General features: G+C 44.5%; 2 protein-coding genes across 2 annotated transcripts; both read right to left on the bottom strand.

Moving 5' to 3' along the window:
- Nucleotides 1-37,707: 37,707 nt before the first annotated feature.
- Nucleotides 37,708-56,306, bottom strand: MCM5 (minichromosome maintenance complex component 5). Its single transcript, XM_079992474.1, has 17 exons — nucleotides 56,187-56,306; nucleotides 55,345-55,540; nucleotides 54,436-54,562; nucleotides 53,715-53,843; nucleotides 52,615-52,787; nucleotides 50,465-50,620; nucleotides 48,931-49,097; nucleotides 47,459-47,630; nucleotides 46,572-46,683; nucleotides 45,715-45,858; nucleotides 44,870-44,935; nucleotides 44,339-44,515; nucleotides 43,628-43,740; nucleotides 42,454-42,582; nucleotides 41,275-41,417; nucleotides 40,422-40,549; nucleotides 37,708-38,112 (listed from the first exon to the last, which is right to left on the bottom strand). The coding sequence occupies exons 2-17, from the start codon at nucleotides 55,509-55,511 to the stop codon at nucleotides 38,011-38,013; spliced, it is 2,205 nt and encodes a 734-aa protein (XP_079848600.1). The 5' UTR covers nucleotides 55,512-55,540; nucleotides 56,187-56,306; the 3' UTR covers nucleotides 37,708-38,010.
- A 3,846-nt stretch (nucleotides 56,307-60,152) lies between these two features.
- On the bottom strand, nucleotides 60,153-70,364 carry HMOX1 (heme oxygenase 1). Its single transcript, XM_079992981.1, has 5 exons — nucleotides 70,075-70,364; nucleotides 68,892-69,012; nucleotides 64,172-64,663; nucleotides 62,617-62,725; nucleotides 60,153-60,962 (listed from the first exon to the last, which is right to left on the bottom strand). The coding sequence occupies exons 1-5, from the start codon at nucleotides 70,215-70,217 to the stop codon at nucleotides 60,835-60,837; spliced, it is 993 nt and encodes a 330-aa protein (XP_079849107.1). The 5' UTR covers nucleotides 70,218-70,364; the 3' UTR covers nucleotides 60,153-60,834.
- Nucleotides 70,365-71,754: the final 1,390 nt, after the last annotated feature.

The raw sequence follows: 71,754 nt of genomic DNA, 5'->3' as shown, positions 1-71,754 counted from the left end.
AAATGAGTTCAGGTCGGAGCCAGACATTACAAATTAAGGGCATTTGCAGATGACCTGGTATTAACTTTGCAACAGCCAGACACTAGTACCAAAAGAGTATTAGAATTAATTGAGACATTTGGTCAAGTGGCAGGATTTAAATTGAATAAACAAAAGACGAAAGTGTTGGAGAAAAATCTTACAATGGCTGAAAAAGAGAAGTTTCAGAGTGAAACAGGTTTAGTGATAACAAAAAAAGTGAAATACCTGGGGGTAAACTTAACATCTAAGAATGTGAATTTATTTAAGGATAATTATGATAAATGTTGGACAGAGGTAAAGAAAGATCTAGAAATATGGTCAAGGTTGAGACTTTCCTTGTTAGGCCGAATTGCTGTTATTAAGATGAATGTGCTGCCCAGAATGTTGTTTTTATTTCAAACATTGCAGATATTGCACAAGATGGACTGTTTCAAGAAGTGGCAGAAAGATATATCTAAATTTGTCTGGCAGGGCAAAAAGCCCAGAATAAAATTTAAGATTTTAACTGATGTAAAAGAAAGAGGGGGGTTTGCCCTGCCGGACTTAAGACTTTATTATGAATTGGCAGCTTTTTGCTGGTTGAAACAATGGCTGCTTCTTGAGAACACAGACATTTTGGATCTGGAAGGGTTCGATAATAGATTTGGTTGGCATGCATATATATGGTATGACAAGGTAAAAGTACATAAGGGTTTTAAAAACCATATTGTTAGAAAAGCATTATATAATGTTTGGATGCGGTATAAAGATTTGTTAGAAAGTAAAACTCCCAGGTGGTTGTCACCAATGGAAGCCAAAGAGGTGAAAAAACTTAATATGGAGTCTAATTGGCCAAAATACTGTGAAATTCTAGAACAAGACGGTGAAAAAGTTAAATTACAGAGTTATGAGAAACTAAAGCCTAAAGTATGAGATTGGTTACATTATCATCAGATAAATGAAGCATTTAAACAGGACAGGAAAATAGGCTTCCAGAAGGAGAGGTCTAAACTAGAAACAGAATTGTTAGAACCCAATACTAAGAATTTGTCAAGAATGTATAATTTGCTGCTAAAATGGAATACACAGGATGAAACGGTGAAATCAGCTATGATTAAATGGGCACAAGACATTGGTCATGACATTATGTTTGCAGACTGGGAGCAGTTATGGACCACCGGTGTTAAATTTACGGCATGTAATGCCTTAAAAGAAAATTTAATGAAAATGATTTATAGGTGGTACATGACCCCAGTCAAGCTTGCAAAAATTTATCATTTGCCCAATAATAATTGCTGGAAGTGTAATGAGACTGAAGGTACGTTCTATCACCTTTGGTGGACCTGCCCGAGGATTAAGGCCTTTTGGGAAATGATCTATAATGAAATTAAGAAAGTCCTAAAGTGGACTTTTCCTAAGAAACCTGAGGCTTTTCTTCTGGGCATGGTCGGCCAATTGGTGTCAAGGAAGGATAGGACGTTTTTTATGTACGCTACTACAGCAGCAAGAATTCTCCTCGCAAAGTATTGGAAGACACAAGAACTACCTACTCTGGAAGAATGGCAGACGAAGGTGATTGAATATATGGGACTGGCAGAGATGACCGGCAGAATTCGTGACCAAGGGAAAGAGACAGTGGAAGAAGATTGGAAGAAATTCAAGATATATCTTAAAAATTATTGTAAAATTGAGGAGTATTAGATGTCAGGGAATAAGAAATAGAGAATTGCAGCTGTAACTAATAAGTCAAAGAAAAAGGAATGTAATGAAAGTGAATTAAATAATTAATTATTGGAGAATTGCTAAAAAAAATGTTAAAAATAAGGATGCAGCAAAAGGGATGTATGGGGAAGTCGGAGAAACAAGGGGTATGAAAACAGGATTATGAAATTATACATGTTTATATGTTTTTGTTTGTGCATGTGAGTGTGTTGTTTGTTTTTATTTGTGTTGGAAAACTAATAAAAATCATTATATATAAAAAAAAATACAGTGGTACCTCGGTTCTCGAAGGAAATCCATTCCAGAAGACCGTTTGACTTCCGAAACATTCAAAAACCAAGGCACAAAGGGCTGGCTGCAAGTTCAATTGAGAAAATTGAAAAACACGCAGTGGAAGCTGTTCGACTTCCGAGGTGCATTTGAAAATGGAAGCATTTACCGTATTTTTCGCCCTTTAGGGTGCACTGGCCCATAGGGAGCACCTCATTTTTTTGGGGGGGGGAATTATTTCCCCCTCCCAGCCACAGGGCTGGGGCGGGGGAAGCCCAAGCTTCCCCCGACCCCAGCCCCCAGAACAGGCTGCTGCCCGCAAGCCTTGCGAGCCCGCGGGAATTACCGCCGGGCTCGCAAGGCCTGCGGACATCTGCACGAAGCACGGGGTGCACTCTGGGGCACGCCCCGTGCTTTGGGCTGTAGGCTGCTGCCTGCAAGCCTTGCGAGCCCGCGGAAACTCCCGCCGGGCTCCCAAGGCTTGCGGATAGCTTCCTGAAGCCTGGAGAGCGAGAGGGGTCGGTGCGCACTGACGCCTCTGGCTTTCCAGGCTTCAGCGAAAGCCTGCATTCGCCCCATAAGATGGACACACATTTTCCCTTCAATTTTGGAGGGGAACAAGTGCATCCTATAGGGCAAAAAATACGGTACTTCTGGGTTTTCAGCGTTCGAAAACCGAAATGTTCAGCTTCCGAGACACTCGAAAACCAAGGTATCACTGTACTGGTAATGGGATTTAAGGGGCATTCAAATATTTAATTGTTAGACACAGCTAGACATAGTACAGATGCATCCTGACTATTCACTGTAGCTGAAAGGTTTATTTGTCTTTTGAGATTTCATGAAATTTTACATCCCATTGAGCCACCAAGGGAAAGAAGTTGTGATACATCTCTGTGATGACACTGAGCACCTCAGAGTTGCCAGCTTGCAATTTCCATAATAGCTCTGTTCTAAGCTCTCTGCTTTGCCTTCCACTCCATTGGCTAAATGGCCTTGAGCGGCTTTGGTTTTCAGCTGTAGCTAATGGAGGTATCAGGCTGGATAACTAACTGGATGCTGCAAGTTTCAGACGGCGTCGAGGGGAGTCTTGAGCCTTGTGCTCCTTTGAGGCTAGAAATAGAAACTGGTATCTGTGCAAGTTTTACAACCTGTCCCTCATGCAATATCACAGCACAGTGAATGACTCGGTCAGGAGGCCAGGAGAAAGAAGAACCTGGAGATTTAAAAGAAGAACTAAAAACATCTGAGTAAACAGTACATAGAGGGAGGATATTCAAACCACATGTTGTTAAGAAGTAACCAGGTCAGAAAAGATATTGCAGTAATAATTTGCCATAAAGTGCATGGACCAGTTTCAAGCAGACTTATCCTCCCTAATGACCCCACAGATGGCGACCTCATTATACTTTTATATTTGACCTCTGAACATTCATTTCCTTTAAAAGCCTCCTTCATATTTTATTTTGACCCTGAATAATAGAACACTGCGGTCTTGAAAACAAATAATTTTTTTTCAGAGTTATGTAATTTTGGATCAGTGGGAGTATGAAAGTTCAAACCTGTCTTGTAACACTGTAATGTTCATTTTGCTGGATGCAAATCCTAGGTGACATTCAGCACCAAATGATGATGAAATGGGATGCATATTTTAATAACTGTATTTAATTTAATCTTTTGGGTATTTTAACCTTTTTTGTAAGTCTTAAGGTAGGGTTGTAAATTTTTCTTGGTTTTGCTGTTTTATCTTTTGTAGACCATTTTGAGGTTGTTGGGATTTGTTTTTTCAATCAAGTGGGATATAAATTGTATTTTTTCAAGTCATCTTGGAAGAACCAAGCTTTTGGGTAGTCATAGAGTTTTCTCAATGTCTCTTGCTGAACTGAAGGGACACAGTCCAATTCTATGCATAACTACTTCGTAGGGCACTCATAAGTAAGCGATCAAAGGATTTCATTGGATGCATCAAGGAATAGAAGATAAATTTGATGCAGTTCACATTTAAAGGTGAATCTAGCTATCAGACACTTTCCAAAGCAATCTGAGAACTGAAACGGATGTCTGTCAAGATTTGCATGTCTCTCAATTTTGCAGTACAGTTCTCCAGCCAAGTAATGTGTACAAAAATGCATATATTAGGATATATTGTTTGTAAAAATGCATACAGGTCTCAGGATGGGTTACAACAATTTTAAATTAAGAATTATAAACAATTAAATCGTATTACAGTCATGGGACTAATGCACATTACAGGTGTCAAGGGCCTTGTAAATTTCTTGCAAAAATGTGTATATGAAACAAAATTGCTTAGCAGCCTGTATATGAGGAGACATTTGCACTAAAATGCTGGTGAATTTTCATGAGGACTTTGAAATAAATAATTTCCAAACTGATGTGGAAATGCGGAGAGGTAAACTTAAGACTGGCAAAATGAGAAACAGAGAGGAACCAAAATTGAAAGATCTGCTGATCCCTAGATGGGTCCAAGTGAGCATTCTTACTTCATCTCCCTTTTGGCCCTCCTTGCCCCTGAACTGAGCTTTGTGCCACTGCTATTTATTCACACATGCTCCCTCCACTTATGAATTTTTCAAGTCGCTAGATAGAATAATGTTGAATTTGCACAATTGCACGTGTACCTCAAAATGTTAGATGCAGTGTCAAAAAGGATTAATAATAATAATAATAATAATAATAATAATAATAATAATTTTTTATTTATACCCCGCCCTCCCCAGCCAAGGCCGGGCTCAGAGCGGCTTGCAAACAATAATAAAAACAAGATGAATGATTACAACTTAAAAACAAAAATAAAATACAACATTAAAATAATGGAACATTAAAATATTAATCTCAAAAAGTCTCAAAAGGTAGGGGAGAACTTGCAAGCAGGGTGTTTGAGAAAGCAGGGCTCTAGGACTGTGATGTAGCCAGGTGTAGACTCAGTCGTGAGAGGTTTAGTGGGTGACATGTAAGAAACGGGTGCACAGAAGCAATGGCAATGATACCATCGAGGCTCTTTTGAAAACAAAAGAAAATTCATGCTTCCAGCAAGATCGAAGAATGGAAGGATATTGACCAGGAAGAGGGACACCATTAGTCTGGTTTACAGATCCATCATGAAGACATTTGTATCTCTAATGAGGTACAAGCTTTTGCCTGAGAGAACCCAAAACTGGGACACTTAAAAAAAAGAAAGAAATGGGTGACAAATCGTGGAATGTAGTGCAAAGTGCTCCACTCTCTTGAGTGTTCATTAGTAGCAGTTTCTATGGCCAACTATAGCTCTGGATGAACTTCAACAAAAATGCAACACAGCACTATTAAAATAAAAGGGGGGGAAATGAACCGGCTTTCTAGAACAGGGCGAAACAACTCCTTGTCAAAAAAGTGCTGTGTTGATGATGCCAGCTTTTGCAGGCAGATGTCTGTCACCAAGGAAGAAGGAAATGACAAGCAGTTTGGGGAGCCATTTGCCAAATGAGAGTTGATGAGAATTTGAAGGGGGTGGAAAGGAGGAGAGTAGGCGGTCTGGCCCAAGGCCAGCAAACAGTTAACTGTCAGCAGCTGTAAGGATAGGACATGGCAGGACTACAGATTTTGTCACTCAGGGCATCTCTGCATAGCAGCTGCCTGCCCTTCAGATTGACCAGTTTGGCACTCAGGGGAAACGTCCCTGGAAAAGGCAGGGATCTTTACTTATTTAATATCATCTCCTTTGTACACAATATACGTTAGATACAACAAGATGAGCCATGCTGGATCAGGCCAGTGGCTCATCTAGTCCAGCATCCTGCTCTCACTGGCGCCAACCAGAGGCCCAAACCCACAAGGTAATAAATAACCTTGTTCAACTGGTTTTGTAACTTCATGTCATCCCATGTTGATGACTGACAGGTGGGCAGGCCCACTAACCTCTTAAGAGTTGTCCTGTTGTATGAGGGGATAAAGTCTGGCTTCCCAGGCCCAAAACGTTTCCCAGCCCTGCAGTAGATTTTCTGGTGTGCTCCAGGTGGAATCTGGAAACATGTTAGTATGTATACTGCTAAGTGGGCTTCCAATATAAGGTGCTGCCTATATGTCCACTATGAAGTTGCACAATATTGTTCAGAAAGCGAGCCAGACACTTTCTCATCTAGGCTCAGCTTGATGGTTTCCAAAATGCATAAACAGGGCTCTCCTTGCTTCTTGTGAGTGTGGCAGGTTGAAGCTCTGGGACTAGTGATGTCTGTGAAATCAAATCAAGCCCATTCAAACCATCAGTGGTTTCTCCCTTATAACCCAAACTCAGTATTTTCAAGCTGCTTTCTTTTTGGATTCAACAAGGAAGTTGGTTTTTAAATCTCAGGTGAGTTTATTATACTGTCGTGAATAGAATCAAAGCTTCCTGTTTTCCGTTATTGCTCTAAACTGAAACCCCAGTGTACGTTCTTATTACTGTTCTTTTCCCTTCCTTAGTTACGGCTTTCCCCCTCCTTTAATTTCTTTTTCTTCTTTTATAACATCTCACTTATTCCCTCAGTGAAGTTAGTGATCACATGAGTGAATGCTAGAGTCCTGAGTAGCAGATAAAAAAATACAGAAAGAAAAGTATTGAAGAACATAAAAAGAGCCCCTGGTGGATCAGTCCAGCATCTTGTTCTCACAGTGGCCAACCAGATGCCTATGGGAACCCCACAAGCATGACTTGTGATTCCCAGCAGTGGCTGTTCAGAGGTGTAGAACCTAGTCATTGTGGCTAATAGCCACTGATAATGGTATTCAGTAGCATTCCTGCTGCTTCTGCGTAAACCTGCCCCCGGGACACGCACCAGCCCTGTCCTTGCCTGCTCTTCTCCCCGGTGCTGGAGCATGAAGTTCTGCCTCTGTCTGAGAGGTTGGATCGGTGTTTTATATTCCAAACTCCCCTCCACCTCCGCCTCTGCTATATTTTGGAATACCAACGTTTTCTAAAATATTTAATAATTATTGTGAGAGTCATCCGTGAGCTCTATTTAGCAGAGCTAAAACTTTTTAAAGTGTGAGACTGCCAGTGCACAAAACCTCTAAAGGCAGCTAATTGCTAGTGCCCTCTGTTGTCATGCAGTCTGCCATCTGGCGTGCAGAGAACCCAAAGTTAACCTGCTTGACGAGATGGTGAAAACCAGGACTATAAATAAATGCCCAAGGGAAGGGCTATAACTGGCTATAACTGGAAACTAAGGTAAGCTGAACGGGGGGGGGGGGGTTACACCAATATTGCATAGACCTTGTGCATGCTGAGTTTCTAGTCTTTGATTGTAGGTTGTGGGATGAGGGGGAACCCTAGCCAAGCTACAGCCATTAAGATAGAATAGAGAGCACCACTGGCAGTGCAAGAGAACATAGGTGTGAAGAGAGACTGTTTCCTGTTACCTCACACCCTGTTGCGGGGATTTGAACCGCTGACCTTCTGATCGGCAAGTCCTAGGCTCTGTGGTTTAACCGCATGAAGGGAACGCAGTGGATGTAGCCTACCTTGATTTCAGCAAGGCATTTGACAAGGTGCCCCATGATATTCTTGTAAAGAAGCTGGTAAAATGCGATCTTGACTATGCTACCACTCAGTGGATTTGTAACTGGCTGACTGACTGAACCCAAAGGGTGCTCATCAATGGTTCCTCTTCATCCTGGAGAAGAGTGACTAGTGGGGTGCCACAGGGTTCTGTCTTGGGCCTGGTCTTATTCAACATCTTTATCAACGACCTGGATAGCTCAGTTGTTAGAGCATGGTGCTGATAACACCAAGGTTGCAGGTTTGATCCCCATATGGGACAGCTCTATATTCCTGCATTGCAGGGGGTTGGACTAGATGATCCTCAGGGTCCCTTCCAACTCTATGTTCCTATGATCCTATGACTTGGATGATGGACTCAAGGGCATCCTGATCAAATTTGCAGATGACACCAAACTGGGAGGGGTGGCTAACACCCCAGAGGACAGGATCACACTTCAAAATGACCTTGACAGATTAGAGAACTGGGCCAAAACAAACAAGATGAACTTTAACAGGGAGAAATGTAAAGTATTGCACTTGGGCAAAAAAAATGAGAGGCACAAATACAAGATGGGTGACACCTGGCTTGAGAGCAGTACATGTGAAAAGGATCTAGGAATCTTGGTTGACCACAAACTTGACATGAGCCAACAGTGTGACGCGGCAGCTAAAAAAGCCAATGCAATTCTGGGCTGCATCAATAGGAGTATAGCATCTAGATCAAGGGAAGTAATAGTGCCACTGTATTCTGCTCTGGTCAGACCTCACCTGGAGTACTGTGTCCAGTTCTGGGCACCACAGTTCAAGAAGGACACTGACAAACTGGAACGTGTCCAGAGGAGGGCAACCAAAATGGCCAAAGGCCTGAAAACGATGCCTTATGAGGAACGGCTAAGGGAGCTGGGCATGTTTAGCCTGGAGAAGAGGAGGTTAAGGAGTGATATGATAGCCATGTTCACATATATAAAAATATATAAAAGGATGTCACATAGAGGAGGGAGAAAGGTTGTTTTCTGCTGCTCCAGAGAAGCGGACACGGAGCAATGGATCCAAACTACAAGAAAGAAGATTCCACCTAAACATTAGGAAGAACTTCCTGACAGTAAGAGCTGTTCGACAGTGGAATTTGCTGCCAAAGAGTGTGGTGGAGTCTCTTTCTTTGGAGGTCTTTAAGCAGAGGCTTGACAACCATATGTCAGGAGTGCTCTGATGGTGTTTCCTGCTTGGCAGGGGGTTGGACTCGATGGCCCTTGTGGTCTCTTCCAACTCTATGATTCTATGATTCTATTCTATGATTCTAACCCACAGCACCACCCGCGTCCCAAGACAAGTTCTTACGAGGACCTAAAAAAGAATTTCACTGACTGATGTGGACTGTGGTCAGCTGGTCTTAAACCTGGGGAAATGACTATCTGAGAGAAACCACAAGTGACAGATCTATTCATCCCTCCATAACAAAACAATGGTGTCGTCTATAATAAGCAGGCCAATAAAAATGGAGGGACCAGGCAATTTGTTTCTACATAATTAACCCTTATAGACCAATCCTATTATTCAGAACTACATTGCACTAAGTTCCAAATCAAGATGCAGAGGGTTGTGGCCTTAATAAATTAACAGAATTATACTCCATAATAACTTGTCCACCAAGAGGGTGATTGTTCTTTTGCTAAAGATGTACTTGACCTCTGTCTGTCTCACACAATTACCCAACAATGGCCTAAACTGCACTTGACAATATATCATGGTTTAACATGATGAGGATCATCAGTAGCCAGTTCTAAACCCTTTTCTGCCCAGTGGTTGCCTGCTAAAAATTACCCCTGTAAGAACCCTTTTTGCTTTCTTTCTGGGGGAAAATATATTGATTCCCAAACTCCCAATAGAGATGCACAAATCTGTCAATTTCAATTTCTCTCTGTTTCTCATTTTTTCAGTCAGCTCTCCCCATTTGCGAATTTTATGGTCATCATGAAAATTCATCAGCATTTAAGTGCAATTTTCTCCTGATACACACATTTGCCCAATATAGGCATTTTTGCAAAGCAATTCCTCTCAATAGGATGCACTTTTGTATGCTTTGAAAAAAAACAACAACTAAAAATTGTGCTTTTGTGCACACTTTATTATATGCATTTTGGTACACATTATGTGGCTGGATAACTGCTTTGGAAAATTTGCAAAAGAGTTAATTATCAAAGGTGGCTATGCTTCAATCCATGCATGATTTCAGAAAGTGCAGATTGGGTAGGTTTGCCTTTAAATGCAAAATGAATAAAATGTGTCCCTTCTCCTTATGTGTCTTCAGTCCATGGCTGCATTTTGAAAATGGCTGCATCGGGGACATGCAACTATCCAAAGCTGGTGTTAGACAAGCCAGAGGTTTCTCAATCTCAACCCCACACATTCAGTATCAGGGTAATAACAGTGGGTTGCTTGTAAAACAGTTGAAAGGATTAATGAGACAATGATTTGAATGCCTAAAAATTGCTATATTAATGCAAGCAGACTGGCCACATGTCCTATTTTCAGGGGACAATGCTCTATTTGGAGACATATTCTGATGATCTGTCTAGTCCAAACCCAGGTTTAAATCTAAGGAACAGGAAAGAGGGAGAATAAAAGGCCTTGAATTTCCCCATCAGCAGTTTGGACTGCCAAAGGAGCAGGTACACTGGTCATTTGCTCAGTGTTCCCTATTATAGTGCATTGTATTCATACTTATTCCCCCCCTCCAAAAAAAAAATTGGTGGGCTTCTGTCTTGAGAGTGTGCCTCTGGGGGTGAAGCATTAGCAACACCAAAGTGACCTCCCCGGGGGCCAGCTTGGGCAGTGTGTATGGAGGACCTGGGCTGCCCAGACAACAAGACCCCCCTCTTGGCCTCATTGATGTGGTCCAAAGGAAAGCAGAGCAATACGTTTGGCACCAGCTTGGCTGCAGGAATTGCTGAAAGGAGGTGTACAAGATGCCATCCAACCATTTTAGGGGCTCCACTCTAGATTTGTGTAGGATTTACTCCTTAGCCTTTTCTTTTCCTGCGAAGAAGGCCTTCTCAGAGGGCAAAACCCCACAGCAGTTTGCTTATTTGATCCCTCGCAGCTGAGAGCCATGTGCAGACTAGTTCTTCAGAAGCATAGGAACGCAGGTGTAGAGGAAGCTGCCCATTTAACTTAGGACTTTCTGCCATGTTTTGCAGCAGCTCTTCAGGGCTTGGAGATACCAAGGACTGAACCTGGGAGTTTCTGCATGGAAGGCCTATGCTCTACCACTGCGCTACAGCCCTTCTTGCCTCTCCAGCACTCTGGACAGCTTGGCTTTCTAATGTTGCTGTTGCTCAGCACTGGAAGGGTTAACGGTTTGCTCTCATTAAGCTATATTCCCATTCTAGCGACATCAACCCCTTCTGCATCTTCAGCCCCACAGGAATTTTTAACCTTCCTGCCCTCTTTCTGGATGATGTCAGAGACAAAACTGTTACCATGGAGAGGAGCAGGATAGACTCTGCAGAGATGGACACAAACATAGCCTAAAACTCAAGCAAACTTGTGATTCATCAACCAAATTGTATGCCATCGTTAAAAGAGGTCACCCGCAATTCCACATAGAGGCTTGTGCTGTGGGAGAGAAGCAGCATTAAAACCTCTCACTAATATGCTCAGACACATTTATGTACGAGAATGCAAACATTCATTTCACTAATTAATATATGGAACAAAAAGGAAGTTAGTCATCACATGAGTGAATGCTAGAGTCCTGAGTAGCAGATAAAAAAATACAGAAAGAAAAGTATTGAAGAACATAAAAAGAGCCCCTGGTGGATCAGTCCAGCATCTTGTTCTCACAGTGGCCAACCAGATGCCTATGGGAACCCCACAAGCATGACTTGTGATTCCCAGCAGTGGCTGTTCAGAGGTGTAGAACCTAGTCATTGTGGCTAATAGCCACCGATAATGGTATTCAGTAGCATTCCTGCTGCTTCTGCGTAAACCTGAAGATTCCTTTTAAGTGTTGTGACTAATAGGGCTGGGCAATACATCGATAGATTGTCCAAAACCAGTTTGAAATCCATATTGTGATATTGGTGTCATAATTTTTGACCCGGCAATATATCACAAATCATGATGTGTCTGTGTTTGTGTGCGCGCCTGCACCTGCCATGCAAAACTCTCAACGTGGGGGAAAACCATGAAGCCAGCCAATGCCTCTACATAGCTCCACCCTTATTTCAGACAGTATCATATATCAATATATTGTGATGCTTTGCTGATGATACATTGCAGTGTAGAAAACCAGATATCTCCCAACTCTAGTAACTTACCATATGCAGCTCTGAAATATGGCCAACAATGGGCACAACCTAAAGTTAAGAATGGCCATGTGTTAAGCACTAGATAGCTACTGGTGAAATATGGAGAGACCAGAGGTACTGTTGATATTGATTGTGATTATGGTTTTTAAATTGTTATTAATTATAAATGCCCCAAATGCACCATGCACTGTGCCCGGATCTAAAACACAACAGTCCCTGCCCACTGCCTTACAATCTAAAAAACACAACACAAGATGAAGAAGGGGTGGGGAGAGAAGAGGAAACAAGCAAGCTCAGGAACCCAGTCTTAAAGCTACATAACCATTCTTACAATGCTTAGAAATAGTTGAGGGAGAGGAGGAGCCGATGGAGGAGGCCCTGCAATCCCATCTCTCCTTCAGTTGCAGCCAGGTGGAATGACCAATAGGAGTCACCTAATGGAAGCTGGTTTCTCAGCTGAGCTGATGGGAAAGACTCCATCATTTAAAAAGAAAAAAGTGTCAGGTGTCAGGCAGGCCTGAGTGGTGCCCAAATGGGAGCCCTATGGAAGTGGCTCTGAGCTTTCCAAAGAAAGAACATTACCAACATACAAACAAAGGCTCTGCACCCCTCACCCTCTCCCAGCCTGTAAACCTGCAAAAACACATTTCTTGGAAAATATCAGGAAGAAGGGTACATATATAAAAGCATTTTTCACATCAGCCACAGCCATTTGTTTAGCTGCAGGAAGTTGGAAAGGGAAGAACAGCAGTGTAAATATTTAACCAAAGGGAGTTGAAAATGACCATTCGAGGAACTAAGGTTGAGAAAGAAAACAAATTATATAACTTCTAAAGGAGGCCAAAAGACAGAAAACAGTGCCTTGCCTTGCCTTGAACATGGGACAATCCCATTAGAATACGCGGTGTTATGTGCTTGGAACCCCTGGAATCTTGCACTGCTCAGAGGCTGGGATGGGGTGCAACACCCGTATATGAGGAGAAATTCACACTAAAATGCAGCTGAATTTTCACGAGGGCTTCCCCCTACCACACACACTGATGTGGAAATGTGGAGATGTGAAGTTATGTGGGAGAGAACCCCAAGTCAACGTATTTGATTATCCCTACTGACACTGCTGTCTCCCAAATCTCCTCAGTCCATTTATGTTTACAGGACAATATTGTTTCTGCTGTTGTTATTGCTGCACCATCAACGTGCACAGTACTTTAGAAGATGACAGGTCCCTGCCCGGAGGACCTTACAATCTAAAAACCAACACAGGAGAGAAAAGGAGGGGAAAGGAGGTTGGTAATGCTGTGCTGTGTCTTGGGGGGCTCACTTTTTCTTTGCCACTCGCACTGCTGCCCAGTTGGTCCTGCCACTTTTGAGCAATGCTCCCCAACAACACAAGCCTAACCATCTCTGCTCAGAAGAAAGTCCTATTGAATTCTTTGGGGCTCACTCCCAGGTAAGTTGGGTTAGGACTGCAGCCTCCATCTCTTACGTATGAGTGGAAAGTCTTGGTTATGTAGCTGGGCCAAAGTGCAACCGATTCAACTGTGCTAGCGCAATAGCATTAGACACAGTCCTGACCTTCTCATCTGTACATTGAGAGAGGTTAGGACTGTCCTGTAAATGACTGGGCTTGAATTGCTTTCTTCCAATCAAGGGAAAGTGTTGCCTTTATTCAGTGACTGGTGGAGCATTAGCCAAGATGGCTGGCCGCTGGGCAGGGCAGAATACGGAAGCTGGAGGTGAGCCGAGGCTTACTGAAATGATTTAGGCTTTTCAAAAGGAGTGTCACAGGACCACAATTGAATAGCTGGACACTACCTACATCCTGCCATTTCAAATCTCTTTTTGGTCTGAGTTTGCTGTGCTTTGGATGTTGTATTCAGCAATCTCCGAAATCAAATTCCTGATCTTCCTTCCTTTTCTGGAGCTGTGAACAAACCCGCTGCCCCCGCCCCTTTCTATAAACAATCACTCCTCCAACTTTCTCTGTCCTCCCACATGGATTCTATAAGTAATTCGCTCGTATATTGTGTTTGTTAGGCATGTCAAATGACAAGTCTGTGGGCTAGATCAAAGCCTGTTTGATGGATCCTATCTGTCTATCTAGACTCCCTGATACATCGTGCCAGCTCAGTCGCTAACATATTGCTGTAAAGAAAAAGCCTTTATGGTGACACACAAAGCACAAAAGCATAGCACAGCTTGGAAAACATCACTAATGACTTTCCAAATTATCACCATGGAGGTTTTATTCTGAAACTAAATGAAGACATTCACACACATATGAAACGAGGGCAAGCTGCTGCAGTTCAGGAGGGGGTGGGGTGGGACAATACCTAGAAACCCATCCTGCCTGCCTGTGATTCAGGACCACTCTTTCACAGAAACATGGAGCTATGAAGTCATTTTTCATATGGGATGGGATGCTGAAACAGAATTTGATTTACATGACCTCTTCTTCAAATCAACTCCTTCTGCAAACGTAAATGCAAAATTGGCCAGGATGAACACTACATCTTCTTCCTGAATTCTTTCCTGCATCAACAGCATTCATATATGGCTCCAAAAAATGTGAGGGAGGTTTCAGATAGATTACTTCAGCCCAGTACATTTCCAAGCACAATTCAAAGTGTTGGTGCTGACCTTTTTAAGCCCTAAACGGCCTCGGCCCAGTATACCTGAAGAAGTGTCTCCAACCTCATTGTTCAGCCTGGACATTGAGGTCCACTTCCGAGGGCCTTCTGGCAGTTCCCTTCCTGAGAGAAGTGAGGTTACAGGGAACCAGGCAGAGGGCCTTCTCAGTAGTGGCACCCGCCCTGTGGAATGCCCTCTCATCATATCTCAAAGAATTAAACAACTATCTGGCTTTTAGAAGACATCTGAAGGCAGCCCTTTTTAGGGAAGTTTTTAATGTTTGATGTTTTACTGTATTTTTAATATTCTGTTGGGAGCTGCCCAGAGTGGCTAGGGATGGATAAATACATAAATAATCTGCTACATTAGAATCGGATGCAGTAGAATTAATCACAAGTCCCACTGAGTTCAATGGAACTTACTCCCCGGGTAAATATGCTTGGGATACAAAAGGTTTTTCATAGAATTGTAGAGTTGGAAGGGACTGTGACTATCACCAAGCGCAACCCGCTGCAATGCAGGAACCTTTTTTTCTTTTTTGCCCAACATGGGGCTCGAACCCACAACCCTGAGATTAAGAGCCTCATGCTCTGCCAACTGAGCTATCCATCACTGATTGCAGCTAAACATTGTGTAACATTGTGATCTACTTATATTGTCCCGTGAAGGCCAAGCTAAGAACATTTATTTATTTATCTTAAAAAAATTATATTCAACTAATTCATAAAGAAAATATCAAAGTTGTTCATAACAACTGTTCATAAAACCATACTTTTTTAAAAAAAGAAGTTAAAATCAGAAATCAGACAATTGTTGTGAAAAGATATGTTCTCAATTGCCTGCATAAGCATGATGGAATAGGAAAGTTTGAAACAGAAGCTCCCTACTGAATCTCTATGGGCAGAATGTCCCACAATACACTGGGCTGATGACACTGAAGTCTTGTTGTCGTCGTCAGATGAGCCTCTCCAATGTCGCTCTAACAGATGACCTCAGCAAATGAGCTGAAATATAAGGGTAAAAAGAGTCTGGCTGGATCAGACCAAAGGCCCCTCTTGTCCAGTATCTTGTTCTCACGATGGACAACCATTGGAAAGTCCACAAGCAGAAAACGAATGCAGTAGCAGGCAACCCACTTGTGTTCCTCTGCAGCTGGCATTTAGAAGCATACAGTCCTGGGCAGTGGAGGTGGAAGGCAGTCATGATGGCTAGCGGACTTTGATAGCCTTTATCCTCTACAAATTTCTCTAGCCCCCTTTAAAGCCTTCCAAGTTGGTGGCCATCTGTTAGAGCACTGCACAAGCTGATGCTGAAATTTAAAATGTGCGGCAGTGCTTAATTGCAGCCCCTCCGCCCTTGGATCATAATAATTAAAAAATGACCTACTTGTGGATCATTTGCTAAAAAGGTCCCCATGGTAACCGCCTTGAATAAAGTGCAAGGGGAGACCAACATGGCTGACATTTTCCTCCTAATAATAAAACTGTCAAGGAGGAAAAAGAGAAACTTGAAACAGTTGCAAAGCAAAGAAATGAAGGTGAATTCATAGGGTTGTTGTGGCATCCATCTGTCCTGGGAGAGAATGGAGCGTGGCTCCAGGGGTGAAGTCAAACCACTGGGTTAGCAGCACTGAAGTGATCTCCCTGGAGCATAAGCCTGAGCAGTGTATATGGAAGTCCTGGGCTGTCTAGACAACAAGACCCTCATCTCAGCCTCACTGACGTGGTCCAAAGGAAAGCAGAGCCAGAAGTTTGGCACCAGCTTGGCTGCATGAGTGGCAGGAAGGAGGCCTACAAGGCATCATCCAACCATCTTCCAGACTCCATACCGGATTTGTGTAGGGTTTACTCCTTAGCCCTTTCTTCTCCTGAAGATAACCCACAAGGCAGCAAAGGATCAGAGTTGTGCACTCACCCACAATGCCATTGAGCAGGTGTAGAAACACCTCAAATTGCTGGGACTACCTACATCTGTTTCATCTGAAAAAAAATAGAGACCTGGCAGGCTTAAATAGGGCAGGGGTTCCTAATAACAGACTCATCAGATGGCACCATTAATACTTGAAAAAGATAGTTCAGTCGGTAGAGCATGAGACGCTCAGGTTCTCAAGGTCACACACTTGAGCTCCATATTGGGCAAAAATATTCCAGCATTGCAGGGAGGTTGACTGAATGACTCTCGTGGCCCCTTCCACCTCAACAATTCCAGGATCTTCCCTTTGTTATTGTTGCAATATGTTAGCATTAGGTAACGCCATCCAAACTTACCAGCTATAATCCTCAGTTAGCACAACTAGGTTATACAGTTGCATTCAAATGGAAGCAGATACCGAGGCATGTCTTGTTTTTGGAGTATTATATGTCGGTGCCAGATGCTTGTGGAGAAATGTACCATTGCAAAGGTGATAGGGGCAGACTCGCCTACGGGCACTTTCACAGTTCTGTAATTAGCTGTACTTATCCTCCACCACCACCCCCTTCCAGTAGGATAAGTCCTTAAATATAAAACAACACAAGAACATAAGGAGAGCCTTGTTGGATTACACCAAAAGCCCACCTAATCCTACTTCCAACAGTGGGGAGCCATTTGCTTCTGGTGAGCCCACAAGCAGTGCACAATTTTAACAGCCACCCTCACCTTTCCTCTCCCTCTGCTCCCTCTGCTCCCCAAGCAGCGATCTGGTTCTTTCTCTCCAAGTATTCGCTTCCTGTCTGTGAAAACTTCTTTGCCAGAGAGTGTGTCCGGACAGAAATTGATGCTGCCTTTTGAGGAAGCCATGTGCTTTCAATGCACTTTAAATATATGGTGTGGCAGATGATTTCACCCATACTTCCACTCCTCAAACAAAGTATGTATTTGAGTTCAAATCCAGCACTTAACTTCTCTTGGAACTTTTAAAAAAGCTCTTAAAATTTGGCCTTTATTGGGGTGGGGGTCTAAGCTGAAAGAGCTGCTTGATCCATTACTAATTTTTATGCTGAATTAATAATAATAATAATAATAATAATAATAATAATATGCTGCCCATGTGACTGGATTACCCCAGCCACTCTGGGCAGCTCCCAACAAAATATTAAAAATACAATAAAACATCAAACATTAAAAACTTCCCCATACAATGCATTATATATATATACCAAGGAGAAAAGGTGAAAATGATAAGCTAAGGATAGAGACACAGAAAGTACCGGTACTTGCTCTAGCCCAGGACTGGGGAACTTTTGGCTCTCCAAACTACAGCTTCCATCACCCTAGCAAGCATTGCCAATGGTCAGGGCTGATGGGAGTTGTAGTTCAGCAGCCTCTGGAGGGCCCAAAGTTCCTTGCACTTGTTATAGCCCATAAAACTACACGGTCACAATCCTGCTCCAGCCTTCATTTTCCTCCTGCAGTTATGATGGGGGCAGCCATCCTAAATTCAAGTGGGTCTTAACCTTAATTTGCAACACATAAGCAATATATGCAACACCATATATTTAAAGCACATTTTCATACTCCCCAAAGAATCCTTGGCACTGTAGTTTGCCCCATGGAGCTACAGTTCCCAGTGCCATTAGCAAACTATGGTTCCCAGGATTCTGTGCTTTTCAGTGTATGGTATGTATGCAGGCACACATGTACATCGATTGAGTTCTGTACACTTGGTGGCTGGCCAGAGCGGACTGTGAATTGGCTCCATTAAGAGGCATTGTATTTGAATAACAGAAAGCTTAGGAAATAACTGAAACAACCCGTTTTTCCTCACTGGCAGCACCTACCACTCTCAAGGGTAGTCAGCTGGTGTTATGCTTAACGGGGTTCCGGGCAAAAACAAAAGACTGTGTTGGATCCAGACAATGTTAGTTGCATGTCGTTCCCATTACAACGCAGTCTCCACTGAAATGGAATCAATGGGACCTAAGTCTTGGAGAATTACTTGGAACCAACCAAACTATGATCACACCCATTTTCACAACATGGGAGGATTCTACCCATTATCACAACCACTCCATTAACACAGAAGTCTTGACAAACAGGACTTAAACAATCTGCCAAAACAAGATGCTCTTTGAGAGAATGTGCCCATAACTGCAAACCACTTCTTAGAGAAACTTGAGGATAACAGAGAGGGTTAATTGATCTGACTGATTTTTTTTAAGACTTGCATTGAAGGAAGAGGACTGAACATATTACAGGACAGGGAGCTAGGGATGGAGCTATGAGAGCAGCGATTAATGCTGCAAAGTGCAGGCTAGCAGGCCATCAGATACCATGGAGACAAATTCAAAAGAACGATAGGGGAAACCCACAGAGGGAAAGCAAAGAAACGCACAGAGTGTGTCTGAAAGCAAAATAATATTTGCAAATTGGCATGTAATGATCCAGCACTGTAAATAGCTTCCCTCTTGTTTTGTCTGCTGATGAAACATAAAGACCAGTACATTTCAACAGCCAATAGGTGACCTTTAATGGAACCCAGGGCTGGCACTGGGTTTCGGCAGAATGAGGCAGTCATCTCAGTTGGCTGGGAGAGGCAATTCTGGAGGACAGAGCTATGTGTTCCATGTGTCCTGGCTTGTGGTCTCTAAGCCAGTCTGCTGCCCTTGGGTACAGTGGAGGGTCAATGCTGAAATGAGATCCATCTGCCAGTCCAGTTGGTTTCTGTGTTTTGGATGGAGAAACAGCATCTTTTCCTTTGACTTAGGCAGCAAAATGACTCAGACCAGTCCTTGCAGGATTTTCTCACCTTGTAGTTAGATCTTTGCATGTGATCATGAAAGAGCGTATCTCTCTGTATCTCGCTTGTGCTCTCTGGTGAGAAAGGATAATAAAGTGTGTTGATGTGAATATTTCCAGAGAAACATTACGAATATGAAGAACATTGCTGGAAAAAAATTGGTTCTTCTCTATAGGTTCTTCTCTGTAGCATCCTGACAAGCAAGGGAACAACATTGAAATAAAAGGCCTTCCGTCTTCCTGACAAGGCTACAGAATGGACAAAACACCACTAAACTCCTCCTGAATTAGTGTGGAGGTATGGGAAAAATGTATACCTGTTTACCTGAAGGAGAATCTCCATCCCCATTGTTCAGCCCAGACACTGAGGTCCAGTTCTGAGAGCCTTCTGGCAGTTCCCTCATTACGAAAAGCGAAGTTACAGGGAACCAGACAAGGGGTATTCTCGGTAGTCGTGCCCGCCATGTGGAACACCCTCCCATCAAATGTCAAAGAGATAAACAACTACACAACTTTCCGGAGGCATCTGAGGGCAGCCCTGTATTGGGAAGTTTTTACTATCTGAAGTTTCATTGTATTTTTACATTCTGTGGGACGTTGCCCAGAGTAGCCGGAGAAACCCCGTCAGATGAGCAGGGTTCTTCTCCTTCTTCTTCAGCTGCCCTAGGCATTAGTGTTTCTCCAAAGATTATGGATGGGATACTTTGGAGACCAGCACCCTGTTATGTCCACACCTTCTAAACACATTCACTGAATGTGTTGAGAAGAAGTGTGGGACTGTTGGGCTCTACCTTGTCCATTCAGTAGAAGACATGAACAGAACCCATTTGTGAAGGGATACAACTGTACCTATGTGGACCATATGCATGGGCTCCTTTGGCTCTGGAACACTAGCATCAAGAGTCTGGTCCAGTCGCTCAGTTGAAGATACCGGGTTGGCTGGCCTTCTCCTCTGACTTCTAGCTCCAAGCAAGCCCATTGATGCATCAAGTTCATTGCTTGCATTTAAATCAGAGGGCACATATTCTAGGAGAGCTAACAGAACACACAACCTACCCACATGATCCTGCACACCAAGCAACTTTCTGCTCTGCAGCTCACTTCCGGGAGTTATCAGTGGGAACCCATGACAGGACCTTCTCATTAGTAGCCCCTTCCCTGCCTTCTTGTTGAAAAGTAGCATGTAAATAGTAACATAAATAAAACAAGCACAAACACTTCAGCTCATTGTACCTAGATTTCACTCAGCTTGAGCAAAGATGCTTGCCCCATTGCTTTGATCATGTGCAAAAATCAGATTTCAGCCTATGTTACAAAGCGGAGTTGACTTGTGGCATGCCAAGCCTCATCTAGTTTGCAGATATGCAGATTTGGTCAAATAAGAGACACTATACTCAAAAGCAATGTGGACTGAGGCAGGTATGTGGAATCATAAAGAGTAGAACTTCTGTCTTAGCTTCCTAAATCTTGCCACAGTAGCACCTGTTATGATGCATCTGAGATAGCATGGGAGATGTTCTGTATGCTATGGATGGTACATTTAGAATGTCAGTGGTAAGATTGTGCTGACCCATCTGCAAAGCTAATCTACATTCAAAACTCAGCCCATTTTGCCAAAGCCGCCACATGAAGCTATAACTATTTGAATCAGCACCAAACAGGGCTGGCATGAGGGTTGCCATGTGTCCTACTTTATAGAGGGCAGCTGAAGGGCTGTCAGAAGCAGTCCTTTATTTGAAGTCATCTTCTGTTTCAGGTGTGGGGAACCTTTGCTTGAACTGTAGCTTCCATCATCATCAAAATATTGAGGATCTTTCACAAAAGTTAGGATTTTTGTGGTAGGAGAAAAAGCAATTTTTAGTACATTATTCCAGTACATTATCTGAATAATGATGATGTTGTGTGGAAGCATGCCAAAAAACCAACCTCACCCCCAGCAACTATACCACTATAAATAGCAAAGGTGGGGCAGCCCTGGGGACAGATTCATCTGTTAACTTTCCACAACATTAGTTCTAGAGAAAATGACTAATTGAGGGAGCAACCTTTCCCAGCAGGCAGTTTCACAGCGATGACAGAATGACACACATTGCCAAATTCATGGATCTGACTAGCTAGTAAATGCCCAGGTAGATGTGTTGTGTTTTAAGAACACCTCAAATCATAATAGAAACTCTCTTGTTGCATGCAAACAATAGTAAAGTATTGACCAATGAGAGCAGCGGCAGTTCTCTTTGGTCAAGAACAGAATAAACAGGAAGCTGTCCTTATTCTCTGAGGAGCAAAGAGGTTAAGAAGTCGGTTATTCAGACTTTCCCCATGCAATGTGAACCAAATATACGTAGCGTTTTTCTTACCAGTCATGGATCTAAACTAAAAAGGGTATTGCACGTGTACATTCCCATACCATTCAACATTCTCCAGAAGAGAAAATGCGTGCAGAGTTTATAATAAGAAAGAGGAGCTGTTCATAGAGTTAGTGGGAACAAGTTGTTTACACAGGAACCAACCCAAAGTTTCAGGAACTTCAAAATATTAAGTTCCTTATTGCTGCCTCTATTTCTAAAGTTTGGGGTGGATGTAAAGGGAATGTACCCAAACAACCAGACATTTTCCTGCACATTTTCTTTTTGCCATGCACAATTAACTATGAGATACAGGAATTAGCATTGTAAAACTTGATTTATGCTGTTAAAGTTGATATTAAAACAAGCAAGGCAATGTTTTCCCATCTAGATACACTTGTGGAAGTAAATGCATTCATTATAACGGCCAGCATGCTGAACGATAGCCAGAAAGACCAGGCTTCAAATCCACACTCAGTCATGAAGTTCATTGGCTGACTCCTGGACAGCTGCCCTCTGTTCATCTAACTCAGTGACAAAAGCCCCCTATAGTTGCTCTTTCCACTCACCCTTCTCTAGCCTTGGCCCAGACAACAGTGATGGTGGTAAAGAAGAGTGGTAGATGCTACTACCCACTTGCTCACTGGTTTTCTGCCTGGCAAGCAAGTACAGAGAAGCAATGGTTATGTAGAGGAGCAGAAACAGATGGTGATAATGGCAGCAAGGAGGTAGAATAACTGAGGGAGGCTCCACAGAGAGTGTCTTATCCAAAGACCCTCCAAAACTGCAGTGACTGAGATGCCTGTGGCTTCTTGACTTGCTCAGGCTCTTTGGCCCTTCTTGGTTTCCAATTTATCATCCTATCCCAAAAGTCAATTAGGAGAGTTGAGCCATTGCTTGGCGGGGAGCTAGCCCCTTGTTTCCAGGTTACTGTATATATAGCACTCTGTTTGCGCCTCAGTGCAGAACAGTAGGTTACTAGAGGGTGCAGCGTGTTGATGCGAATGTTGCTGTGGAAACCATGAGGTCTGAATTGCCCGGCTTCAGAAATTATATGCACAAGAGAACTCAAGAAAATTTATCTTTATGGTTTCCACAGCAACATGAACTTCACAACAAAGATGAGCAGGCCGAGAACCAGCATGCTTGTCTTCCTGACTCTGCTCCAGTGGTGTATGGGGCCCATCAGGGCTTGTAGGACAGAATTCAGGGAGCCCAAACAGCAGATGGAGCCAGAGTCAATGGCCACATTTACACTGAACATACAGGTCACTTTAAACACTCATGACTACCCCCCAAAGACTCCTAGGAGCTGCGCTTTCTTTTTTCTTTTTTAAAAAAATAATATTTATTACCATTTCCAACAATTTAAACACTACAAAAAATAAAAACAATACAATACAATACAATACAATACAATACAATACAAAAACAACAACAAAAAACCTATACATTACACTAACAAAACACTAACATTAAACTAACAAAACAAAACAAACACAATTTAAAACACATGGAATAATTTCAATATCTTATCTTTCATTCCCTTATTTCTGCGACCTCCTCACACCTCCCTTTTTGTATTCCACTTCTATTAATTTTTTTCAGCAATTCCTTTCCATCTTCCTCTATTTTTAATCCTATAATTATCTTAACACATTCTAACCTTATTTTCCCTTTAATACTCTATTAATCTATTTATCCTTAATTCCTTATAACATTTCTACTAAAGCCATATAACTTCATTCCAACATTTTTCTAACATTCATTAATTTTACAGTATTTCCATAAATAGTCTTTAAACTTTTTCCAGTCTTCTTCCACCGACTCTTCTCCCTGGTCTCGGATTCTGCCAGTCATTTCCGCCAGTTCCATGTAGTCCATCAACTTCGTCTGCCATTCTTCCCGGGTGGGTAGATCTTGTGTCTTCCAATATTTTGCGATGAGTATTCTTGCTGCTGTTGTTGCATACATAAAAAATGTTCTATCCTTCTTTGGCACCAGTTGGCCGACCATGCCCAGGAGAAAGGCCTCTGGTTTCTTCAGGAAGGTATATTTAAATACCTTTTTCATTTCGTTATAAATCATCTCCCAGAATGTCTTAATCCTTGGGCATGTCCACCAAAGGTGAAAGAATGTACCTTCAATCTCATTACATTTCCAACATTTATTATCGGGCAAATGGTAAATTTTTGCAAGCTTGACTGGTGTCATGTACCACCTGTAAATCATTTTCATTAACTTTTCTCTAAGGGCATTACATGCCGTAAATTTCATACCTGTGGTCCATAATTGTTCCCAGTCAGCCATCATTATGTTATGTCCAACATCTTGTGCCCATTTAATCATAACTGATTTCACCATTTCATCCTGAGTGTTCCATCTCAGCAACAAGTTATACATTCTTGACAAATGCTTAATTTTTGGATCAAACAATTCTGTTTCCAATTTTGATTTTTCCACCTGGAAGCCAACTTTTTTATCCGAATTATATGCCATGGTGATGTTCCATCTTAATCTTCACCCCAGTATGGTTGTGTTTTTTTATGTGTAGAATTGTTTTGCCCTTTGAGACATATTCATCTGCATGAGATTCACCCCTGCCTGCAGTCTGCAAGTACATTCCCATAATGGTTTTGCCCATGGTGAAACCATTTGTGGAATGAACCATGTCATCTGCTGTTCATGTGAAGAAGGCTCAGGGTGGAATGACATGTTACGATTCCCTTTCGGGTTAGTTGGTCTTTACACACATTCAGTCTCTGAGGCAGCAGTTTGAACGAGAACACCATCACATGGATGGGGAGAGGGGCATCTTAAACCTTTCCTCTCACACCAGTGATCATCTGAAAATGGCCCCCTCAAACTGCTTTTCACCTGCAAGCGTGAATTCTCTCTCCTCCACCATATCTCTTCCCACACCATAAGGACATAAGTAGAACCTGGCTGGGCCAGGCCAAAGGCCCATCTATTCCTGCATCCTCTTATCACAGTGGCCAACCAGATTCCTCTGAGAAGCCCAAAAGTAGAACATGAACACAATAGCCATCTCCTGGGGCCTGCCCAGTTGGTACTGACCTGTGACAGGGCCTTTTCACTGGTGGTTCCCTGGCTGTGGAATGCCCTCCTTGGTGAGGTGCACCTGTCTCCATCACTATTAACTTCCGGGTGGAATGCGAAAACATTCCTGTATACCCAGGCATATGGTGGTTGAAGAATACATTCTTAGAGCTACTCAGAGATGCTGGGGATTGAACCCTGAGAATCTCCATACTGGGGATTCTCTATGCAAAACAGATACTCTGCCTTTGAGCAATAGCTCCTCTTATGGTGAAAACCTTGAGTACAATCCTGCCATGGTGGTTTCCGGAAGAACGACGTCAACACAATTTCTGTACTATGACTTGCATAGGAAATATATTAGGATCCAGAGGGCTAGAGCTAATGAGCATATTTTAGTTGTGTGTAATTTACCATCGCTGGTTGCAATGATTTAAAACAGAGGCATAGATGAAAGGCAAAAAAATGTCTCTCGTCAAATGTCAGCAAATGGACTTAGGAGTCATAAGACTGGCTGGGGAAAACAAAAATAATGAGTTTCTCTTCATTTGCACTATTTCCTCTGGTGTTACGGTGTTTTTGTCATCATATATTCAACCTTATTTTTATGAGCATAGGGACAATAAAAGCCTTGCGAATTTTTCTCATTTAAAACAGGCTTTATGCAATATGCCTTGCACTCTGATACGGATACTGTACTCAGTAGAAAATAATACACTTGTGGGGCTTCCTCCCCACATTTTTTTTTATTTGAGATGTAGCCATACAATAAAATAACTTGCACTTCAAAACATTTTGCCCATCTTATGTTTAACCTTACCCAATCCACCCTCATAAAACTAAGTGTTCTTTCCCCCTCTCTGAGCCCAAACCTTGGGATGCTCAATACAATTAACTCAATTAACTAGTAAATAATCTGGTCTGGGTGTCATTGCAGCATGGTTTTTGGTTAGGGCCAGCCCTATTGTTAGGCAAAGTGGGGTGATTACCTCAGGCCGCATGTGCTGGTGGGGGCAGCAGAGGTAGCAGTCCCTTGCTGCTGCCTTCAGTTGGAGGACATGACTGTGTATGCATCATATCTGGCCTGCTTCCCTTGGGTGTGGTGGTGGACATTATTTCATTGCCAGTATTTTCACTGCCAGACCAATCAGCTACTGTTCAAGGAATGGTAGGGTCATCATGTCATCCTCTGCCTTAGGCAGCAATATGTCTTGAGTGAGCCCAGTTGACTGTGGGAAATTCCATTCACACCCACACCATACGTTTAGCTGCCTCAGGTGACAAATATTGAGGGGCAGTGAATAGAGAAAGCTCTGTGTGGGTGTGCGCACTAAACAGCCTGTCCCACACCCATTAAAGGAGGCCTTGAGGCCCAATGGAGGATGTTAGAATACGATTTAGTAGTCTGCTGAGATTTTGTAAGTGGAACAAGACTGGAAGGAAGTAACTACTTGCCCATGTTCAGACAGCAAAACCCCTTGGACTGGTCCGGCTCACAAAACTACATTTTCCAGTGCTCTTAAACTACACTTCCCAGAATTCTTGGAGAGAATCCATGTGCTTTAAATGCATGAGGTGGCTGTGACCATAGTTGGCAAACCAGCTGAATTGGGGGGAGCAGCCCATCAATCCTAGAAAAACTGCAGGTTCAAGGAGCGCCTCATCCAGAACAGGTAGTAATCCAAACTTGAGTTACATGGTCCACTTGCCAACAGTTCTCCTGTTTCGCAGAATTAAATCTAAGCTTGCCCCACTCCATTTCCAATGCTCAAAAAAACATGTCAGTTGAGCTTAAACACTTTAAAAGTTTGGCTTTAATTCCCTTTTAGAGACATACTGTGTTAATGTACTAAATGCCATCTCTCCTAACTGCTGCTGATCTCACAACCCAAATGCGAGTCCCCTATTATTGGCAAACTGTAGGGTACAGTGAACAAATTGCTGGATTATTCCGATCGGCTTCCAAGATTCATTCTTTCACACATATAATACCAAAATCTCTTTGGATACAGCTCAACCGCATATATTAGCTGAGAGACAATAGCATTCGTTTCTAAGTCTTACACAAGCTTGCATAACCTACTGTACCATATAATCATTGTATTTTGCAATGCCAAAAGCTGTCAATCAGCCCGCCTGTAATTGTCACGTGTCCTTTGCTAACACATCACTGCACTTAGAACATAAGGAAATTCTGATGAAACTTACAGTCCCTCTCCCCAGCCCTGCGTTCTCTACACACCGAACAACCACGCACCTCTCTTTCACAGCACACACAAAAGAAGAAAATGCGGGTGAATGTGAGATGGAGCAGGGAGTGATAGGAGGATACAGTACTGAACAAAGGACTGAGTTTGTAGGGACCTCATAAAGTGCCTATAAGGACAACCTTATTTGGTAAGGCAAAGTGTTAATCTGCCTCAGAATCTTGCCTCTGAGAGCAGTCAGTTTGGGATGGTTAACATCTGGAAGGACAAAGAGCATATAGCCTCTCTCGCTGAAGTTTCTTGCTAGGGCCAAAACAGATACAGCCTTAAATTGCATGAAACGGAATGCATTTCAGATGCCCAGTATACCTGAAGGAGCATCTCCTCCCCCATTGTTCAGCCCTGACACTGAGGTCCAGTGCCAAGGGCCTTCTGACGGTTCCCTCACTGCGAGAAGTGAAGTTACAGGGAACCAGGCAGAGGGCCTTCTTGGTAGAGGCACCCACCCTGTGGAACGCCCTCCCATCAGATGTCAAAGAGATAAACAACTATCTGACATTTAGAAGGCATCTGAAGGCAGCCCTGTTTAGGGAAGTTTTTAATGAATGATATTTTAATGTATTTTTAATCTCTGTTGGAAGCTGCCCAGAGTGGCTGGGGAAACCCAGCCAGATGGGCGGGGTACAAATAATAAAAATATTATTATTATTATTATTATTATTATTATTATTATTATTATTACAGAATCTGTCACAATCCTGCTGAAAATCAGCGCAGAGGGCAGAATCTGTCACAATCCTGCTGAAAATCAGCGCAGAGGATGAGATATGCACTTTCAGATAATTGCAATATAGCAAAGGAACTCACTCTGATTTGGAGAGCAACTAGGCAAGGCAGCAGGTGATCCACAAAGAGCTCTCCCACAGTTTTCTTTTTAAAATGGAAATGCAGCTATGGCAGGAGCGAGTTGGGGGAAAACCCAGCAATGCTTAAAGCAAAACACCAGGTAATTGCCCCCTCCATAGCAAGCAGAAGCAGACTCATTACAGGGCAATCCCTCAATGATCCCCAGCTGGGCTCAACGGGAAGCAATGCAGTGGGCTGAACCAGCAAGGGGGAGCGTTTTAATTAACATTGCAGGGGAGCTTTGCTAAACAGGACATATGTGTGGGTAACCATTAAAGAACAAATAAGCCAGGGGGGAAAGGCAGTGGCTGATCATATAATACTATATACTCAAAGCCAGGCAGAACCACCTCTTAAATTCTGCCTCTAGCTTATGGGGGCGGGGGGAAGCAATGTCTCAGCGATGCTAAGGTAAGGCTCTATCTAATGTGGAAACAAACGAGTGTTGCTGCTTCCTTCCCTCCAGCTATTTATTTCTGAATAGAACATTCATTCTCCTTTCTCCTTCCCCTCTTTGGACAGTACTGACGTCGCCAAGCCTGCCATAAAAAGCAGTGGGGAAAAGGAGAAGAAACACTCGGCACAGGGTACATTACGACTCATCGTATTTAACTCACGGTTAAAGTAGCAAGAGAGCAAAGTGATCGAGTACTTTAGGCTTCCGCCCCCAATTTTGCCCCTCGGTGACTCCCCGGAGCCCTTTCGCAAAGAAGAAAGGTGAGGCTACTTTCTGTGCAACCTACGTCAGCATGCAGGTGGCACGTTGCACTCTCCAGCTTTCCCCCCACGGAGCGTTCCCTGTGCTTAATGCTGCCACGTCCGGCCAGAGCCAGGGCACAAAGGAACAAAGGAACAGCACAAACTCAACATCCCCCCCTAGATGGGGGCCTGTACAGCCTCCAGCAACAAAAGGTGAGAAGTTTGCACAGAGTGTCTGAAGTCTTAGACAAGCTTCTTCCTATGACCATAGTATCTCTGTTATCAAGGCAAACTCCTAAAAAGATGCTCCGGAGAAGAATATGCGTTTTTTGGCAGGCAGACATGCTTTGGGCTTCACTGTGGGCTGGGCTGAAAAGCAGTGTTTTGCTACATGTGTGAAAATTGGTTGATCTAAAGCAGGGCATCATTTTGTCATTGGGCCATGCTTCTGATATGCCATTGGGCTACAACACTGTCCCTCAGTCATGAGGGCCCAGATCTTGTTGGACTACAACAGTTTGAAACCAGGGACTTTCTAATTCAAAGCTCAGTATCTCAGTCACTGTACCAGCTCGCCAGAAGCAAGCTGGACTGAACAAGTGCAAGGCACAGGTTCCTTCCCCCGCAAGATTCACAGTGACTTGAAGATGGTTTCTTGCAGCCTGTGTGCTACGTCAATGCATCTCATAGGGAGGGGGAGAGAAATTTGATTCTGTTTGTATTCAAGGGTGACTCTATCAAACCTGCACTTTCCAAAGCAACATGAAAACCAAAACACAGCTGTCCTTCAACATTCACACTCTCTGAATTTTGCAATTTAGTCCCCCAGTCAAGCAACGTGTACAAAAAGTCTTATACTGGGCTAAAGTGTTCATTAGAAAGCATACATGTCAATGAAAATAACATTTAAAAAACCCACATTAAATTTGGGGAAATTGCTTTGCAAAGAGGTGTATAATAGGGAAAAGGGATGTGTGTGTATAAGGAGAAATTCACACTAAAATGCTGATAGATTTTCATGGGGACTTTTTAAAAAGCAATTGTTTCTAATTTTTATTATTATTTCTTATCCTGCACAAAACACTCACTGTCCTGATTGCGCCCTGTAGTTAAAAGACCAAACTGGGGGGCGGGGGGCGGGGGCTTTGAAAAGCAAGAGAAGGGTGCAAAACATCCAAGGGGTGACGAGCAGGCCAGACGGGAGACTTTTCTACACCTGAAGTTTGACAATAAGGGAAGAGAAAAGGAGAGAACGCAAGAGTGAAAGCGCTTCTGGGTCTCCATGGCAACCTCTGAACTGGCACAGAGTGCTCTCTTGTGCAGTTGAACTCCCGGGGCTGCATGGGGTGCTGTCACTCTCAAGCACATGCCGCTGGTTGGAATGGGCTGTTCAAATTCATATCCGTGACTCATGCAGCCCACCCAGATGGAGTGTGATGCTTGCAATTCTGACCGATCGCTTCCTTATTCACAATATTGGTGCAACCGACTAAAGGCGCAACAAGAGCAGCGATACCAAGAAAGGGCCATCTAGCCTCTTGCAATGCAGGACAGTCACACACCAACCCTGTGTAGATTAACTTCCCACCAGTGGTTAACACAGCATCATAATGCATATCGCCTGCTGCTCAGTGAGGTCAAAGCCCCATCTGATCCACCACTGTTCTCACTGTGGCCAGCAGGGCCTGAGCGCAACAGTACTCTCCTCACTGGTATATCTTCTGGGCACAGGAACCACAGAGCCTCCATCTTCCGAGGGTTCAGACTCGGTTTACTGGCACTCCTCTGGTCCACCACTGCATTAAGGCCTCTCCTGATTCAGATGTTATGGAGAAATAGAGTTGTGCATGCCATCAGCATACAAAAATCACTGCTCCCAGCAGCTCTGATAAAATTAGACACGCGACTTGCATGCCAAAGGAGTGCAGCCGCTGAGCATTTGGATCTTAAAATATTTGGATGCTGGAGAGACTAAGAGAACAAAACTCGGCTGCTTCTATGTTGCCTAAACACTCCCTTCTTTAGCACCACCCCATTCTCAGCCCTGTGTCTCTGCTCCATTTGCTACCTTCTGGCATTTTATGCTCCCCCGTAAGCATGTCGGAAGTCATTAGAATTGTTGGAAGGCAAATGGCAGAAGCCGGACCTGAGCTTTGACTACACTTGACCCCTTGGTCCCTGCGCAGAATTGGGAGAGGGGATGCAGTTAAGTGCTCTTTAATTGTATCGCTCGCACACACGCTCTGTGAATGTCAGTCCAATTAATGGGCTCTCTTTCCCCTCCACGGGACCAAAAAGAACCACCACAGCCTGCTGTTGGGAAATGTCAGCAAGGCTCAAGCATGTGTACTTGGGCGAAATGGCATGTGCACTGACTCCCAAGGCTATTGGTGGAGCTGCCGCCTGTTCCTGCAGAGAAAGAATGCCACCCCCTGCGACGTGATAGGCAAGACCACCCCACATTAATCAGCCCTATTATCAAATCAATCAAATCAAAACTTCAGTTTGCAAGCTGCTGACTCTCATTAGGTGCACGTGCTCATCAGTGTTTATTCCAATGTAATCCGGTACTGATATTTACCAAAGGAGGCTGCACTTTCTGTACCACCTCCTCACATCTGTCCCCATTACTGCATGGGTTTTCCTGCCACAAAAAGCTTCTGGCCCATTAAAAAGGGATAAGCATTTCTGAAATTGTGGCAGCCAGGAGCCTTGGGCTGTTACATCTCCATAGCCATTGCCCCCCGCCTCTCTCTCTCTCTCTCTCTCTCTCTCTCTCTCTCATTACTTCATAAAACAAAAGTTCTAGCAAGATTAGAAAACATTAGAAACCCTTGCATTCTTTCAGCCTTGTGTTCTTTCCCTTAGGCAGCAATCCTACTACTCACTTCCTGTGAGTAGATGCCATTGAACACAGTGGGTTTTGCTCACAATAATATTCGGCTGGCTGTGCCATGTTTCCTTTCAGCAAAAGCTAAACCTGGTTAGGGATGTGGGTGGCACTGTGGGTTAAACCACAGAGCCTAGGGCTTGCTGATCAGAAGGTCGCGGTTCGAATCCCCGCAATGGCGTGAGCTCCCATTGCTTGGTCCCTGCTCCTGCCAACTTAGCAGTTCGAAAGCACGTCAAAGTGCAAGTAGATAAATAGGTACCGCTCTGGCGGGAATGTAAACGCTGCTTCCATGTGCTACTCTGGTTTCAGTGTTCCGTTGTGCCAGAAGCAGCTTAGTCATGCTGGCCACATGACCTGGAAGCTGTACGCCAGCTCCCTTGGTTAAAAAAAGTGAGATGAGTGCTGCAACCCCAGAGTCATCCGCGACTGGACCTAATGGTCAGGGGTGCCTTTTCCTTTTAAACCTGGTTACTTCTCAAACCCTCCTGCCCCAGCACATGGCATCGTTTTGTGGTTGTTGTTGTTTTTAAACATGTACAGTGCATGCCTGTATGCATACTGATGCAAGTGCGGCAACTGAGCCTTTTATAAAAGATTCCCCTTCTTCCATCAAATCCACCATTCCACCGCAAGGCGCCTCCTGCATAGAAGAACTGTTTGAAAGTTAGCAGCAGGACAAAACTATTAGGACAGTGGTTCTCCAAGGGTGTGGCAGGAGAGGATGACAAGCATGGTAGGAATATTCAAGGACAATCCATTTTATATTTAGGGAATGATTCATGTTCTGCATTGTTTTATACTTCCTGGATGTCTCATGATCATATTATAAAGTAGTCACGTTCCATGTTATAAATCAAGGACTGCTAGGAGTTGCTTCTTTTTGTTTGCCAGTGTGTTTCTTATCAATAAAAAAAACTGGTGTGGCAAATGTTTGTTCTGAAAGTGTGGCCCAGAGGAAAAAGTTTGAGAACCATTGCATTAGGACAATAGGAGACCAAATGCTCTTAATGAGTGTCGCCAGCCTCCCTGATGCCCAGGTTTTTTTTTAGATTTTTGCCACAGGGGTTTCATTTGGGTGTGGAAACGCACAATGGCTTTTGAGAGGATGAATAGTCCCTGGGACATACTAAGGTCACAGAGCTTGCCAATTCTCTGCTGCGGGCGATGTTGTCAGTTCTGCTGCTAATTAGCAAACAGATCCACCAGACTAGCTAATGGAGAACAGGGTACGAAGCTTGTGCAGGACAGCTTGACAGTTTCTTCCAGAGAGCAGTGTGGAAACGGCCACAAAGCAAGGACTTAGCAGCAGGCTGCACTGCCATTAGCTTCTGGGAAATAATCACAAAGATTAGCCCTTAATTTGAGAGGAGTATGCAGACGTGGGAGAGAGATGCACTCTGAGACTCATTTATATTTTACACAGAGGGTCTTGAGGTATTGACAGTGGTACTAAACTGAAAGCTCAGAGGTCCTTACACCCCTGTATTGGGCTCTGGAACTCACTGCCACTTGCAGGCATGGGCAGTGGCGGGGTAAGAGGAGTGCGGGGGGAGCGTGCTGTCCCCGGCAGCACGATCCCCATGGGGTGCCATCGCGGCTGCCCCCCCCCCAGCGATGGGCCCCACGGCCCCACAGGCAGCGTGCCACGCCCCCAGGACGCACACCACCTGCTCTCCACCCTCCGCCCCCCCCCAGTGCCGGAACATGAAGCTTCGCCACTGGGCGTGGGAACCTTTGGCACTCCAGATGCCACTGAACCACAACTTTCATCAGCCCCCGCAAGCATGGCCAAGAGCCAGGGATCGATGGACGTTGTTGTGGTGTTCGTACTGAAGGGGTACAGTTAGGGTTACCCCAGAAAGCCCTAAAAAAACCTGTTTGTGAATCCCCCCCCCCAGCCAGGCCTCGGCGTACGCATTTTAAAAACTGCATTTTCCTCTAAAACAAAAAGCACGAGCTAAGCAGTCCTCTCTGTAACAAAAACGCTGTAACAAACCCATAGCTGAGAACAGTAAAGCTTTTCGCTTCCCAGATCCAAGATAACCTTGTCCTGGTACACTGATTTGCAACATACTTCCGGGAACAGAGCCAGAGAACGAAAAGCAACATTTCTATGTAAGAATCTGTGAAGGGGGAGAGGAAAAAAGGGGTTTGAAAAAAGGATAAAACCTGCTTGTAAAATGTTTTCGGTGCAGCCTGCTTTTGTGAACTGAATCACACAGGTGCCTCTGCCCCCCCGGATGGCAGAATAAAACGCTCTTTCTCTGGATTAACCCCTTGGTGTTGTTTGGCTCCTTTTGTCTCTGCTCGGGTGCAACAATTATTCCTACCCATGGATTAAAAAGGCTACAGTACGGAGCCCCCGGTCGTCTCACGGACTATTGACCTGTACACCACTAATCCGCTGCTACCATCCAGGTCCTCCCTGATAAAATCACTTCAGTCTGAGTCAGCTTTTCAATTCATAAAGAAGAGTGTATTTTATTTCAGACTTACAACAAAACTATTACAGCATTCCAAACAGTGTTCCTCTTTACTTTCTTAGTCTTATGTTCCTCTCTCTATCTCTGCTACCTCCCCACACTCAAGGGCCAACTGCCCTGTCTCTCTATTACCAACTGCCTTTCCCAACCAGCCAACCCACTCAAACCAACCAACCACCCACCCACAACTCCCAACGAACTAACTCCCAGAACTCCTTTATAGACCCACTGACTCCAACCCCCTGGGTCTTGTCTGTGCAACCTATTTAACTATTTCCCCTCCAGCACTCTCTCATATATGGTAACGTCACAGTTGTAGCTCAGCAGCATCTAGAGGGTCAAAGGTTCCTCTCACCTGGTGTAGGGCCTTGTCAGACTCCAGCCAAAGAGCCAAAATGGCATCACTCGTCCCTGAATAGCTGGCCATGGAAACTAAGGGGTTCCAGCAATCTCTATGGACCCATAGCAACTTTGGGGAGAAGAGATCAATGCTTTCTAAACCAGGATGCAAAACTACTCTAACTTAAAATGTAACAAACGGATGAGAGGGGGAAACCCAAAATCCATTACCTCAGTGGGGCAAACCTATTAACTTGCCAGAAACTGCAACCGTTACATGATTTAGCAACGCCTTTCGTTGACAATGCAACACAGGCCAAAAGAAACTGTTTTTTGGCAAAAGCTGGATCGTGCTGCAGCAAATTCATCCAGAAAAAGCAGCTAGCTATTGCTTGTCATGGAGAACCCCCACTTGTCACATTTAAATGGATCTGCCTATTACGAGTATGAGTCCACATGTTCAAGAATAGACATGAATCTGCATGCGGATCTCATGTAGTGCCCTTCCAGCTGAGGGCAGCAGAAGCTGATGGCTTAGTCACTCTCTAAGCACAAGCTACTTTGTCTCTTCCTTTTAATTTTGGTAAGCCAACTTTTAACACATCTCAACCAAGGGCTCATTGAGTCCCTGCACTTTGTTCTCAAAGCGCTAGTGCCCTCTACTGACCATTATCTATGTAGCACTCAAGTGAACTTTTCAATCGCCGAAATTCCATGTTATTGTCATTTTTTAGAAGGCATGGAGACAGTTTGAGAAAATGACAGGTTCGTAATATGGACCTCCGGCCATTGTCTCCAAATCGCTAAGTCACAGGTCAAACTTCCCCACATCACGACAGCAATGTAGTTACCACCGGAACATTAATAACCATTACTAAAATGCCTCAAACCACAGGTAAAAAGGTAAAGGTAAAGGACCCCTGGATGGTTAAATCCAGTCAAAGGCGACTATGGGGTTGTGGCGCTCATCTCTCTTTCAGGCCGAGGGAGCCGGCGTTTGTCCACAGACAGCTTTCCAGGGCATGTGGCCAGCTTTTGGTGCAACTGAACACTGTGACAGAAACCAGAGCGCATGGAAATACGGTTTACCTTCCCGCCACAGCGGTATCTACTTACCTACTTGCACTGCCGTGCTTTCAAACTGCTAGGTTGGCAAAAGCTGGGACAGAGCAACGGGATTCAAACCACAGACCTTCTGATCGGCAAGCCCAATAGGCTCAGTGGTTTAGACCACAGCGCCACCCGTGTCCAGTTCAAACCACAATACACTACCCAAAAGTTAAAAGCAGGCATTGCCCTTAAGATTTACTATGTGTTGTAGGCAACTGAATTAAACACAGAGCAGACCCACTGAAATGAATCTAAGTTAGCTATGCCCATTAATTTTAAAGGCTCTGCTCTGAGCCGTCCTACCACTGTATACAACCCAATCTAACCAACTAGGAAGGTGGTTTGTGTAAAGCCATTCCCTGTGCATATATAATACCTACTTGTGTTAATATTCTGGGCAGGTAAAGAGGTCACATTATTGCCAGGGCTTTGGGGGATAACTTAGCACAGCTCTTCTAACTATCTGTGTTACGTTGGTCCTGTTATTTGGCTTTAATGGTAGCAGAGGATTTTCTTAGGATGACCTTAGTGAATTTCTTCTTGAGGTCTCCTTTGTGCAACACTGCGGGGGGGGGGGGGCGAACAGCACAAAATAAAAATGTAATAAGGACATATTCCCTCAGAGCAAGTACAAGAGAACCTTTGCACTTTGGGGACAGCACAATGTGCAGAAACAGACATTTCCCTAAGAGAGTATAAGCACTTGCAGGAAAGCTGTGCAGGTGTGAACCCACTCACCCGCGAGCATTTGCTACCTGGCCCAAGTGTCCTGGCTCCTTTTTGGTTAAACCCTTTCCCTACTTGCAAGAATAAGGCTGAACTCTCTGCTGCCTCTGCTTTGGCATTAATGGTCATCTAGAAATATGGTCTGAAGCTCAACATCAAAAAAACTAAGATCATGACCACTGGTCCCAACACCTCCTGGCAAATAGAAGGGGAAGAAAGTGAGAGATTTTAATGATCACTACAGATGGTGACAGCAGTCACGAAATTAAAAGATGCCTGCTTCTTGGGAGAAAAGCAATGACAAACCTAGACAGCATCTTTAAAAAGCAGAGACATCACCTTGCCAACAAAGGTCCTTATAGTTAAAGCTATGGTTTTCCCAGTAGTGATGTATGGAAGTGAGAGCTGGACCATAAAGAAGGCTGATCGCCGAAGAATTGATGCTTTTGAATTATGGTGCTGGAGGAGACTCTTGAGAGTCCCATGGACTGCAAGAAGATCACACCTATCCATTCTGAAGGAAATCAGCCCTGAGTGCTCACTGGAAGGACAGATCGTGAAGCTGAGACTCCAATACTTTGGCCACCTCATGAGAAGAGAAGACTCCCTGGAAAAGACCCTGATGTTGGGAAAGACGGAGGGCACAAGGAGAAGGGGACGACAGAGGACGAGATGGTTGGACAGTGTTCTCGAAGCTACCAACATGAGTTTGACCAAACTGTGGGAGGCAGTGGAAGACAGGAGTGTCTGGCGTGCTCTGGTCCATGGGGTCACGAAAAGTCGGACATGACTAAACAACAACAAAAGTAACTCTCAAGTGCCCTGCAAAAATATCATCAAGGCCTATTTAGTCCAGCATCCTGTTTTCCACAGCAGCCAATGAGATGTAGATCATGGAATCTTAGAGCTGGGAGAGACCCCAAGGGTTCATTAGACCAACCCCCTGCAGTGTAGGAATGTGAGAAGCCCAGAAACTGAACATGAGGGCAATAGCCCTTTCCTCCTGGTGTCTGTAGACAGTTGGTATTCAGAGGAATTTTGCCTCCACTAGGCAAAGGTAGCAAATGGCCATCATGAATGCAAATGGCCATCATGAATGCAGGCCATTCACCCTGCATGAAACGGTCTAACTCCCTTTCAAAGCTGGTGGCCACCGCCATATCCTGTGGGAACAGATCCCAAAGTTAACCTCTGTCAGGTGTTGTCTCTCCAAATGTTGCCAAATGATAACTCTCACCATCTTTGTCTACCACTGCCATTCTTGCCAGTGCTGATGGGAGTTGTGGTTCAACAACATCTGGAGGGCCAATGGTTCCCTGGACCTGCTATATCTGTTTCTGCAAAAAAAAGGGGGGGCGGGGGAGATTTATCCTAGCATCTCCTCTCTGCAACCCTCAGCACGCTTGCTTCCTTGCCTCTACCACTGAATGACACACACACAAATGACTTCAGTTACTAACTGGCAATTAATTAATTACCGATGTGTCACCGCTGTGCACAAGAATCAGGTGGCATAAACATGCCTTGGAAAGAACACTCAAGGGAAGGATTTTTATTTTCTGCAAACGCTTCGCTCCCGGAGCCATCTCAGCGACCTCAATGCAGGCCCACTTGAGATCACCATGCAATGTGGATCACTTGAGATTGTGGTATTAATTTCCTGGACTAAGCTTCCAGGCCTTGTGTGAACGGGATCTAGCAGAAACAAGCTGGAAAGGTGACCCTCTTGCATGTATGCTGGGCAGCCCACCAAACACTCACACGCCCACAACAAACACAACTATATTTCATTTATTAAGTTTTAATGCAGCTAAAAAGCTTTTGATGTACTAGCAAAACATCAAGGCGACACTTTAATGGGAAAGCTGGAACAAAATAACAACAGCAGCAGCAGCAGCTCTTCTTATCAGCCTCTGTGCCACAAAGAGTTTCCATCCGCAAGACATAGATGGGCCGGTCTCTGAAGGACCTTTATGGTAGGGACAGGAAGCAAACAGCCTCCGGGGACTCAGAGAATTTTTGTGCCAAGTGTGGGGAGAGCCAATGCGCTCCTGAAGCTCACGGAAGGAAGTGGCGTTCTACTTGATGCGGTAGAGGACCTTGCGCTGCATGCGATGCTGGATCTCGCCACGGCGCATCATGAGTTGCAGCACTTTGTAGATGGCATGCTCAGGGTATTTCTGGGAAGGAGGCGAGAGAGCAGGAAGAGAGTCTGTGAGGCCCACTGTTTATTTTATTTACAAAATGCATATGCCGCTCAGTTGTTTTTTTAAAAAAAACTCACCACCTTGAAAGTGTTTTACGAAAAGGAGGAAACAATGAAATTATAAATAAATTTTTTAAAGAACTATTTAAAATCAATTTTAAAAAACCACTTGTCAATATTCTACATGTCTGCATATGCTTGCCTATAGTGGGCGCCAAAAAGCACACAGTGAGGCCACCTGTCTGGTGTCAACAGGCAGGGAGTTCCAAAGTGTAAGGGCTGCCACACTAAAATATCAATTACAGTGGTACCTTGGTACTCGAATGGTTGGCTCCCAAACAAATCAGCTCCCAAATGCTGCAAACCCGAAAGTGTTCCAGTTTGTGAACATTTTTCAGAAGCTGAACATGCGGCTTCCTCTTGAGTGCAGGAAGCTCCTATAGCCAATCGGAAGCCGTGCCTTGGTTTTCGAACCGTTCTGGGAGTCGAACGGACTCCCGGAACGAATTAAGTTCGAGAACCAAGGTCCCACTGTACTTACAAATGTGGCGAGAGTGGAACCTGTGACAGCACCAGTTCCATAGGTCAAAGTGTACAGGTGGACATATATGGAATGAGGAGATCTCGCAGGTAAACTGGACCCAAGCTGAAAAACAATCCCTGAACTGGGTTGGAGGTGGGGATGTTGGGTGAGTTAAGAAGCCAGCTCCTCGGTAAATTTATCATTCAGGGTGTCTAGATGAGTGTCTGCTCAACACAGTTTTAAGGGTTTGAAGGGAAAAGTGGGGTGGGTGAGGCAGAGAAGGTCAAATGCTGCTTCTTCTTTTCATTTCCACTCTGTGCTATTTATGTATTATGGGTCTATGGTCATTCCCAGTGTGGTCCATCCAGAGAAGGATCAGAGCTGGATGGGGCAGTGGTAGATGTGCAGGGTTGCATCCTCAATGACGAGAAGCAGGGCTCCAGCGATAGCTCTACAGCCCTCTTGCACACAGAAGCCACATCCTTGTGTGGGGACAGTCACGCCTTATTCCCTTCTCTTCCTTCCTTCAAAAGAGCACAGAGCCCCTTCATGCGCTTCCTAGTTGGTCTCCTATGCAGGCAGCTTACAGGGCTACCCCTGCTTTACTTCAGCAGCAGAATTGCATCCCTTGTCTGTCCTTCAAAGCATTATCCCCAACAGCTTGCCGAAGATGGCATGCTCAGAGCCAAATCAAAATGGTGAATGTGGCCAGCTGTTCAACCTCACCCAAGGGCTAGCTATGGGTGAACAGCTCATGAAAAAGCTGCCCTATGGCCCCCATGGGTGCTATAGCAGCTTTTCCAGAACCTTTCCTTACTGGGCAATGATACATGGCATTGTGAGCCTGCAAGTAGATGTCATGCAATCTGTTTAGGGTGTGTGGGAACTTTGGCTTCCAAAAGCAGAAATGTTGGCTTGTTCCCATGGAGATGAAGTGAACAGACCCCTCTTAACCTGCTTCAGAGATGACTTGCAGTGTTGGAAGAAAGGTGAGAACTTAAGAAAAGCTTTTGGATCAGGCTGATTTAATTCAACGTCTTGTTCTCTTAGTGGCCAATCAGATTCCTCTGGGAATCTCACAAGCAAGGCACGAGCGTAACAGGAGCAAGTGAAGAGCCCTCAACTATGTTAAGTGTGTTAAATGTCGTGTTAACGAAGAAAAGAGAGTCAATTCTAGGCTTGGTTATAGTAAACCTCAAGCAGGTGGGTAGGTCAGGTAGAAAATCCTTGAGTGTGAAGTGTTATTGTTTCAGAAAACAGGTACTTCAGATCTTTCAGCATCATGAAGAAATTGTGAAAGCAGTTAGAAGTGTTTGTTTTTAAAATAAATATCCCCCAGTCTGTTGCTATTCAACAAGTGGGGATAAGGAGATCAGGTGTGTGTACTTATTTCTATTTATAGATTATAAATATCCTCTCATAAAATACCAGGGCAGTTGTATAGCACTGTAAAACCATTAAAAGAGTACAAAAGTTTCTCTTCGATGGAAGTAATAGTCCAGAAGGGCTCTAGCTCAGGCCAGCACAACTTGTAACCTCAACAAAGCCAAATTTCTGAAGTGCACACCAGGGGTGGATAACATCTCATGATGCTGCAACCCTTGGCTTGTGTAAGCCTCTTAAAATTTTTGTTACTGCCTTTGAAGGACCACAAACAGAGACGGATTATCAGTTTGGCAGATCGTGTGTGGCTTCGTAGGTCGCAAATTCTGCCAGCCTCTCCCAAGCTTGCCATGAATTGCCTGACCCACTGAACTCACTTGCTTCACGAAATCCTGGATGATGCTGTGTTCGGAGACTTGGGAGCCAATGGCAAAGCGACGCTTGAGCTGCTTTTCAATGCGCGACAGCATCTCCTGGTCCTCCTGGGTAGTGAAACCCTCCACGCCTAGAGAAGAGATTTAAATGCAGTTCTCTTTAAAGGTAAAGGTACTCCTGACCGTTAGGTCCAGTCGTGGACAACTCTGTGGTTGCATGCTCATCTTGCTCTATAGGCCAAGGGAGCCAGCATTTGTCTGCAGACAGCTTCCGGGTCATGTGGCCAGCATGACTAAGCCACTTCTGGCAAACCAGAGCAGTGCACGGAAACGCCGTTTACCTTCCCACCGGAGCGGTACCTATTTATCTACTTGCACATGATGTGCTTTCAAACTGCTAGATGGGTAGGAGGTGGACCGAGCAACGGGAGCTCACCCCGTCGCGGGGATTCGAACTGCTGACCTTCTGATCAGCAAGCCCTAAGCTCTGTGGTTTAGACCACAGCGCCACCCACGTTCCTGCAGTTCTCTTTACAGAAACTTAAATGAAAAAATCTGTGGGCACCACTGCACCACCTATTTAACACAGTACAATGGGGTGGGTGGATTAGGGGTATAGTGCATCTACATGCAAAACATACCAGGTTCAATCCTCAGCATCTCCAAATAAGGCTGGGAATGTCCCTTGCCTGTGGCCTCTGGAACGCTGTCCAGAAGGGAAAGTGGCCTGGCCTAGACCCACCTTGTAATTCAATGGCACAGGCTATCGACTGCCTTTTCCACTGGAAAGAGCACAACAAGACTATGTATACCCTAACACTTGCTGTGCAAGTGTGCTGCCATTTTGTTGTCTCACCTGAGAGGCTGCCCGACATGGCAGCATCGAGCGTAGACACCTGGAAGAGACGCAGGGCTTCCTCGACATCTGCGTCCGTGGCAAAAGGCTGGAGCTTCATCTTGCTGAGGGACTCTGCAATCCGCACAATGGCCTCCAGCTGCCTGCATGGCAGAAATGAAACATCATATACAGTCGTACCTTGAATCCCGAACACCTGGCGAATTGAACGCTTTGGCTCCCGAATGCCGCAAACCCTGAAGTGAGTGGTTCCGGTTTGCAAACGTTCTTTGGAACCTGAACGTCCAACATGACTTCTGCAGCTTCCAAACATTTTTGAAGTCAAACAGACTTCCGGAATGGATTCCATTCGACTTCCAAGGTACGACCGTATATATCTCGAAGGGGAAAGAAATGAAGGTTATCGCAGCAAGGGAACTGGAAACTTACGGAGGCAAAACCTCAAATAAAATGCTGAGAATAGGAGAAACACTTGCTAGAAATTGCAATTGTTAATAGCAGGTAGAAATTGCCCTTAAGCCTAGACATGTTGCGCTTCAACACAGAATGCACATCTATACATAGTAGGAAAATAAAGCAGGTATATGACTAGGAAGAAGGGACCCAAACCTATGCTTTCCATTGAGATACAGATTTCTATGTGCAGGGATTTTTATTTTTATTTTTTTAATTGTAGAGGATCTCCACTGCAGCTGGTCAAGAGATTATGGGAGCAGTTAACGCAGGAACGTATGGTAAGGTTTCCCATTCCTGTGCCGACAACATTCAGTCATGAAACACTTTCTACACTTGAGGTCTGGAGAGGTGCAATATTACCATCTCAGCAAAAACTAGGCCAGGCAGAGAACAAAGCCTCACATAGCCAAGTCTCCCTTCTCATCAGCACACAGTCGCATTTCATGGCCCAGGCCAAGCCCAACCAGTCAGGCAAGATTCCTGAAGAGAACCTTCATCCAGCATCTGTGCCCCCACTCGATCCAAGCAGCCAGCAGAAGGACACACATCCGTCATCCAACACAACTTCTCCAAGAAAGATCTGACCATCTTGTCTCAACTGTGCATCTGTCTTGGCCTCACGCAAGGGAGCCTGCCAAGAACAAGAGGCCTCCTAGGCCATCCTCCTAGGCACCGTCCTTTACATTCCTCCCCATCCCTCACAGACACCTGCCGGCACCTCACCTGACCGTAATGGGAATGCTGGATCGACGGTCGCTTTCCCTCTCGTGCTGGCGGGCTCCGCTGCGCATGAGGATGTAGCGGTTCTTCAGCTTCTCTGCGGCCTCTGCAGAAAGACGAGGGCCACACTTCCTGCAGAGGACATTGCAGGGCTTAATAAATCAGAGGAGGCACTGAACTCGCACAATTCTACCAGAGGCTTCCCTACCAACTGGCTCGGCCACAGATCTTCCCCAGTCTCACCCATTTGGAAGAGTCTCTGTCCCATTCAAACCCCAAGCTAGAAACAGCTTTATACTTTCGAGAGCAGATTTTTGGAGATCTAATCCAGCTTTCCCTACAGCATCCCCAACGACTCAGCACTGTCATTAAACTCAGAAACACTACCCAAAACAGCTAAGCGGAAGCCCAAATTCCAGGAACTGAAGTTTGAATTGCAAGTTATAAAGGTTATACTGGAGCAATATGCCTTCACATAGTTCTGGAAGACTTGGCCTTGTGGTTTGTGGGATATGGCCCTTGACAGTAGAATGCAGTGTGGTGAGGAATGACAGTGAAAATGTTGGGAGGGTTAGGAATGGGAGACAGTGGTAAATATATGAACTATTTGAAAAGCAATTGTAATGAACAGATTACGCTAGTAGGACTGCAAGAAGTTCTGCAAGGAGGGCTATTTGAAATATTGCAAGAAAGACTATGAAGCGAATTATTAGTTAACGATAATTAAGAGTAATATAGAAATTAAGAAATGCAGACTAAGCGAGAAAGAACGGAAAATCATCAGAGGTGGTTGACAGAGGTCTAAAATATTGTTGTATGTTAAATGATTGTTGAAAATTATATATAAAAAAACCAATAAAGTGTGTGTGTGTGTGTGTGTGTGTGTGTGTGTGTGTGTGTGTATAAAATGGGGGACAGTGGTGGTATCAATATTTGTTCAATGGCACCCCTCCGTTTGCTTTAGAGCAACAAAAGAATTTACTCTGAGCTTTTAAAATCCAAGGAGGACAAGGCTTTTTAGCATTGTGACTTTCACAACTTCAGGCTGCTTTTGGTTAAAGGGGGCATGGAGAGCAAGAAAGGGGAACTTGCTAGGTCTCAGCCCACCATACAGCTTGTTTAGAAGCGCTTGCCATCCTTCCCAGGTGACGGTGCTACAATTTCTCAATTGACTCACGCTCGGCAGTAGGCGATCAGCTTCTTCAGTTTGTTCAGCTCAATCTCCCCCTCCACAGCTTGGGTCTGGGTCAGAGCACTCACATGCAGAGACATCACGTGCTTGGCCAGTATCTGTGGATACAGCACAGAGCAGGAGAGGTTGGAAGCACGAAGCACACCAAACAGGAGGCTTTTCAACATGCAGGAAACATATGGCCAGCAAAGAATTCATTTAAACAAGTGCAGGCTAGGCTCTAACAATGGCTCTGCCCTGCCTTAGTCCTCAGTTATAATCTATCCTTTAGGAAGCAGTCTCAGTTTACAGCGTGCTCTGCAGCCTTGCAAATAAAATCATCTTGTGCAAGCAGACTGCACAATATTCCCATGCCAGAGGCTGAGAGGTTGTGTGGCCTCATTGAGCAGCAAAGCATTCTGGGGCAGATATGAGACTTGGAGCACAAGATTTGTTCAGACTGGCCTTTGGATTTCAGCTTCCCAGCCTGGGGAAATGCTAAATCCTATCAAGGATGTTATGCTACCTAGGAGGGCAAGCCGATCAGAAAACATACACTGTTGGGGTCAAGGGCCTATTCCATCCTCCAGAAGTGCTCTGCCATGCCAAATGCATGAAAAGCAGGGTCATGTCTGAAGATACAGTCCCTCTTCTGCTATCCCCAGTAGGCAGCCCTACGGTGCCTTCCCTGTACACAGAGCTACTCAGCCCACCTACCATATCTCTTTCCTCATTGTGCTCATCCTTGACAATGAAGATCATGTCAAATCGGGAAAGGATGGTGGGCATGAAGTCTATGTTCTCCTCGCCTTTAGTTTCATCCCAGCGACCGAAGACGGAGTTGGCAGCTGCCAACACGGAGCAGCGCGAGTTGAGGGTGGTTGTGATACCGGCCTGTGTGAGCGAAACCGAGGCGAAAAGGAAAAAAGTCATGTCAGCAGGAATCCAAAGCATGACAGTAAATAATGCAAAATCAATGGGGACGTCAACCCACGTGCAAGTGCTGAATGCAGACCAGGCCCATAGGGTGAAGGTTAATGCTCGAAGCCACTTTGGAAACTCATCAGCTGTTTTTCCTTTTGCATGCCAGTGGGAAGAAATTAACCCCGCTTCATTGGGTCCTTACCATTTAAAAGCCCAATAAGAGATCCAAGTTTAAGCATAAGACACACAGGTTGAAGATACTTAAAGCAAGCAGGTGGGACACCATGCCTAAAAGATTGGTGCTGCCTCGGCAACGGAGCTCACTTTGGCAATGGAGATGGTTTGCTGCTCCATCGCTTCATGGATAGCCACTCTGTCATCCTCACGCATCTATAGAAACGAAAAAAGGGGGTGGGAAGGGTGGGAGGAGAGAGGAGAAACAGAATCCAAAAAAATTATAGTCAGGTTTCTCATAGGAATGGAGGAGAGCATCAAACAGTCTACACCAGGCATGGTCAAACTTGGCCCTCCAGACTACAATTCCCATCATTCCTGACCACTGGTCCTGTTAGCTAGGGATGATGGGAGTTGTAGTCCCGAAACAGCTGGTGGGCCGAGTTTGGCCATGCCTGATCTCCACTATTTCCTGCTCTTTCAGGCATGGGCAACTGATGAAAGATGCTACCCCATCTCCCCCTCCCTGAGGGCTGCACTACAATATTTTTATTTATCCATTAACTAGTGGCTGGAGGCAAACTACCGACTTTTAAACTTCAGAATGTAAACCTTTCATGTAACAAATGAATCTAGACAGCATATGATCAATATTTTGAAAAACTTTTACCTCAGGATTGTAACCATTTGCCCATAGTCCTAATGGGTGTTGTTTTTTTTAGGGCCAGTTGGCTTCTTAGCATCTGCTTATATTATGCATTACTTAATATATATTAATACACTGTCCTGACCTCATCTTTTTGTGGCATGCTGGTTGCTTTGGACTAAAATTCCCATCAGCTCCAGCCAACATGTTCAACAGCCAGAGATGATGGGAGATGTGATCCGCAGCATCTGGAAGGCTCTATGTTGGAGAAAGTTGGTGTACTAGGAGACCTGCTTCAACCATTGAACATACGGTAACGTAGAATTTTGCTGGCGCATCCGATTCCTACCTTGTCAAACTCATCAATGCAAACCACTCCCCCATCAGCCAGCACCATGGCTCCTCCTTCCATGAAGAAACTCCGTGAAGATGGGTCTCTGATCACAGAAGCTGTCAGGCCAGCTGCACTGCTGCCTTTCCCAGAGGTGTACACCTGAAAGAGGAACAGAGAGAGAGAGAGAGAGAGAGAGAGAGAGAGAGAGAGAGAGAGATGCATGTCATGTCAGATGTATACACTCTGGAGCCCAGTCAGTTTATGGAAAACCTGGTGTAACCCAGTAATGTGGGAAACAGATACATCTCAAAGGGGGAGATCATCCTGAGTCAAGGCCCTATCATGGAGATGGGCCTTCTATGTACCTCCCACTCCGAATCCTGGCAGGAACTGCAAGGAAAGCCCCCACCCCCAATGAAATTTCTGAATTGTCTATTATGGGGTCAGGAAGCTTCTTCTGCAGATACTTGGGCTCTAGGCTGTACAAGGCTTTATAATCAAGCCCAGTAGCATACAGGCAGCTGGTGTACAACTATTAAGATAGGTGGTCCATGATCCCATATAACTTCCCCAGTTAATAAACCTGGCGGCCAGATTCTGCACTCACTATAGCTTCTGTTTTCAAGGGCAGCCTGCATAGAGTATATTGCAACAATCCAAATGAGGTTGTTGAGCAGATGGGCTTTGATGGGCAGTAACCCATGCCCATCAAAGATCAGTTTGAATGCATTTTTTATATATCCATGGGTTATATTCTTGTGAATTCAGTTGGGTAGTTCTGATGCATTGTATGGCTATTTCTTTTTGGTGCAATAAAGCAGTACAGATTTTTCTATTTTTAACCCCAAAGAGGCAATATGCAGGACACTTACCCCAATGGGTGAACATCTTTCTACAAACTTCAGCAGCTGGGACTTGGCTGTGCCTGGGTCTCCCAACATGAGCAGATTAATATCCCCTCTGCGGGTCAGCCCATCGGGAAGCCTGTAGAGTAAAGCCAGAGAGAGGAGGAGAGGTGAGCTCATTTCTTAGTAGCCCCATTTTGGCTCCACCTGTCAGCACTCACCACCCGAGTTTGCTATTAGGAACAGAGTTGATGTATTTCAAACCAGCCGGTCGAAAAGCTGCCGCCAAGAGCTTCAAGGCCATTGGGAAGGAGTGGCACCTTCTTCCATTCCATCTTACCAAGTTATTGGCATTAAATTAGCCACAGATGCTCGTGTTGTCATTTGATTGGCTTGTTAATGCATTATGTCCCAAGTTAGTGAGTGGAAGTTTTGAGAAGCGAGCTTGGAACTGCCCAGGTCAACTAGAGACATCCTCAGTGAAGAAGGCATGTGATCAACATGGCCTTTATTTCATCTTAATATACTTCTGATATGTCTCGACTCTACTCGACAGGAATACAGTGGTACCTCGAGTTACATACGCTTCAGGTTACAGACTCCACTAACCCAGAAATATTACCTGGGGTTAAGAACTTTGCTTCAGGATGAGAACAGAAATCGTGCAGCAGCAGGAGGCCCCATTAGCTAAAGTGGTGCTTCAGGTTAACAACAATTTCAGGTTAATAACAGACCTCCAGAACAAATTAAGTTCTTAACCTGAGGTATTACTGCAGTCATGACACACACTGGACACAAATGAAACTGTTAAATGGGCTGCTCTCCTTCAACATGGAAGGAAGGGGACATGAAAGGACACTTTCTTCTAATTGTATTCCCTTGTTTTGTTCTTCCTTCATGCCAACTGCCAATACCTCTTCCGAGAGCCTCCAAAGAGCATGCAGGCAATAGCCTTCTTGATATCACTGCTTCCATAGATGGAGGGAGCAATACTCTTGGCAATCGTCTCATAAATATTGGGCATGGAAGCGAGTCGTCGAAAGTCCTCTTCTTCCTGAGGAGTCACAGAACTACTGACACTACGTCCTAGAGGAGAGAATACAGAAACACTCAGGACACTCAATTTTAATTATTTTAAGCATTCACTGCAATGTCACAGTAGCCCCCATTTTTTATATTTTCCCCATCCCGAACATTACCATTTCTTTCGGTACACTTAGAAAAACTTCATCCCTATTTTACAAAGGAGAGGACACATCCCCAGAAGAATATGGGTGGAGGTTTATTTATTTAACAACATTTGTATACGACTTAGTTGTAAGGGGACGCAGGTGGCGCTGTGGGTTAAAGCCTCAGCGCCTAGGACTTGCCGATCGAAAGGTCGGCGGTTCGAATCCCTGCGGCGGGGTGCGCTCCCGCTGCTCGGTCCCAGCGCCTGCCAACCTAGCAGTTCGAAAGCACCTCCGGGTGCAAGTAGATAAATAGGGACCGCTTACCAGCGGGAAGGTAAACGGCGTTTCCGTGTGCGGCTCTGGCTCGCCAGAGCAGCTATGTCACGCTGGCCATGTGACCCGGAAGTGTCTCCGGACAGCGCTGGCCCCTGGCCTCTTAAGTGAGATGGGCGCACAACCCCAGAGTCTGTCAAGACTGGCCCGTACGGGCAGGGGTACCTTTACCTTTACCTTAGTTGTAAATAAAACCTCTAAGTGGTTCACAAAGTATCTAAAATACACATTAAAAACGTCAATGGAAGTGAAAGACTAAAATGTAGTTGTTGTGTTTTTTTAAAAAAAATCAAAATATAAATACAATCCACAGTTAAATGTATACAGTGCAAGCAAAAAGCAGGTTAAAATACATGGTAACTTCACGTTTGATTAGGCTTGCCGAAAATAATAAAAAAAATTCAGCAGGACCCAGAAAAAGAACTGCAAAGATACATACTTAATGTCAATCAGCAGGGAGTTCCAGAAGTGCAGGAGTTGCCACAATAAAAGGCAGATTCCTTACAAGGGCAGAATGAACATGATGTGGCACGTTTAAAAGTGCCAGTTCCACAGATGGATGTGTTCGATTAGGCATATACATGTCTGCTCCCATTTATTCTACCAATAAATAATTCAATACCCGCAGACAAATCAAATTGATAGCACCTCTATGTGACACATTAAGAAATTAGCAGAGTGGGCCAGAGTTTGAGTAGTGAGACAGGAATTGCCTGGGGCTAACGTGAGGTTAAGTTGCCTCTCAGCCACAACACCAAAGGGCTGCTCTTCAAATCAAAGCATTCCTGAGCAGGTGGTTCAAATTCACAAGAATACAAAAGAAGCAGGGCAATATTAAGAACCAGAAACAAAGGAGCAGAGTTTTCCAAAAGCAGCTTTACCCGAGCCTTCAGTGTCCACTTGGATTCCCACCACACGGATGTAAGAGCTTCGTATGCCCACGCCAACATTGTCCCGGCCCTTGTTCTTCGTGAGGCCAGACTTCTTGATGGAGTAGATGCCCATGATGGTCACTCTGTTCCCAGGGACAACCTTGTCACATAAATACCTGGAAAAACAATTAGCATAAGCAAGGAGGGAAAGAAAAGTGGAACTGTACGATTGCTTTTTGTTTCCTCTTGAATGACAAAAAGATTACCGAGTACGCATGCCTCAAATATTGCAGAGTTGGCCCAGGAGACAAAATTTTGTCATTTTATTTACTATCAGGTATTTTTATGTTGCTTTTCCATTGTACATCTTTATCTTTAGAATGCTCACAGTGGTTAACAACAAGCCAAGAATGCTCTAACTGTTTTCAACACATGCACCTAAGCAAGATGGCAATCGCTGTGTTCCTGCATCATTCAGCTGGTGGGTGGTTGACCCAGTGTACCAGCTGGGAATTGGACTAGAAAATAAGTCTTTGGGTTCCTTCCAAATTTGCTAAATAGCTTTATAGTGCAGTCTTATTTCATGCCTACTCAGAAGTAAGACCCAGCGAGTTCACTGAAACTTACTCCCAGATAAGTGTGCGTAGGATTGCAGTTTTAAATAAGTATCAACAGGGCCATTCCTGTGGCCCACCTACATTCTCATGTCTTCAGGAACCACCATTATCTAACAACCCCTACCCAAAAAGTACACAGAAGGTGTCAAAGCACCGGTACCTTCTTTTATCCAATTTTGTAGAGCCAGAGGACACTGCAACCGACTCAAATGTTCGATGTAGCCATTCTTATGACAGGTTCAGCATCTTACATCAGCATCAGATCATTTGGTCCACCTAGATCAGCCACAGGCGAAACTCCGGCCCTCCAGATGTTTGGGACTACAATTCCCATCATTTCTGACCACTGGTCCTGTTAGCTAGAGATGATGGGAACTGTAGTCCCAAACATCTGGCGGGTCGGAGTTTGTCTATGCCCAGTTTGTCTGACCTAGATTACCGCCTACACCAGGAATTAGGAACCTGTGACCCCACTAGATACTGTTTATTTAAAATTTCTAGAAGTATTTATAGACCATCCGTCATATAAATACCGGGGTAATACACAGCAACATTTACAAAAAAAAAAAAGCATCATATACCATAGAACAATGCAGTGTTATCATAAAAATGACTGGCTCATCTTTCGATATAACCTCTCATTAGTCCCAGCCAGCATGGGAACCAGTCGGGGTTGATGGGAGTTGTAGTCCAACATCTGGATGGCCAGAGCTTAGATATTCCTGGTCTACACTGATTGCCATCAGCTCTCCAGGCTTTCAGATAGGGCTCTTTCCCCATCACCTGTTATCTGAACTTTTTACCTGGAGGTGCCTAGGGGGTTGAACCTGAGAACTCTTGATTTCAAAGCATTTGTTCTACCACCAAGAAATAAACCCCTCTTCCTAACAACAAAGTTCCCTAAATTAGCTGATGGAAGTCGTCACCTGTCGCAGTAGAGCTGCATGTGCCTGGGCATCTCCCCATGGGGGACAGCATCTGGAGACTCCTGGAGCTTCAGGGTCTGGAAATCCACACATTTGCACTTGTCTGGAACAATGAAGTATGGGTCCAAAGGGCACTTTGTTAGGCCTGTCTGTTCCCTGAAAAGGGGAGGAGGGAAGAGAGAGGGGGGAAATGGGTGCAGGGAAGATGGGAGCAGATTGTACATTAGAGTTTTTATTTATACTTTTCAAATTTATACATTTTCTTTATACATTTATACATTTTCTTAATTCTACAATCATTTTAACATTTCAAAGTTTGACTTCCTTTCCCCTCTTTCTGCCGTTCCTTAATTTTTTAAATATCTTCTGCATATCCAAATTCATTTAATTTGCTCATTTGATTATCTACTTTAAATATAAACTGCTGATCCTGCCAATGTTTTTATCTGTTCGAAATTCATCTGTAAATATTCAATAATTATCTTGATTTCTTATTCTTCCAGAGAGTTTTGCCATTTCTGCATATTCCATAAGTTTTTGTATCCATTCTTCCTTTGCTGATTCCATTAGAAGGTGCTCGGTGGTGTGCTTTTATCATCTTTGTCTAAGTCATCTTCCAAGACACCTAGTCTGGCAAGTCATGAAAATCCCGGTTTTGCAGATTAATAGAACCAAGAGACACCAAACCTGCCCCAAGATTACCTACTGTGCCCAAGGAAGGTTGCTGAACCCACAGACCTCAGCTTCATGTGGGGACCATATATTCACCTGACCCCCACTCACAAAACTGTCAAGGGATAGCCTTCAGAGGACATACTAAAGATATAGGGTTGTCTTACCTGTGCACTGCTGGGAGAAAAGTAAAAGTAAACCAAAGTCTGTAAGTCAGCTAAAGCAGGCATGGGGAACCTTTGCAGATGTTGCTGAACCAGAACCCCATCACCTCTGGCCATCAATCGTGCATGTTGAAGGTTTATTGAAATTGCATTTCAGCAGCCTCTGGAGGGCCAAAGGTTCCCCACACCTGAGTAAAAAGGATTTGATTGACCCAACGCACTACTTGCTCTTCTGCGGTGGTACAATTAGGTTAGTTTTAGGCTCTGAGCTCAGCAGCCTGATATTACCAACTGATGTGGGTGGGTGCTGTGCATCTTTCCATCAGCTTCAAAATGTAAGGTAAGCCAGTCCTTCTGTATCTGGAGGCCCTGGACTTCTGCCCCAAAGTTGCCCACAGCCCCCAAGTGAGCCAAGTGCTCTTGATTAAAAGCTGCTGATCACCATGCTGGTTCTGTTTAATTCTTAGGTCCTTTCTGAGAACACGGGACAATTGCATTTCCCATGAAGGAGGTATCAAAAATCTTAGAAAGAGGGCAGGAAACCTTAAGCAAAACTAAGGCTGCAGTCTTATGGCTGCCTTCTTGAGAACAAGGTCCATTTATAATAATAATAAAATGTCCAGTAGCACCAATTAAGTTTGTTCTGGGTATAAGCTTTCGTGTACACATGAAAGCTTACACCCAGAACAAATTTAGTTGGTCTCTAAGGTGCTACTGGACATTATTTTATTTATTTCGACTGCGTCAGACCAACATGGCTACTTATCTGAACCAAGATCCATTTAACTTAGTGTGATTGACGTCTGAGCAAACACACATAATACTCTGCCATAAAACAAATGACAGGGGCTGCAATCCAACCCTCCCCTGGGGCATGCATGTATTGAGTGAAGGCAACCCTTTGCTTGCATCTCCTGGCTCAGCCCAATGCCTAACAGTATCCTGACCAGCAAACCCCCAAAGTGGGGCACTCTGGGGCTGCGCCAGACTGAAATGCACTAGATCCTGAGCTGCTCTCACAGCTGATCTGCCTGGTCCTCCCCCCCCCCAACCTTTCATCTGCTGTGGGTGGCCTGGTTGTGCCTCTGCAGAGCCTTGGTAGTGCAAAGTTTAGATTGCTCTGTAAGACTGCAGAAACTCGTACCAGGTTTCTTGGCAGTAAGGTCCAGTAAATTCCAGTGTCCTGAGGGCAAGCTCTAAATAATGCAATTTAGCTGGGCGTGTACTGGGTTGCACTGCAGGAGGATTTTGCACGTGAGATGGGGCAGACAAACAAGAGAAGAGATGCACTGGGAAAGGGACTTTCAGCCTTACGTGCTGCATTTCCGAGGAAGAGCGTATCCTTCCAGGCCAGGGCGCAAGGCAATGTTGGGGATGATGTTTCGGCATGTGCGACACTGGATGGTGATCCTGGTGGCTTTGGCTCTTACAGCAGTTGCAGCAATGATGATTCCTGGGATCTTCACCAGATGAGACATCTGCTCCGACTGCAAAACAAGCAGGAGGGAAACACAGCTGTGAACGAGCTCCAAAGGAAACAGCTGCAAATTGCACCCTGAAGTGTTCAGAGCCAAATGCAATAAATCCACAAATCCCAATTTCTCTTCCCCTGTACCTAACAAAATCAGTTTTTAAAAACTCGAAATGAGGGCTTCCGGCATGATGGCGACCAGCACTCTACTAACGTGAGCTCGTTGATTTTATCTTTTTATTCTTTCTTACTCCTTTTAAAGACTATTTTAATGAACAGTGAGCTTAGATAAATCTAAGCATCCCACCGCATTTTATCTCACTTTCTGTACTCCTGACTCTTCTTGGAAGTTTAAAGCTGAATTGACTATCTTATCACATTGTGAAGAGTTTACAGGAAGACTCATGGGCTGTTTCCACCACAAGTTTGGAGGCTGTTGGAAAACTCGAAATGTTCCCGTTTCTAAATGCAGGTAGGTAAATGGGGAAATAAAGCCAAGAATGCAAATCAAAACATTTAATGAATGTACACAATGTGCCTAACATACTCGACCACAGAATATGGTTTTTAAAAGATTTTATTTTCAAAGCTGAGAATTGTGGAAGATTTGGACATAGGCATGAAAATTTCCAGGGGCAGCTTCCTATGTGAACTTAAGGATTGTTGTCTCCCTGCCCACATAGAGAGAGGGAGCCATCAAACTTCCTGGGTCAAGCAAATGATAGGTGGTTACCACCATTTCCTTGTTTACAAGGCTTATGGATGCAGAGGGGATCCACATTAGTTTTGGCTTTGCAAAACTAATGCTTATCACCCACTTCTACTGACTCGCTATGAGGCTTCGAGCAAGACCATGTGTTTTTTCCAAAGGGTTTCTCCACATCTAAATGCTCTATTGTAGCTTCTCCTCTTCAGTCTATCATAGTAAATCCACCCAGCTCACCTTGAGACTGCGGATATTGGCTGGATTGGCATCCGACCTCAGCATGACTTGAATGTCTTGAAGAGTCTCCTCTCCCGTTGGACGAGGGCGTGTTATTTCATCAGCCACCTCCTTTGCTGCTTCCTCTAGCTGAGAAAAAGAACGGTGCTGCTCAGAACATCAGAAGCCAATGGCTATCACTCCCTTTGTTAGCAAGCTCAGGTGGTTAGTGTCAACAGAAATGAAGCCGCTAAGAAGTATGAGGGAGGTATCAGCAGAAGTACATTGGGCGGGGGCAAAAAGCCCAAGACTACCAAAGAAGAACTGAGCATGCTAAGTGATGGTTGAATGAGCAAAAAGAAAAGAAGGGGGGGAATGGAACAGAGTAGGGCATAACTGGCCAGCAATATTTTGTTTCAGGTCCCCCTTAGGGAGAGCCAGTATGGTGTAGTGGTTGGACTAGGACCTGAGAGACCAGGGTTCAAATCTCTACTTGGCCATGAGACTCACTGGGTGACCTTAGGCCAGTACCCAACTCTCAGCCTAACCAACCTCACAGGGTTGTTGTGAGGATAATATGGAGAAGGGAAGGGGAGAATAAGGCATACAACCTTGGTCTCTTTGGAGGAAAGGTGGAATATAATATGTAATAACTAATAATAAATCAGTGCTGTCCATGTTCATCTGACTGCAACCCACTATTTCTGTCTCCCAGCCCTTCTCACCCTTGCCCCATACATACCAGCTGCAGGTGCTCAGCAGGCTGCTTGAACAGGTAGTCTGCCAGGTCCTCATCAAAGCTTGCCAAGTCCTCCATCTCCACCTCAATCCAGTACTCCCCCAGGTTGTAATGCCGCTTAAGCTCATCTCTTGAGATTGCGGGGGGGGGGGGGGGGAGAAAACAAGTTTAGTTTGGCAGGAGTTAAAAGTGACAAGCTCACACCCTAGTACACACTAATATTCTACTGTGTTCATGCTCCTTTGTTTTTGTTATTTAATCTTATTTTTTTTTCCTGATTGGTAGCTGCCTTGAGAACTTTGCAAAGGGGTAGTAGCCATGTTAGCCTCTTGCAGTGAAAACAATCCAAGAGCCTTGCAACAATTTGTCAGATGGCTCATGCGGTTCAAATCCCCGCGACAGGGTGAGCTCCCGTTGCTGGGTCCCTGCTCCTGCCAACCTAGCAGTTTGAAAGCACGTCAAAGTGCAAGTAGATAAGTAGGTACTGCTCCGGCGGGAAGGTAAACGGCGTTTCCATGTGCTGCTCTGGTTCGCCAGAAGCAGCTTAGTCATGCTGGCCACATGACCCGGAAGCTGTATTGGCCTCGGCCAATACAGTGAGATGAGCGCCACAACCCCAGAGTCAGTTACGACTGGACCTAATGGTCAGGGGTCCCTTTACCTTTACCTTAAGGTGCCAGAAGACCCTGAGAACTTTGTCACAGGACAGCCTATAAATACAGTAAACAGAGCCATACTAATCCAAACCAGTAACAGATGCAAAGCACAATACATTAAAAGCACAATGCTACACTTATCTACTCAGGAGTTAAGTCCTACTAAGTTCAAAGGGGGGTTTACTCCTAGATAAGTAGATACTGTGCAGCATTTTAGCCTTTAAGTTAAATGGGTACAAAAAAAGGAAGAAGGCACCTGTATTTGAAGGTGAAGCCAGTCCGGTCTGTTCCAACCCGATATTGTCTTAAAAACTCTTTGAAACGTTTCTGCAGCTGGGACTTTCGGACTTGCCCCTCATCAGCTACTGGGTCCCCACCGAAGCTGTCACTGTAGAAGATGCCAGGGTCATCAAAACCAGACATGATGATTCCCTGTACAGAAAAGGAAGGATCTGTAAAAGAACAAAAGGGAAAAGAGACCAGACACGGGTTGGCATCTAAGACCTAATCCATGGGTAGGCAAACTAAGGCCCAGGGGCCAGATCTGGGGCCAGGGCCCCTTCTAAACCCGGCCTGTGGACAGTCCAGGAATCAGCTTGTTTTTACATGAGTAGAATGTGCCCTTTTATTTAAAATGCATCTCTGGGTTATTTGTGGGGCATAGGAATTTGTTCATTTCTCCCCCCCCCCAAAAAAAAATAGCCTGACCCCCCCCCCACAAGGTCTGAGGGACAGTGGAACGGCCCCCTGCTGAAAAGGTTTGCTGACCCCTGACCTAATCCAAACCACAGCAGAGTACCCAGAAAGATAAAAAGTGCATCTGAGCATGTACAAAGCCACAGTGCAACAGTCAGTTGGACTTTTCCTTTTTTGCGTGTTCTTTCAAAAAGTCAGATTCTGACATTGCCAGGCCATCAATAGGACAAGAGGTCCCGGATATGGAGACAATAAGGTTAGGGAACGAGGGGCCACTTCCCCGGCCTTGCATCCGACATCCCAGTGGTAAAAGCTACTTACTTGCCCCCCCCCCTCAAACAAGCAATCGAGAGCCGCTTCCCCCTCCCCCCTCCCGGGCTGGCAAACCCCGAATGCACCCACCTGCTTCTCCAGCCACTAACTCGATTCCCGGGACAAACAAACTTCCGCCCCCTCGGCGCGAAGAGAACGCCAGACGTTTTCGCGGCAAAAAGAAAAAGTAACCCGCCTATTTTCACCGCACCGCTCGCTCCCATTGGGCCAAAGGGCCTAAGAGCTTCGTGATTGGTTTCAGGCGCAAGCGGCTTAACCCCGCCTTCTCCGATCGCGAGAAAGCGACGCCGGTAGGCGTCGAAGCCGATTGGAGGAAGGAGAAATGAGACCACGCCCCTTTGCCTGCTTTTTTCTTTGATGAAATGACTAAGCCGCAGTTGGAGAAGGTTTTGCCGCCAAAAGCCTTGAACGGAGCGGAAAAGATGCAGGAGGCGGAAAGGCTTAAGATGGCGGCTGCCAGTACGGCAGCGTGGAGAGGCGTGGGCTGCTGTCCTGTTGTTGTCCCCACCACCACGACCTCTTCGTATGCATAGAAGGTCCCCGGGCACCCCATGCTCACCCACAAAATTGACACAGCGGCTTCTTTTGATTGTAAAAAACTGCATGGGAAATCAGAAGTCTAGATAGGGGGCGCTTAACCCCTCCATAGAGGAAATTGCATTGTGCGGAGATGCACCCAGTGCCAGATTTATGTATAAGATAAACAAACTATAGCTTAGGGCCCCACTCTCTTCGCGGCCCCCCCAAAAATTAAAGAAAAAACCTATGTAGAGTTCTAAAATATAAAATTAATTTTAAAAAACAAAAACAAACCTACATACAGCAACAGTGTTTGGTGTTGCGTAGGCTCCTATGATGTAAGTAATGGGCCCTGCCTGCTAGCCTGCTCCCTAAAATTTCACTGGTTTGCTCATTTCTATAAATAGGGTGCCTACATTCTGCATGGACTGGTTGCATGGCAGCATGTACAAATGGCTTAGATACCTATTACGTCCATAAATTACCATATGAAGGCAGCCCTGTTTAGGGAAACTTTTAATGCTTAATAGACTATTGTATTTTGATATTTTGTTGGAAGCCGCCCAGAGTGGCTGGGGAAACCCAGCCAGATGGGCGGGGTATAAATAATAAATTATGATGATGATGATGCATACAGTATATTTAACACAAAAAACAGCAACAATTTGTTACTGACAAAAGGACAGCTGGACATATAAAGGGCTCCATTACCTTCAGTAGCTTAGGGTCTCATCAAACCTAAATCCGGCCCTGGTTCCCACCACCACCACGACCCCTTCATATACATAGAAGGTACCCAGGCACCCAATGCTCACCCACAACATTGACACAGCGGCTTCTTTTGATTGTAAAAAACTGTATAGCAAATCAGAAGTCTAAATAGGCAGCGCTTTCCCCTCCATAGAGGAAATTGTATTGTGTGGAGATTCACCTGCTGAATCTGCCACCTTCCTCATGTGTCCCATACTTTGAGCAGCCTTCCCCCTTGCAGACCACCCAAGCTGAGTGCCCATGAAGCTATGTGAGAGGCGTCAAGAGTGTTCAAACCCCCAGTCAGCCTTGGAACTCATGGAATCATAGTTGGAAGGCATCCCGGGGGTCATCTAGTCCATCCCCCTGCAATGCAGGAAACAAAACACAACCCTCCACCCCACCCCACCCCACCCTGCCAATTGGAAACCACACCAGATCCTGCTTAATAAAATAACAATGCTGAATAAAAGGCTACCTAGTAAATAATACTGGTGTACCAGGCAGGACTGTGTCAAAACTGCAACAAAATATGTGATGTATTTTCAACATCCAAATGCTACTGTGCAAATGGTGTTTGATACTGTACAGTCCTCCTTCTTCTTCCGTACATGTAATGCTCAGGCCTCGTCTGAAGGTGGAGCTGGCTTTAAAGAAGAGTGCTTACAAATTTGTGTTCTCTGGAAATGTACGGTACTTTAAGGACTAGACTTGAGAGGTGCAAAAACATTTGTAAAGAAATTATCTGTGCATGGTGAATTTACAGTGACTGCTGAAGTTACAGGGCTGATGGCCTGTTCTCCCTTTTGCAGTGAAATTGCTTTTTACCAGCATTCAAGACGCCATGCCACTGGCGAAATGCTATTCTCCTCTTCTCCAGCATGTGGTGCGGTTACTTAGTCTGTACTGTTACTTAGTACAAAAGAGTTAATGGAAAGAATCAGACTGAGGCATTGTTGTCTCCTCATATGATCTCCTTCTAGGAAAATAACAAAAGTTACTGTTCTCCATTCTGAAACCACTATTTTTTAATTAGACAAATCCATGTAAATACAGAATCTCAAGGGTATGACTCCCTAGGCTTTTTCTGCTGCTCAGTTTCGTATAATAGGCATGCTATTATCAATGCAATCTTCAATTAGGTTTTGGGCAGGGGAAATAAAATTGGCATCTAAAGTTGAAATCCCAATATCTTTAAGAGTTAATTCAAGATGTGTACTTGAGTCAAGACCACTTGGGACAGATAACACCTTTCAGCAACTGAAGCAGAGTGGGTTAAGAATTCAAGCCGTTTTTCTCCCATTTGTGTGATGGATGTTAAGCACTATTAATTGGTGTCCGTCATACACATAGCAGAGTATACTAATTTGTGCGATGAAACTTAGATTAGACTCAGTTGGTATGGTCATGTGAATGATCATTTAATAATGTTAGGATTGCAGCTATAGTTCAGTATGAAAGATTTCTGGATTATTTATTTGTTGGTTGTACAAATACTTGTAAACTAATTTCTGTTGTTTGAGCTCTGCAGTGTTTGTACATCAGACACCATCACTTGGCTATGTGTTTTGTCATTCTTCTTTGGTAACCTAGAAATTTGTTAACTTCAGTTTTCCTTTATTTTAGAACAAAACATTTTCCTTGGCCAAAAGTAACTGTTGCCAATACAGTCAAACATCGGTTGTCAAACGTAATCTGTTCCGGAAGCCTGTTCGGCTTCTGAAATGTTCAACAACTGAGGCGCAGCTTCTGATTGGTTGCAGGAGTTTCCTGCACTCGAGCAGAAGCCGCGTCGCATGCTCAGCTTCCGAAAAACATTCAAAAACCGGAGCATTTACTTCCGGGTTTTTGGTGTTTGGGAGCCAAAACGTTCCAAAACAGAGGCATTCGGGAGCATTGACTGTATTGCAAATTACTAATTCTCCTTTACAGACATGAACTAGTATACACAATAGCATTAACATTACATTTATGATTAATAAACACATTTCTTGATTACAGGTGCTTGTGAAGCAACACATCACCCTGTTCCTAAACACTGGATGTCAATCCTAGCTTTCCAGAGATTTTACAAAGAACTAATTTGCAAATAATACCAGTGGACTTACTACAAACTACAAGTTAACCACAAATTGTCCCACAGACTATCAAGCAAGCTTGTTTCTCCAAAATTTAGTTATGTTTCTAGCTGCTCTTGCCTTGTAACTTTGTAGTTTAATGAGTGTCTATGGTGTGGGTGGCTAAACAAACTATGGTTAATTAAGGGTGATGGGTTTGCATGTAATACTATCATTAAAACTAGCCAAGGTTCATAAATTAACAGCAAACCATGGATTCAGATCATGATTTACTGACAGTAAACAAACCAGTGAAGCCACTGGGCACTTAATGCTAAGCCATGATATAATAAACCATGGCTTAGTGTCATGTGCAAACTTGACCAGTGCTGAGCACACTGTGCCTGCGTTTTTTTTCCAAATAAGAAATTGTGGGTTATTATTTTGTTTGGTACTGTGTTAAATATTTTTGTGTTTTTATATTGTAAACTGCCCTGTGATCCTTGGGTGAAGGGCAGTATAGAAATAAAATAAATAAAATAAACAAAGATTCAACAGTTTTGCCTTTAGACACAAAGGTAAGTTAATTTTAAGGCTGAGCACTGATCAGCCCAATATCCTTTCAGCAACAGTTAATATAGTACACAGGAAAATAAAAATGCTCTACTCACGATTTGATAAAACATTAAAATCAGAAGGATACAGTTCATTCTACTCATAGGGAGGTTTAATGATTGAGCACATAATTTATAAAAGGCAAGTTACAGATGCAAGAGAATATATTCCTCCCCCCCAAAAAAATACAGGACTGAGGTACAAATGCATTTCAAAAACAAACATCATTACATAAAACAGAAACATTATTACATAAAATCATAGTTTGAGCAATGCATTTTTGTCTCAGGATAAGGAGAAGCAAGCAACACAGCACTGGACCAGCTTCGTGCCCATCAGATATTTTGGACTACAACTCTCATCATCCCCAGCCAGCATGTGGCAGCTAGGGCTGATGGGACTTGTAGTCCAAAATATCAGGGAAGGGGCATCAGGTTGCTGAAGTCTGCAGTAGACAGTACTATGACATAACACTAGGCAAAGTACCAGGAGCAACATTATTCTTCAGTTGTCCCAGCTGGCAAGTTATCAGTCTTTATGGCTCCCTCTCGCATTTCAATATCTTTAGAAATGTTTGCCGCACCAGCATTTGATTTGACTTTCTAAAGTCTTTTAAGAGTCTTTTTGTGTTATTTGTCAAGTTAGTGATGTGAGAACAGCTGAGCTTAGATCGCCCAAACTAGGCCATCTAAGGAGGCTTTCTTCCACAAAGGAAAGGTTTGTTAGTTCAGGATGAGGCAGGGGCTGGTGAAAGACATGGTGGAGGTTCCTTCTGCTCACATGGCATACAAGCCCACACCGACTGTTGTTGCCAAGAAGAAGATGGCGAGAGCCCAACGCAGGAGCGGCGTGCTTGGTAGCATCTGCTGATGCCTCATCTGCACACGGTCACTTTCCTTTGGACCTATATTAAGAGAATGGAAATTGGTCAGGTTGGGAGCTTCGTTTCTAGAACATTCAGCAATGCTTCAGCCACGCTGATGACATCACTGGGTGCGAGGCAGGTACACTGAGCAGAGCAGCCACCAGAGATTAATGATACAGGAAGATAATATTACAGAGCGCTGGTGCAGTTGAGCCAGCTGGGTGGACACTCACCTTGCAAGCGGGTGGTTACAGAAAGCAAAATTTTCCATAAAAGGGAGAGCCAGCATAGCGACTTTGCGTTTCAGAACTATAAGGCTTGCAGCCCTACATGTGTATCTACAGGCATAAATCTCATTCAACTAGGTGGAATCTTATTTCATTTAAAGAACTGTGCTGTGCATTCTGCAGCACAGAAATCCTAGGGAGCTGGGCGGAAGGAGGGATTGTGAGAGAAGGAGAGACTTTTAAAATACAGTGGTGCCTCGCAAGACGAAAAGAATCCGTTCCACGAGTCTCTTCGTCTTGCGGTTTTTTCGTCTTGCAAAGCAAGCCCATTAGCGGCTTAGCAGATTAGCGCTATTAGCGGCTTAGCGGCTTAGCGGATCAGCTGTTAAGCGGCTTAGCGGCTTAGAGAAAGGGGGGGGGGAGGAAAAAACCCCCGCAGGAACTCGCAATACATTTTCGTCTTGCGAAGCAAGCCCATAGGAAATTCGTTTTGCGAAGCACCTCCAAAACGGAAAACCCTTTCATCTAGCGGGTTTTCCGTCTTGCGAGGCATTCGTCTTGCGGGGCACCACTGTAACACTTTGGCCTCTTCAGCTAACCAGGTGTCCTGGGGCCCTTAGGCTGCACCCCCTGCCTCTTAGGAAGTTCATCATGGCAAAGGGGACATCCATCTGACCCCATCTGGTAGCCTATGAAGCCACAGTTGCGTCAGAGCTTGTTTTCCTCTTCCTACCCCATTCCTTTTTCCTTTTATATCATGTATATTAAATTCTGAGGCTGTGAGCCTTTCTTATCTTTCGATATATATAGAACACTGAAGCACCTCATAAGAATTTATTAATGATAATTGCAGGGTCCACACACATTTTCTAATGGAAAGTGGCTATGATAGGAATCACTCCTCTTTCCATTACAGTGGTACCTCAGGTTAAGAACTTAATTCGTTTTGGAGGTCCGTTCTTAACCTGAAACTGTTCTTAACCTGAAGCACCACTTTAGTTAATGGGACCTCCCGCTGCCGCCGCACCGCCAGAACACGATTTCTGTTCTCATCCTGAAGCAAAGTTCTTAACCCGAGGTACTATTTCTGGGTTAGCAGAGTCTGTAACCTGAAGCGTCTGTAACCCGAGGTACCACTGTATTTAGAAGATCCAAGGGGAAACGGAGCTAAAAGGAAGGGAGCTTGCCTTAGGAGCATAGTAGGCAGGGTCAGAAGCCAGGTTACTACTGCCTGTCATGGGCATCACAAATGGCTACCCCTGATGGCGAGGCCCATGCCAGCACAAATATCTGTCTTGGGAAAGTGCTTAGCTTACCTGATACCCTGGAGAGCTGCTGCCAGGCAGTGTAATGGGAAGAACTAAGCTAAATGGATCAGTGTTCTGATAAGGCAGATTCCTAGGATGATTACTGCAATCAATGTGGCTAGAAGATGAGGAATGGCTCAAATTAAGAAGTTATCTTACTGTGAGTTCTGTTGATTCCTCTTGTGTGGAGGTCTAGTTTTGGTTCCTCAAGGCGGAGGTTTTCTGTGGTTTGCTCTTGGCTTGTCAGTCTCTGCAACTCCTTGAACACCTGAGATAGATCACCATTTTGTTACTGAAAAGCACTCTATCCCTTTTTAGGATTTTGCAAACCACCACCACAACCCGTCTTAATAAAGTTTGAAGGTCCTCCAATCTTCCTCACTTGCTTTCATCCTTATATTGGAGCATGTGAACATCTACCTTTCCTTATAAACCTGCTGAGAAACACCGATCAAATTTTCCAGTGCATATAATGTACAAAGTGTATGAATGCTGGTCCTTGCATACATGTGTGTTCGTATCCCTATGTGAGTAAGTTGCAAATGAAGAAAGATGTAGGGACAGCACCAGTTGCATCAGGAAGCTGGGCTGTGTACACACCACACATTTCCCCTCTAGGATCCTGGGAACTGTAGTTTGTTAAGGGTGTAGTTTGTTAAGAATTGTAGCATTGTGAAGGGTAAACTGCAGTTCCTAGGATCCTCTGTGAAGGAGGTTCTTTAAGTGGTTAGTGTGTGTGCAGCCAAACAAAAAGTGAGCTAGCTTTAGTTTAAACCCTCCAGACTGAAGAAAGTTTTGATGTTAATGGGATTGGAACTTCTTAGTTCCTTCTGGAGAGGGAAAGAAATAATAAACCAGGCCATCCAGCAACTGCATATGTACTTAGTTCTTAAATGCTCGCTGACAAATGTTGATCCTGTTGTTGTTTAAAATTAATTTGGAGGTTGGAAGAGCCGGACTCAAGATAAATCACAGCCTGCCAGCAATCTTAAAGACCAATCAGGACAGACTTAAATAGCTGCTGCCTTTTAGAATTTTCAAAAGTACTGTGCCCACCACTTTTTGTCCCAACAAACCTTCGTATAACCTGTGATCCTATGGATGTAAAAGTAACTTAGAGCAACCATGTCTACTCAATTATCCTTAATTTAGTGGGGCTTACTTCCAAGTAAGTGGAGTTAGGATTTCAGCCTTACAGTTCAATCCTATAAATGTCTATTTAGATGTAAGGGACACTGATTTTAATGGGGCTAACTCCCAGGGAAGTTGATGTAGCCTGAAAAGAATGTTCCAAATTAACATTTTAAGACTGGAACAAGTATTAGGTATTTATGACACTGTTTCTGTTTGGATTTTTTCTAATAGACCAACACAGCTGCCTGCATTTTTTGTTCTCAGACTGGCTTCTACCATACCCCATTACCAATATCATAATCATCTCCTATTTTCTCTCTTTTTGTTCAACACTGAGGCTAAGGAAAAGCTGTACATAAGTTAAATGTTAGTTTATTGCTTTGTAATTGATCCTACTTAAAAAAATGCCTTATTTCAATGACCCTGATTCACCTTACAAAAATAAATCTCTAATCAGAAGAAGCTTGGTCAGCTCTTAGAAATGTTCACAATCTCCTAAGAGTGTCAACAGAAATGTTATTGTGACTTTCAAGAGAGTTATGGGCCTCATGCAAGACTGTGTAGCCAGCCGATTACTCACTTCTATATTCAGCAGGAAAGATCTCTTGGCCTCCTCAAGTATTCTCTCCTCAGTAGCTGAGTCCATGGGGAGACTGTTCATCCGCGCTCGATACAGCTGCTTGAACTTGCTGATGTTAGTGACTCCAGGGAAGTTGAAGAACGACAGCCCTTCTCCAGTGCTGGGCAGATGGAACATTTTCTGAGCGATCTTCTTCAGAATCTGACCCCCGGACAAATCTCCCAAGTATCGCGTGTAAGCATGGGCCACCAAAAGTTCAGGTTCGTACTGGCCCACGTGGTGTAGCCTGTCCACATATTTCTGAGTTGCCTCGTGACACTGGATCTCCTTCCTCCATGTGGGGCCATAGAAATACTCCAAGTCTTCCTCCAAAGCTGCCCTGCGATTGAGCTCGTTTGGGAAATAAACAGGGGCATAGACTGGGTTGTCCTTATTCCGCTCAGACTCTTTCTCCAGGGCAACATAGACGTAGTACAGAGAAGCCAGGTACAGCTGAAACAAAGGATGGAAGGGAGGGGAGAAGCTTAGCTGCAAAGTCTTCCTTTTGCCATACAGTGGGGTAGGAGAGCTGAAAATAATGCCAATATATTTTGCATCTGGCAACCAATGTGCCCCTTTGGTTTCAGATAGTACATGGGTAGAAGAGTCTAAAAAGCCCAGGACACAAATTTTCACGGCCCTCTAGCGCAGTGTTTCCCAACCCTTGTGCCTCCAGCTGTTTTTGGACTACAATTCCCATCATCCCTTGCCACTGGTCTTGCTAGTCAGGGATGATGGGAGTTGTAGTTCAAAAACAGCTGGAGGCACAAGGTTGGGAAACACTGCTCTAGCGGCTATGGTGGCTCATTTACCAGAAGTCATGTATTAACTCTGGAAGCGTATACTAGATTCTGACAAAACTAAGCCTCCTGATGTATATTGTGCTCTGATGTATATTGTGCTCCAGGAGGCTTAGTTTGGTCAGAATTGAGTATACACTTCTATGTAGAGAACCTATTGTGTTCAACCCCTGGCACATCAGACTTGAATTAGATGGGATGGCAGTAGTTCCATGTGCTTAAACATGGAGTGCAGGGCTGGCTATACCATCCAATGCTGGCTTTGCCCTAGCAGAAAACATTTCCATTTGCACAAGGTGGGGCACCCAGTTTCCATCGATCTCTCTTAACTTTGGGCCGCAGTGGGTAGGGGGAATGATAAAAACTAAGTTGTTGCTGCACTTGGATCCTGCCTGTAGGCTAAGGTTACCAGATTTTTTTCAATGAATCCAGGGACACTTTTCAACTTCAATGGATTTTGTATAGGGACTGATTTGTAAATCCGGCGACTGTCCCTGGGAAACAGGAACATCTGGTAACCTTACTGTAGGCGTCTCATAGGCATCCAGTTGATCACTGTGAGAACAGGAAGCCAGACTAGTTGAGACATTGGTCAGATCTATTTGGGCTCTTCTTATGAGTGCCCCACCTTGTGCAGGTGAATTTTCCATCAGCAAAAAGCCACCACTGGATACAACACAGCAAATCTGTCAAATCCACCAGCACCTTCCTTTATAGAAGCAATTGGACTTATTTCTACGTTGATGCTTTACAAAATCTCTGGTAAAGTACTTTTTGTCCCTGTTGTAAATACAAAACGCACACACAACTAAAGACATTTTAAACATTAACCAAGTTCCATGAAAGATTTGAGGTGCTTCCAGACTGTTGATATGTTGTGGGTTCAAACACATTCCAGTAAATTCAGATTGCACCATGACAGTCAATATGGAACAAAGCCCATTCTCTCTCTTCCATCCTCCAAATCAGATAATTTTGCCATAAGGTTAAGTGGTGGGAAAAAATGCACCAGAAATTCTGGAGTAATATTTGCATGATGCAAGGTCATCTAACGACTCCACAAACAGATGTTCACTGTAGCCAATATATAACCACCCCACAAACTTTGTGCAAACAATTCAAGATGAATACTTGATGAACAGGTTGCCTGGAAGTGACCCTAGCCTAGCTAAACACAGTAAGCAAGGCAGTGCAGCAACGAATTGCCCAACCATTTGAGGAAAGTACTTTGAGACCCACACTCAAAAGGGCTCTCACATGGAAGTTATGTTTCATAGCTGCATGATTCCCATTCATCTCAATAGTAACTGTGGCTAATAACACATCCCTTCTACAGCTTCTTTTGACCTCAGCTCAGCATCTGTGCAGGCAAGGAGAATGCAAAGGACATGCACTGTGGGTGACAGAGATTTTAGCACTAGTTTAGCTGTCTGGACTGTACATCCCATTCTGGATCCCTGTACTCTATGTGATGATTATGGCACAGTTGGGCAAAAGAGCAACACAGTGGGATGCAGCCGCCAGTATGAACTGGAATAGCTCAGTCAGTAGAGCATGAGACTCTTAATCTCCAGGTTGTAGGTTGGAGCCCCACGTTGGGCAAAAGATTCCTGCGTTGCAGGGGCTTGGACTAGGTAACCCTCACGGTCCCTTTCAACTCTACAATTCTATGATTCTAAGGTCAAATAGAGATGGTGCATCTGAGCCTGTTCACAACTGCCTTATGAACACACCCTAAATTCCTTCACACAAACTTCCCTTTAGTCAACCAGCAGTACAGGCTATTATTGCACATCCCGGATGGCGACTGGGTGTGCATTTTGACCTATATAAAGCCCTTTAAGACCTGGATTTCCACAGACCTGAGAAGCGGTCGCCTTCTAAGTGGCCCATTGTGAGCTTCCACAAAGTGACCAAGAGCAAAAATTTGACACCAAACACATGTCAAATGGTCTCTCTCTCTCTCTCTCTCTCTCTCTCTCTCTCTCTTTCATTCATTCCACATTTGTGTGATCGCCTTCCCTTGACATGGATTTATGTGACTGATAATCTTTCGGAACTTGAGGGAGGGCCATAGCTTCGGGATAGAGGAATTGCCTTGTGGACATAGGCGCCGACTCCATGGGGCCTGAGGGGGCCCGAGCCCCCTCAAAAATTCGTTTGGGGGGGCTCCGCCCCCCCAATAATTTAAGAAAATTATTAGTTATATTATGCTTTGTAAAATCACAAAATTATGTTGGTATTTTTTATTTTCCTTGTTTGACGATAGTTACCTTTTAAAATACATTCAGTAATGAGTTAAAACAAAGCCACTCCCGATCTAGAGAGGGGGTGGGGTTGCGGGCTCTCGACCCATCAACAATCTCGCGGGGATTCCCCCTAGCTCATTAATATTCACTGCCCACGGCAGCAGCCAATCGGCTGCCGCAAAGGGCGGGCCCTCACAGGTTCACTTAAGGTCGGGGCAGCCCGGGGCTCGCCCCTTTCGTTCCCCCAGCAGCAGCGGTTTGGAGGTCTTGGGCCCCCCCAATATTTTTTATAAGTTGGCGCCCCTGCTTGTGGACAGGAAGTCCCAGATTCAATCCCCGCCATCTGCAAAAAGAGCTGAGAGAGACTTCCTGTCTGAAACCATAGAGAACGTCTGCCTGTCGATGTAGACAGTTCTGAGCTTGGTCTGGCCCAGTATAGGGCACATCCCTATGTTCCTAAGCACCAAAATTGGTTTGGTTTTCATGGTTGAGATCAGTATCTTCTGCTTCAGTATATGTGTGTGTGTATAAAATTTCAGAGAGTAATGGCTTGTTGAACCAACTCTTTATGACCTGCCATCTTTATGCTCTCCCTGCCCACTACATTGGTCTGTTGTAAAAGAAACCAGCCAATCGACAAAGAACGGACATCTCATGGCAATTATAACTGTGTTTTTGCTGGGTAATGTACAAGTCACCTCTCCAGAATTTCACCATGGCTGCTGCTACCTCTCTCCCCCGCCCCCTTGGCTTTGCTCAATCTGTGTTTGTGCTTCGTGCCACCTCATTTGGGACTTACGCCTAATAATTACCTCTAACTGGTTATACTAGAAGGTTCAGCTCATTAGCATTTGTTTAATAATCTAGTTCCAGTAGCTCAGACGGGCACACTTGGAAGGCAGATTTTGCTCAAGTTCCGAAATGAACCCAGAAAATTATGCCCTTGCCTGCGGCATGAAACAGAATGAAAATACAGCAGTTCAGCAATACACGCCCAGGAAATGAAAAAAGTGCAGTTTCTGTGAGGTCAGAGAAGGGCTAGGAAATCTTTCTGTCAAGAGCTACAATCCCTTGGGAGTGATCTGTCAGGGCTCACACTGTCGCAGTGGGGAAAGCTGTAGTGAGTGGGGGCTAGAGGAAAAAGTGGGATGGATGGACAGCCCATCTTCTCTCTTTTCGTCACCCCTTTTCTCTCTCAGTGTGCCCCCCTCTTCTGCTCTCTTTCTGCCCCTCCTTTCCTTCCTCCCCCCTCTTTTCCCCCACTTCCTTCCCCTGCCCCAGTGGACTGCTAGGGGAAGGTCAGATTGCTCTTGCCATGGCAGAGGTCTGAAGGGATCATTTGTTGATGGTTTCTGTTCCTCTTTCTCCTCCTCCTCTTCCTTCCATTGCTTTCTCTATACCAGTGTTTCTCAACCTTGGGTCCCCAGATGTTGTTGGACTACAACTCCCATCATCCCTGAGCTCTAGCCTTGCTAACTAGGGATGATGGGAGTTGTAGTTCAACAAGTCACGGATTGACTGATTTCATAAAACGTATATCCCGCTTGATTGTAAAACAAGACTCTTCAAGGTGTTTAAAGTCTTCCCCGCCCCCCCCGCCCCCCCTCTTGAATAAAAACTCAGGCACAGTACCTTGAATTCATGAAGTGACATCTGTCCCTTCTGGAACCGCATCATGAAATCTGTGGTCTCTGCCTGCTCATGCACCTCTTTGGTGCTTTCTTTCAGGGCTTCTGACAAGTCCTGAGGCATTCTGGCGGGGGAGGGGAAAAATTCAGTGTTAACTTAAGCATCTTACATACCAGCACTTTTGCACAGAAGTAAACTGGCAGTCTGTGGCAAAGCAGGATAAATTCACATCCTCAGTTCCTGACAAGAAAATGGACCCCTTTGTTCTTCAGCAAGGGGCGCCATATAATTAAAGCACATTTTCCCCCTCCAAGAATCATGGGAACTGTAGTTTACCCACCACAGAACTACACTTCCCAGCATCTTTAACAAGTTACGGTTCCCAGGATTCTTGGGAGAGGAGATATTCTGAATGTGCTTTGAATGTTTGGTGTCTATGCAACTAGAAATATGCAATTCAGATACCACCCCCCAAAAGTGGCATGCCTCTGAACAACAAAGTCTTTAACAAATAAGAAATGTATACTGATATAATAAGCTTTCATGAGTAGTCTAATTCTTCATACACATTAAACGTTAGCCTCAGTTGTCAGGTGTTACATGCATGCAGGCGTCAAGAGAAACCGTGATGCCATAAAACACTAAAAGTACAAATGCAAAAGCACTCTACTCATGAGATTTCTTTTGCACTTCACCACAAGGTCCCAGTTTGAAAAATAAAATAAAGCCATTCCACAGCAAAATCAAAACATCTGACAACAGAGGTAGGTCCCGCAAAATGACATACATTTCAAACACATTGCTCCACAGAGAATCCTGGGATCTATAGTTTGTTACTTGGGAACTGTAGTTCTGTACAGATTCCCATGATTCCTCGGGAAAAATAATGTGCGTAAGATGTCCGGTGTATATGCAACCAGAGGCCAAGGTAAAGAGGAGCATCTTCAGCATGTGATGGAAGCCATACCAATGAAGGTGCCAGACGGCACACATCTGGGTGAGAAGGGTGTCCAACAGTGCTGGGTGCTGCCACAGAGAATGCCCTCTCCTGGGCAACACACACACCGCACTTCCGAGGATGCTGGACCTACCAAGAGCCTCCCTCCCTCCCTGCTAATCGTAACACCTGAGAGAGTCTGCGTAAATTCCTTCGAAGGGTTGTCTCCAGCCCAGGATTGCCACTCACCTTTCAGAGCGCTGTGCCATTCTCCTCGCTTTGTTATTCTGCGGCCGCTCTCTTTCTTCTCTTCCTCTTCCCTCTCGGCTCCTCGCTCCCTTTCTCTCCAGAGTTTGAGAAGCTACTGAGTTAGGCATCTGGTCTCCCCGCATCTTTCTTTATACTTTTGCTCCGAGGTCACGTGCTGAGCCCGGGGAACATCTGACCTCACTGTACAGTTCTCTTTCACCACGCACATGCACGCGCACATACTCCCCTCGATGAGGAAGCTGAACCCGTCCCTCTTCTTCCTCCTCTGGGAAAGGGAGGGAGGAGGGAGAGTCAGCTGACGCAGCTTGACAACTAAGCACAACAACAGGATGTCAAGTGAGAGACATCTCTCTCAAGAATCCTGGGCATTTTGCCCAGGCTGGTTTTAACTCCTTGTCTTCCATCTAAATCAGGTTAACCTGGAATATTCTCAAGTATGGAATGCTAGTACAATGACTCGTGAATATCTGCCACTGCTTCTATGCAAACACTGGGGAGAAACAGCTTTTCGGTGCATTAAGTATTTTTTTTTTAATCAATATGATGATTCATTTATTAATTGTGTTCCCCACCCTTCAGAACTATAGCTCAGCAGCAGAGAATCTGCCTTGGAGCCTCAGGTTCAATTCATGGCATCTCTGGGTACAGCTGGGAATGTCGCCCCCCCAAAAAACCCTGAAGAATCAGGAAATGCCATGCTCTCTGTTCCAGCACGCAATGAGATCCTCCGTTTTCTCTGATTAACCCCCTGATGTTTACTTTGGAACAAAAGTGACCATGAGTTCAGTGGGGATGATTCCTATCACACCAACCCCGCCAGGAAGATGGATGGGGAGATACAGTGGTACCTCGGGTTACATACACTTCAGGTTACATACGCTTCAGGTTACACACTCCGCTAACCCAGAAATAGTGCTTCAGGGTAAGAACTTTGCTTCAGGATGAGAACAGAAATTGGGCTCCGGCGGCACAGCGGCAGCAGGAGGCCCCATTAGCTAAAGTGGTACTTCAGGTTAAGAACAGTTTCAGGTTAAGAACGGACCTGCGGAACGAATTAAGTACTTAACCCGAGGTACCACTGTACTTGTATCTCAGCTTTGCAAATAGAGAAACCGAAGGGTTTTAAAAAAAAAAATTAAAAATTCATTTTTAAACAAAATACTAACAACCTAAAATGTTTGCTAATATAGAGGCCTGCTTTCTAAGACCAGTAACCCCAGAGTCCAAAATCTGCACTACTGCTGATGGGCCATTTTCAGAAAATAAAGTATAATTGAATCAGAAAGTGCAATGAATAGTATTGTCAACTGGCCAGGGCAGGGCAGGGAGGAAACGAGCCTGACTTAATCTTGTTCCTTTCACTACAATTTTATCTATAGAAATATAAGACATTAGCCATGATGTTTAGAAGAAGTACAACCTCTGCGTATCAGACGTTGGGGACAAACAATGGGTCATTGTCTTCATGTCCTGTTTGTAGGCTTTCCTGAAGTATCTGGATAACTCAGAGGTGGGAAACTTGTGTGGCTCTCTGGATGCTGTTAGACTCCAGCTCCCATCGCCTCTGACCACTGGCCATGCTGACTGAGATTGTTGGGAGTTGAGAATTGATAATAACATCTGAAGGGTCACAGGTTCCCCATCTCTGGGATAGGCAGA

This window comes from Podarcis cretensis (genome assembly GCF_951804945.1).
Source record: "Podarcis cretensis genome assembly, chromosome: 10".
Classification (NCBI taxonomy): domain Eukaryota; kingdom Metazoa; phylum Chordata; class Lepidosauria; order Squamata; family Lacertidae; genus Podarcis; species Podarcis cretensis.
Note: the sequence above shows the minus strand (reverse complement) of the source record. Positions and strands in the feature narration are given on the sequence as shown.

Coding starts and splice junctions, on each gene's coding strand:
- MCM5 (XM_079992474.1), bottom strand. CDS start 55,511: ATGTCTGGTTTTGATGACCCTGGCATCTTCTACAGTGACAGCTTCGGT. Junction 41,418..42,453: donor AGCATTCCCATTACGGTCAG/GTGAGGTGCCGG, acceptor TCTGCCATGCAG/GCAGCTGGAGGCCATTGTGC. Junction 38,113..40,421: donor TCCAGGATTTCGTGAAGCAA/GTGAGTTCAGTG, acceptor CCTCCTTCCCAG/AAATACCCTGAGCATGCCAT.
- HMOX1 (XM_079992981.1), bottom strand. CDS start 70,217: ATGCGGGGAGACCAGATGCCTAACTCAGTAGCTTCTCAAACTCTGGAG. Junction 69,013..70,074: donor ATGGCACAGCGCTCTGAAAG/GTGAGTGGCAAT, acceptor CTCCCCCGCCAG/AATGCCTCAGGACTTGTCAG. Junction 62,726..64,171: donor CTTTCCTGCTGAATATAGAA/GTGAGTAATCGG, acceptor GATCTATCTCAG/GTGTTCAAGGAGTTGCAGAG.